The following is a 71,546-nucleotide window of genomic DNA, read 5'->3' as shown; positions in this document are numbered from 1 at the left end:
CACCTCTACCTCTCTGCCCAACAAGGGCTTCTTCTTGGGAGAGAATTGCAGAACATGAAAAAACATGACCAAAGCCAGAGGACCCATCTCCACAACAGCACGATAAATATAAAAGACATCTCTAGATGCAGACCTGTCGTGGTTTAACCCGGCCGGCAGCTAAACACCATGTAGCCGTTCGCTCACCCTCCCTCCTCCCTCTCTGGGACGGGGGAGAGAAATGGAAAGTGAAGCCCATGAGTTGAGATAAAGACAGCTTAATAAGACAGGAAAATAATAATAACAATAATAATAATAATAATAATAATAATAATAATAATACTACAATGATGATAATAGTACTACTACTACTAATATGTACAAACAAGTGATGCACAATGCAATTGCTCACCACCCGCTGACCGATGCCCAGCCTAACCCCGAGCAGTCCGGCCCCCTCCCCCCAGCTAGCCACCCCTATATATTGTTTAGCATGACGTCAGATGGTATGGAATACTCCTTTGGCTAGTTTGGGTCACCTGCCCTGGGTCTGTCCCCTCCCAGCTCTTACTGCACCCCCAGCCTGCCTGTTGGCAGGACAGAGCAAAAGGCTGAGATGTCCTTGGCTTGGTATAAGCACTGCTCTGCAACAATTAAAACATCGGGGTGTTATCAGCACTCTTCTCATCCTAAGCCAAAACACAGCATTCCACCAGCTACCAGGAAGAAAATTAATTCTGTTCTAACTGAAACCAGGACAGTGACCTATTTGGGATTTGAAATTTCGGGAGGACCACGAGAACTAGGAACTGAACGTAAGGAAGTCATTTGCCGGACTCCAGAACCTCAAATGGTAAAGGAGCTACGAACCTTTTTAGGAATGACAGGTTGGTGTCGCCTTTGGATTTATAATTATGGGCTAATGGTAAAGCCTCTATATGAATTGATAAAGATTAACCAGTCAAAGTTAGTCTGGACTGGAGAAGCACGAAAAGCCTTTAAACAACTTAAACGAGAATTGATGTAAGTTCCGGCTTTGGGATTACCGGATCTCTCAAAACCCTTTTGATTGTTCTCTCATGAGAGACAAGGGATAGCTTTGGGAGTACTAGCACAAAGATTGTGTCCCTGTAAACGAGCAGTAGCTTACTTCTCTAAACAATTAGATGGAGTAAGTAAAGGATAACCTTGATGCCTTTGGGCTGTTGCAGCTGTTGTTATCAATATACAAGAAGCTCGGAAGTTTACAATGGGACAGAAAATGACAGTGTTAGTCTCCCATATGGCCTCAGCACTTTTGGAACAAAAAGGAAACCATTGGCTTTCACCTCAGAGGTTTTAAAATATCAAGCAATATTAGTAGAACAAGATGATGTGGAAATTGTGCTCACTAACATCGTAAATCCAGCTTCTTTCCTTAGTGGAACTCTGGATGAACCCATAACCCATGATTGTATAGAAACAATGGAGACCTGATCTTAAGGAAGAACCTTTAGAAGATGCTGACGAATCTTGGTATACTGATGGAAGCAGCTTTGTGAAACAAGGACAACGTAAGGCAGGGTACGCCGTTACAACCACTCAACAGGTAATCGCGTCCAAACCATTACCCCCTGGGACATCCATCCAGAAAGCAGAGACAATTGCTCTTACGCGAGCGCTGGAACTAGCAGCAGGATGGAAAATCAATATTTGGACAGATTCTAAATATGCATTCAGCGTGGTACATGCTCATGGAGCGATTTGGAAAGAACGTGGATTGCTGACTGCTCAGGGAAAACAGATAAAACATGCTGAAGAAATTTTAAAATTGTTAGGGGCTATAAAACAACCAGAAAAGGTAGCTATCATGCATTGTCGGGGACACCAAAAGGGGAACGCCGATTTTGAAATTGGAAATCGATTGGCAGATCAGGAGGCTAAGCGGGCAGCTGAAATAACTGAAGTGAAGGTATGGTCTTTGATACCAGATGGTAAAATCCAAACTATATACATGAACCAAAAGCCAAATTATATAAAAGAAGACTTAAAATTAATTGAAGATTTGAAAGGTAAAATGAAACCAGATGGATGGGTATATTTAAAAGATAACTGCGTAATAATACCCTCTAATTTGACATGGCCCATAGTTCTTACAGAACACAATAAAACACACCGGGGGCTGACATATTGCATAAGAGCCTGAGTCAGACATTAGTGGGACGAAATTTATATACAATGATAAAACAAGTAACTCAACAATGGAGCATTTGCTTACACAATAACCCCAATACCAAGAATAGAATAAAATTTGGAATAATCGATAAAGGAAATTATCTGGGGCAACGGTGGCAAATTGATTTTTCAGAACTCCCTAGAAAAGGGGGGGTATCGTGATTTACTGGTTCTGACTGACACGTTTTCAGGATGGCCTGAAGCCTTTCCCTGTCGAACAAACAAAGCAAGAGAAGTGGTTAAAGTCTTGTTAAATGAAGTAATACCACGCTCTGGGATTCCAGTAGCAATGTCTTCTGATAGAGGTTCACATTTTTGTGCGCAAGTGGTACAACAGATAAGTAAGATTCTAAAGATAGATTGGCAGCTGCATACTCCTTATAGACCGCAGGCAAGTGGACAGGTAGAAAAAAATGAACCGTTTAATTAAACAACAAATAGCTAAAATCGGCTAATTTGTCATGGCCTCAATCCCTCCCTTTAGCATTACTTAGAATCAGAGTGAAACCTAAAATAAAAGGGAATATGAGTCCCTTTGAAATCTTATATGGAAGGCCGTATCAATTTCTATTTAGTGGAGAAGACCTAACGCAGTTAGGATCAGAATATTTATATGCTTATATATCTGAACTTCAGAAACAATTAAAGAAAGTACATAAATTTGTTTTAGGGACCAGGGCTAGAGGGTTGGATCAACCAATCCACCCCTTTAAGCTTGGGGATTATATAAAGACTTTTTCAGGACAACCCCTAGAGGAAAAATGGAAGGGAAGTGGAGGGGACCATACCAGGTATTACTGACAACACACGCTGCCATTAAGATTAAGGAGCAAGCAGCTTGGATCCACTATTCAAGGGTGAAGAAGGCCCCGGCGAGGATATGGAGCACCACCCCAATTGGACCAGCAAAACTGCGGTTTTCCAGATCCTAATGATTGCGGGGGTGATGTTCTCGGATTTGGGGTGGGCAACTTGGGATGAGAACTTACACCTGTCCCTGATACAAACAATATCTCAAGTAATTAATAAGACGAGATGTTGGGTACGCACCCATCTGCCAGAGCATGGGAATAAGAGTGTATCGTTAATCGGGATTCCCTTGCCTGCAGATTTATCTTGGACTAATTTGTGGGAAAACACATCTTGGGGTCGAAAATATGAAGAAGTTTTGGAACTAGAAGTGAGTAGCTTCCTGCCGTTGGAATCTTACTATGCATGTGTACAAAGGTGTAACCTGCCTAAGGGCATGGGAAAACAGGATTGTATAAATACGAATACTACTTCTGTGGGAAATCAGACATCTTGTGATCGAACAATTGATATTAGTACGACTAGCGGTTGGGCAAATTCAACCAGCTGGCCGGTTCCAGAAGGAAAAGGGTGGTATTGGCTATGCAATGATACAGCCCATAAGGTCTTGCCCGAGAATTGGAAGGGAACTTGCACTCTTGGAGCAGCAGTCCCCAATATGATGGTTACTTGAGTGATCATATCAGGAGAATCAGACGACAAATTAACAATCCGTTGATAGAGAGACCCACCGCTTTTCATAGTTTTGTTCGATGGTTTATCCCATGGTTAGGAGTGAGTGAATTGGAAAAGGCAATAGTTAATATTTCTGCAATTATAGAGAAGTTAGAAAACAAAACTCCGGATGCTATAAAGGCTCAACAAGAAGAGATATCTAGCTTATCACAGGTAGCATTACAAAATCGGATGGCCCTAGACTTGTTATTGGCCGTTCAAAGGGGAGTCTGTACAGTAATAAACACAAGTTGTTGTCTGTATGTAGATCAGAGCGGAAGAATCTCTGCTGACCTGGAAGAAATAGGGAAGCAAACAAAGATCATACATGAAATCAGTAAAGATGATCTTTCATGGAATTTTAGTGAAATATGGAATAAGTTAACCTCTTGGTTGCCCAATTTCCAATGGTTGAAACAAGTTTTCATTGCTCTAATTGCGCTAGTGGTGTTAGGAATATTTGTGTACATGTTGTTTAGATGCCTGCTTTGTTGTGTTACTGCGAATAATAAATCTGATGCAAAAGAATTTGCATGGGAAAAGAAAAGGGGGGATTGATTAAGGAGACATTGGGGAGGCAAGGGCAATAGACATTGGGGAGGCAAGGACAATCCCCCGATAAGGAAGCGGCAGACAGACAGAGAAACAGATGTAAGGACTATAAATCTCAAAACAGAACATTGGAATTCATGATAAAGATACAACAAACAGAAGAATCAGCAAAAGCCAGCTCTTGCAATTCAGAAACATGCCAACCCAGCAGAATTCTGACCAATGGTGAAAAGTACACTGTGAGGAGGACTCGGGCTCTTCCTCCCAAAGACCACTGCCCACATCCCAAAGACCCCTGCCTGCAATTCTTGGGAGGCTATACACAGGTGCAAGGTGCCAAAAAGCTAATTAGCATGAGAAACGAGGGAAGGTGGGGATAGGTGATGAATATGTATAGGCGCTTGTAGAACATTAATAGATTGATTGTATAAATTCAAGACTGCTTTCCGCTTTGGGTATGCATGATAGGTGGAGAGATCCCCCGTGCATCCAGCGCTGCAATAAAGAATATACCACTTCAAGGAATTTCGGCTTCAATCTTTGAATCACCTTTGAGGAAGGTACCCCTTGGGGGGCACCAGGGGGAAATAGGGTTTGTAGTGGTTCCTTTGAACACGTCAGATGTAAGAAATTTTAAGAAGGAAATGGGAAACCTTTTAGATGACCCTTTAGGAGTTGCCGAAAGATTGGACCAGTTCCTAGGTCCAAACACGTATACCTGGGAAGAAATGCAGTCCATATTAGGAATCCTCTTCACTATAGAAGAAAGAGGAATGATCAGGCAAGCAGGAATGAGACTGTGGGAAAGACAAAATCAGGGAGGTCCTCCAGGGGATGTGAAATGGCCAAATACCAACCCTAAGTGGGATCATCAGGCTGCTCAGGGGAGGCAAAATATGAGGGATCTTAGGACCATAATGATACAAGAGATAAAGGAATCGGTTCCAAGGGGACAAAATATAAATAAAGCTTTTAACGAGTGTCAGTGCAGAGACGAATCTCCAACTGAAGGGTTAGACAGGCTGAGAAAAAGCCTTCAGATGTACTTGGGGATAGATCCTGATTCCCCTGCAGGAGGGGCACTGTTGAGAACCCAGTTGGTAGCAAAATCCTGGGAAGACATCCGAAAGAAATTGGAGAAACTTGACGATTGGCATGAAAAAGGATTAGAAGAATTATTGAGGGAAGCACAAAAGGTCTATGTGAGGAGAGATGGGGAAAAACAGAAGGCAAAAGCAAGTTTTTGTGGCAGCAATAAGGGAAAGTCAAAAACAAAGTGGACAGGAAAGCAGGAAAGGATCAGGAGAAAAACAGGGTGAAAGAGAACCCATGGATAAATGGAATGGACAAGATAGAATCCTTATCTGTTACTATTGTGGCAAAAAGGGGCATCTTCAGAGGAACTGTAGAAAAAAGAAACAGGATGAAGAAATGTTGAAGGAAGACTAGGGGTGTCAGGGGCTATATCTTTTGGGGACCCGAACATCGAATGAGCCCTTGATAAAATTATTAATAGGTCCCCAGAGGGAAGAGGTGTATTTTTTGGTAGATACTGGAGCAGAGAAATCACCTATGAGAAAATTACCAAAAGGGGTTAAGGAAGGAAAGGGGAATACCATGGTAGTAGGAGCCCTTTAAGGTTCCTGTATTGGAAAATATAGAAATAGAATCAGAAAAGAAACTATGTCTCAATGACCTATTGCTGGTGCCTGAGGCTGAGCACAATCTATTAGGAAGGGACTTAATAATAAGATTAGGGTTGGAAATCAAGAGCCAGGGGGGAGAATTTAAAATTCAGCTATATACCCTAACCCAAGAAGATGAGGGAGAAATAGACCCACAGGTATGGTACCAAGAGGGAGATTCAGAAAAATTAGATATGGAACCCTTGGTAGTAGAAATAGTGGATCCACAACAGCCAATAAGGATTAGGTAATATCCTATCCCACTGGAGGGGAAAAGAGGACTCAAACCAGTGTGAGGAATGTTTGAACAATTCTTGTCAATAGAGAGCTTGAAGGAAAATGTATTCGTAAGTTTTTTCCTTGAAGTCTCTGATATCCGGGGGTTTCAGAACAACTGCTAACTATTACGACTTTTGCATGGGACACTATGCAAGCCCCTGATATCTGGCCAGGAGATGAAGGAGAAGGGAAAAGCTGAAGGACGGCTACAAGACAAAGCTTGCAGGGAACGCTGTGCAAGCTTTTGACATGCACCCAAGAAGTACAAAGAAGAAGGACAAGAAAAAAAGCCTGAGAGGAAGACTATGAGCCTTCAGTATGGGAGACCCCCAGAGACCCCCAGAAGGACCACCAGAGACTGATACGCATGCTCCAGTAGGGGGGTTCAGATTCTGGAACTAATTATAATAACCCTGCTTTTTTTAGAAGTAGTAATGAATATGTATTAGTCTAGGAGCAAAAAAAAATCATCATCTTGATGTAACGGGTGTGCGTCTAGGTGGAGCGGAGACTCCTGGCACACCCAGCACTGTTTGCTTACTTCTATTCCTTTAATAAATTGTAAACGTTGATTATAATCCTATTTGGGGATTTAGCCATTTATAACACCAGTTATAGACAGGTTGCTCCAAAAGGGGATGCTGGAACCATGTATGTCCCCACATAATACCCCCATTTTGCCAGTAAAAAAGGCTGATGGATCATACAGGTTGGTTCAGGATCTTAGGGCTGTGAATCAGCGAACCATAACCAAATTTCCAGTGGCGGCTAACCCATATACTTTATTAAACCACCTAACACCTCTGCATAAATGGTATAGTGTAATAGATTTGAAGGATGCTTTCTGGGCCTGCCCATTAAGTGAAGGGTCTTGGAATTACTTCGCCTTTGAATGGGAAGACCCTGAAACAGGAAGGCGACAACAGCTTAGATGGACTGTACTTCCTCAGGGATTTACTGAATACCCAAAGTTATTTGGCCAAACCTCAGAAAAATTATTACAACTTTTTGAGGTAAAGGGGGAAGTGAAATTGTTGCAATATGTGGATGACCTATTAATAGCTGGGGAGACTGAAAAAGAGACACGGAGAACCACTATCGAATTACTTAATTTCTTAGGGAAAAAGGGTTGAAGGTCTCAAAATCTAAATTACAATTCGTGGAAAAAGAAGTAAGGTACTTAGGACATGGGCTTAGCCAAGGAAAGAAAAAATCGGATGCTGACAGGGTATCTGGGATTTTAGCCCTATCATCACCCAAAACGAAGAAGGAAGTGAGGCAACTGCTCGGGCTCTTGGGATATTGTAGACCCTGGATTGAAGGGTTTAGTGAAAAGGCAAAGTTTTTATATGAAAAATTGACTGGAGAAAAAATTAAGTGGAACGAGGAAGATGAGGAAAAGTTGAGGTTGATCAAGAAAACGTTAACAGAAGCGCCAGTGCTGAGCCTCCCAGATTTACAAAGACCCTTTTATTTATTTGTAAATGTTTCTAACCAAACTGCATATGTTAGTTGCAATTACAGCTAAGTCAAGAATGGGCAGGAATCAAGAAACCTGTGGGATATTGTTCCAGACTATTAGACCCTGTGAGGAGGGGGTGGCCAGTGTGCTTCCAGGCTATTGTGGCTACTGCCTTACTGATTGAGGAAGCTAGAAAAGTCACTTGTAGGGCACCTCTGAAGATATATACTCCACATAATGTTAGGGGAGTACTCCAGCAGAAGGCTGAAAAATGGTTAACTGATAGTAGGATGCTGAAGGATGAGGCCATCCTGATCGACTCCCCTGATTTAGAATGAAAAATAGCTGCTGCACAGAGCCCTGCACAATTTCGATATGGGGAACCCCTAACAGAACTACAACATAACTGCGTGGAAGTGATTGAATTGCAAACCAAAATCCGACCCGATCTCGAGGAGACAGAATTAGAAACAGGGGAAAAATTATTTATTGATGGATCATCCAAAGTAGTAGATGGAAAAAGAAGATCAGGGTATGCCATCGTAAATGGGGATATGGTCCTAATAGAGTCAGGACCACTCAGCGCTGCCTGGTCTGCTCAAGCATGTGAACTTTATGCATTATTACGAGCCCTAGAACTATTGAAAGGAAAAAGTGGCACTATTTATACAGACTCTAAATATGCTTATAGAATAGTCCACCCATTTGGGAAAATTTGGGAAGAAAGGGGACTCATAGGCACACAGGGAAAAGGGCTGATTCACCAAACTTTAGTTACTCAAATATTGCAGGCACTGAGAGGACCTAGGGAGATTGCTGTGGTACATGTCAGAGGACATCAAAAGGGAACTGCCTTCCACATAAGAGGGAATAACCTAGTGAATAGAGAAGCTAGGGAAGCAGCTCTTAGGAAGCATGATGTAGTCCTCACCCTACAAGAAACGGATAACGGAAAAGGGACACAAGAGAAAAAGTATACAGAAGCAGAAATAAAAATTATAAAGACCATAGGAGCAGAACTGAAAGAAGGAAAATGGATTCTGCCTGATGGAAGAGAAATACTGCCAAAGGAACAAACTAGGTGTCTACTTTTACAGCTACACCTACAAACCCACTGGGGAACAAAAGCATTGAGTGATCAATTTCTAAAATTTTATGGGTCTGTAGGAATATATGAGATAGCCAAACAAACCGTCCAAGGATGCTTAACATGTCAAAAGGTGAATAAGAAGGTGATTAGGCAAGCACCTGCTGGAGGAAGACGAATTGCATATCGACCATTTGAGAGAATACAGGTGGACTTTACTGAACTACGAAAGAGACGGCTAGAAGAATGGTGGAAAAGGGGTGAACACATGCATCACGAGTAAAGGGACCCGTAACAGGAACCTGGAAGGTTGAGTCTACTTCTGGAGATCTGAAAGTTAAGCTTAAAAGAACTTGAAGCATATCAGGGCATAGCTACCCTTTGGATGCTAATTGTATGTATATTAAATCTTGTACTGATTAGAATATTAGCCATCATTGGAAACTCATATAAAGGCCCTAATAGAAGGATTGGGGGACCCCAAAATCCCATAGGGGGAGTGCCACCTCCAGTAGAGATACCCACAACATCTTGAATTACCTGAAAAATTTAAAATAATAGGTGGGAAAATTTACCTAGATGATTGGTTATCTGCTTTGAATCGAGCCCCCACTAACTCGTGGAAAAGTTGAACGCAAATAGAAGAACTATTGCGTGTGTAAGTCTGGACCATTTCCTAAGAAGCATCAGGGAGAGGGCAAGACCGGAGAAGGGACCAGTACTGTGGCTCAAGAAGGTTTACCAAGGGCTGCAACCCCTTAGGGTAATAACCACCGGGTAACATGGCCTTTACCGGACCTCTCCTAATTACATGTTATTGGTCTCAGAATTGTAGTGAATGTATTGTTAACACCCGGAGGGGAAGAATTCAGGAACAAACACTACTATGCCTGTTAAACCTATGCTATGGAAACCAGAGTATGCTCGATGTAATGAAAGCAATAAGATAACCAGTTACAAGCTGAAAGAGGTCCCCTATCAATGGCGGATAGAGGTAAGAGCTAATAATGAAGGAGGGTTAACTGGGAAAAGTACAATTATTATACACCCTGCGGAATCATGAAATTGAAACACGAGCTAACTATGGGATTCCAACCATTGCTAAAAACTTGTTTATAAATCTTACAGAGAATATTGTGAAAGCATTCTTTTATGGTTCAATTGGCCTTGGCCAAATTCAAAGCCAGGACACGAATTAATGACATTCAAAAGAAGAGGAGGGATTGTTATATATGGAGTGGTAATTTGTGTCAGAAAAATGGCTGATATTAATAAAGAAGGGAGAGATTTGGGAATGTGGCAATGGGGGTCGGAAAGCCTCCTGGTTGATGATAACATCAGACTCTTAACGGTGAGGTCATCAGGAATGTAAAGAGGTTAGAGGAAATAAAGAAGGGGGATTGAGGCAACGCCCTGCTGTCTGGGGTTGCTTGTTTTCCCCTCTGTTAAGGCACAAGGCACGGAAGTTGCTGGGGGGGTTGCTGGTTAGAACTGTTAACATTTATTGTTTTATGTTATATGATAATAATATTATTAGTGTGGTTTCAAGGGTTAATGAAACGCGGGAAAAGCAATCCCGTTTTGTTGCTTTTGGGAACCTTGTGGTGGGCAGAGCATGTGCAGAAGAAGAGGGAGACAGTCGAAGCCGCTCCTGCAGTCTGGAACAAAAGGTTGCTAATGGTGATGGGGAAACCGTGAGCCTTTCACCCACAAGGACCGCCACAAAGAGAATTCTAATATGAAGCGGGGATAGGATATCCATATGTATAGGCGTACTTGGGTTTCTTGTAAATATGTAACAGCAATGTCCTCTATATATTTGGAAAGTTTGACAGTTGGGTGCGCATGGTGGTAGAGCATAGACTCCCCACGCACCCAGCGCTGTTTACTTGCCTTTTATAAATATTCTTTTATGTTACTAAATTCAGAGGGAGTTGAGACTTCACTTATAACATGATGAGGTTGCATCGTCGGTTGTGAAGGTAAAAGGCAGTCAGTTTTGACTGTAAAAGGCAGTCGGTTTTGACGGTAAGAAGACGTTGGGATTGACGGTAAGAAATTGTAAGAAGTTGTTGGGTTTTTGATGGTAAGAAGTCATAAGACGTTGTTGGGTTTGACGGTAAGAAGTTGTTGCGTTTCGATGGTAAAAAGGTTGTCGGATTTGATGGTAGGTTTAGTCTGAGTATTGAAGGCTTCCAGCAGTAAGCTCTGCATCTGAAAGACAAAGGGAAGAAATGTCATTCCCTGCTGTGATAGTCTACATGGAACTGTCTGGCTCACTGGTTTTCTTTCCAAAGAGAGAAGTCACAACCCTGTACACGGATTGATCTGCTCTCTGACTACAGGGCTGAACTGACTGGAGAAGGCGGCTTCCAAAGCCCTCCCATTAAACGGACTACATTTGAATTCTATGCTAAAATTGGTGAGCTGTACAGAATAGTAGGACAAAGCTACCTGCTTTGATAGCAAATGGTTGCCCTTAGGTAAGTTACAGTCATTTGAAGGTTTGACTGGACGGCATCCTTGGTTTACTAGTGATCAAAGCTGACCAAATCCTAGCCACAGAACAGAAGCGTTCAGAAACTTGCTAGAGAGAACACTTAGGAATGCAGGAATTTAACTGCTTTAATGCTGCTCTTTCTCTCACGTATCTGCAATTTCCTTAAATCACAAATTGTCACTAGCTATCCTTGTTCATTTATTCAAAGGAACATGATTCCGGTTGAAAAGGCACTCTAACAAGTCCTCCGTTGCTCCTAGTCTGTCCCTAGCTTCTTTGAGAGCTTCAATACAGTAGAAAATTAAAAATAATAAACTAGCAAATAATTAACATGTGGAAGTGGTCGTTTTTCAGATTAGATTCCACCATTCAGAAAATCCTGCTTAAGAGACATTTTTTCTTTGCTTTGAAAGACTGACCTTCCCCAAAAGGAAACTAATTAGTATCTTTAGGCTTGACGAAATACTTGAATTCCTCAATTTAACAGAATTGCTTTGCACAGCCCTCCTATCCTGCTTACCTTGCAAGCAGTGTATCCAAGTGGGGTGGGTACTGCTGTATTTATCAACGAACATCTCTTTCACGTATATAGCCCAGGGATCCCCATGCCCCGCGCTTGTGTAATGCATGCAAGACGTTTACTTTCTTCCTCTACTTTGGACTGGTTTAGAAAGAACGAGTTCGCCATCTGCTGGCCAGAGAATTCACTGAAGCCCGAAGAGCAGTAGAGCAGAGGCATTTTCTTCTGTGCTCTTCCTGATTTTTCAGCTAGAAGAGATACTTCCAGTCCAGTACAATCAGGATTCTTTTGACATTAGTATCGTAAAAAGTCCATTTTTGCAACACTGGAAATTGAAAGACCTCCGTTCAGTCCCTAATTTTGTTCTTGATAATGGGACAGATTGCATGAATGTTGGCAAGAATGTGTGAACAACCAGCCTCCCCTCCATGTCGTATTTTAAGATGACAACTTCTGGTGCTCCCTGTCTCAGAAAAGAAAAATGCTTGGAAACAATTGCACTCGCTCTTAAGCTTGAAGAAGCTTGTCAGTGCCAGAATCTACTGACTCTGGCAATTTACTTCATCATCCAAACTGGGCAAAAGATATGAAAACCTCTTCCAAGATTTTACTTCTCCAAACATTACGTAAAAGGCATTCAGCTGTACAGCAAGAAGCTGAAATAGCTGCAGGTAGTATGTTATTCACATGAATTATTCAGGCAGGTTTTTTTTTAGGAAGGCTGCGATTCATTAGAACATTACTAGCCTGTAAGCCTCATGGCATCACCTTCCATCTTGACTGCTAAACCTCCTTGCTGCCTACTATCTTCTTTGCCAAGATACAGCTGTCCACATTTACTTTTCCTACTTGGCTGGACTGAATTTAAGAAGGGAGCTTGCAACTCTTCCTCTTGTTTGCCACTTCATCATCAAACCAGATGAAAACCATTTGCCTTTAACCTCTTTATTTCAGGCCTTCTTTCCTAGTGGTCATTCAAAACTGGGAAAAAAATAGTCTACCAAGTCGGGGGTTTTTTTGATTTGATAATAAATCTGCAGACTGTTAAGTCATCAAGCACTTCAAGACTGTTTGAAATAATCTCGAGATTAATATAAAAGGAATTCCTCAAACACGCTGCGGCCGCTTACCTTTAGTATAGTTGTTGGATGCGATGGAGCAGTATTTCTTGCTTTCGCCTGCACTGGAAGTCTTCCCTTCCTTGTAAGGTTGTTTACTGCTCTCACTTCTGCATTACTGACATGAAGAGCCATCTGGAGGATGGGATTCTTCCTTCTTCTCCCGCGTTATCTTCTGGAAACGAGGATCTAAGTGTTCCAAGGAGCCTTTCGCTTTCCTGGTGTTTCTCCTTTTTCTTCTTTTTCTTCTCCTTTTTCTTCTTTTTCTTACGCTTGCGATTGGCATTGTCAAAGTGAAGCGCACAGAAACACAGATCATGAAGTCTGAAAGAAACATGCAAGTTAAAAAGGGAAAAAAAGATGTGGCACTTGTTGCCTATATGAAACTTGATTTATTTTACCACAGGTGATGATTTGCAGCATGCCAGCTATTTTGTGGTGCTTTGTGCACACGCAACTTATTTTAGATGCAGCAAACTTAAGCCATCAGATTGAAGGACCATAGGTCCTGGTTTGTACACAGATCATTAACAATGGCTAGCTCTGGAATACGTGCAAGCAGAAAAAATCTTTTAACCTAATCTGGAATGGTGTACGGATGTGATTCGAACTATGTGGTCCAAAGCTAGTGCTCTGACACAATTCAGCAAGAGCTTTCCTATCTTCACTGATCAACCTAACAACATGATCCCCAGCCAGCTGATGCTATCTAAATAACTTAGAAACTACCAGGAAAAAAAAAAAAAAAAAAAAAGGAAGACATGAGAAGCACCCAGAAAAGAATTAGGATAAAAAATGCGGAGTATGCTGGAATCCTTGCTTACTTGGAATCCTTCTCTCCATCTTTATCCTTAGACTTCTTTTTCTTCCAGAACTTGTGATATTTTTGCATTTTTTTCACCACCTAAAAGCTCCTTTTCTATCTTTCTGTCTTTCCTTTCTATTTCACTTTCACTACCTTCTGCACGGGTATATTTTCTTTTTCTGTTTCCTTCTGTTTCAGTTTTCTGGCGACAGTTCTCCAAATGAGCTGACACAGGTGGAAGCGCATGTCTTTCACGAGAATGTCTTCCGGAATGTTGCTGAGGTACCGAGCAACGATGCAAGTCTGCTCGGGGTGTGCTAAAGCGACGTACATCTTCCTCTCTCAAGAGGGAACCGTGAGGCCATCCGCTTTTGTAACGATAATGCTTATGTGACCTGCTGTAGTAAGTTGCAGTCGATCTGTCAAAGGCTGCATCGCCGTGAGAGAACTTTCTCTCTCTACTGTCTCCTGTCGCATGAGGTGAATAGTAATCCTTGTAATAGCCACATCTTTCCCATCTCCGTGCTTCGTCTCGATAGTATCTTTCTCTGCTCCAACTTCTTTCCCCTTTGGATCGGTAGTACCTATTGCTACCTTGTTCTGATCTTCCTCCACTGCCAGATCTGTACTTTGAATATTTGACTGCTCTTCTGCCATTCTCAGGGCTGTTTCTTTCACGAGGGAAAGATCTGTACCTGCTTCCCTCCCAGTACTCCTGCTTGTGACTCTTTTGCTCAACAAATTCCACGCTCTGAGAACACCTCCTCTTGCTGGAAGGACCTGCTTTTTGACTCTCCTTCTCTTCACTAGGAGCATGTTCCCTCTTGCTTCGGTAATGCTCTTTGTCAGTGGTTTTAGTCTTGTCCTTTGTATCTTGGCGTCTATCTGCAATAGCTAAGGAGGAAAGGTTTTTAGAGCTACATTCAGTGTCACACTTGAGAGAGGAAGTTTGCCGCAATTTCTCACCAGGCTCACAAGACTCTTTGCCGGACAAAACGGTTTCTTTTGAAATGAGGTCACGTTCTTTTGATCTTCTTGGTTTCTTCTTGTCTCCACGGTCATCACATTGGTACTGGGCGAGGTATTCATCATTCCCAGGAGATTTCAGAGGTTCCGCAACACTGCATAAAATAAAAACCCATTTCTCACTTCTGCTGAAGGACGTGAATATTAAGAGTAAAACCTTCCAACGTCGAGCAAACAAACAAAAACCTCCGGACTACAGGAACGCTCGCAAAGATATGCCATTTAGAAACCTCTCCTGTGATTAGGACACCTTCTTCAGCTCCCAGAGAAAGTGTTTTTTCCCCTCTTGCTTCTGAAGCCATTGCACTAAAAAAGCAAACGCATCTGTCTCCTTCCACCTGCTGCTCTGAGAAAAAAGGCATAGGGGCGAGCGGGGAACAGCCAATGTTTCTCCAGACAGTGGAGAAAAACGGAAAAACATTCTATAAAGGAACACAAGTTCTCCTTGAGGCACCAACCTGCATCAGAGTGATATGCTCAGTGCTGATCATTAGTTCTGTTCGTGACACTGGACACACAGTATGGAATTGTACTAATTTAAATCCTTCCATTAAGTACTATTAGTAGACAGATAAAACTGTAACGAACTTCCATAAAGTCTTTTCTTAATAAGACTGTGCTCATTTTACCTCATTTCCTCTGACAAGCTGTTCAGCTGGCTGGCTGTGAGGGACTCCGTGATGACTTCTCGATTGACTGAAGGCATAGCTCCAGGCATCTGCAATTAAAACGCACAAGTCAGCAGACAAAAAAATACTATTTGTAGTAGTACTGAGGACTAGTCTTGTCAGAATGTCTCCATTAAATGGTAAGCAAGACCGCTGTGAGTTGTATGCGTTATCTACACTTCAAAGATAACCCCAACTCACCCCCCAAAATCTACTTTATGAAATTAGGAATTTTTATCTCAGCTGAGCTTAAGTTGACAAGTTCTAATGTAAGCTCAGGTCTGCAAATTCTAATGGGATAATACGACAAAGTCTTACGATCACATTTGTGCTGTGTTTTCTCAGTATTTCACCTGAATTAGGAACACAATAAACACTTCCGGATACATCGTAGGTGAGAAATTCTCGATGGAGCAAATCTATGTTTCAAGCAATCCATTTGTTTTAGAAAAGAACATCTCAGAAGGTTTAACATGTTCAACTCGGCAAGTGGAATCATCAAGTTTCAGTCCGTTTTCTTTAGATTCATTAACTAACCTAATAGCACCATTTAGTGAATCTGTTTTTGGCAGCTCATGCTGGGATCTTCCTTTGTCAGCATTCTGACAGGAAGAGTTGGAATGCTGCAATGTACGGACTACCTTTCCAACCAAAATTCCATTAGAGGACATTGCATTGCAATTCCTTTGAAATAAGCCCTTTGACTCCTCCTCAGATTTTCCTGAAGATTCTGCACCATAAGGGACTGTGTTATCAGAGCTGAGTTTAGGATTTTCATTCACTGTTGGCTCCACAAAAATTTCATCAGAAACTTTTTTGTTTGTTTGCATTTGCTTCATTTGCATTACCGAATTTGTAATTGTGGATGAAGGAACAGCCTGGTAGAGATCTTCATCCTCCACAGCACTGCTAAGACAGTCAGGCTGTGACACAGTCTGACGAGCAGGCAATTTATTGTGAATACTGATGGTGATCTTCTGTTTTCTTGACGTATCAGTCATTGAAGGCCTGGTAATTGCCTGGTTTTGAACACAGGCCATTGGTGGTGCTGAAGATGGCCTTTTTAGGGTGACACCAGTGGTCTTTGCGTCCTCTTTTATGGATCCATTTCCATTTAAACGGCTTGAATTCTGTATTTAAAAAGAAGAAATTGCAAGATGGATTAACACAAACACTGCATGTAACATTTTGAAACACAAAACTCTCCTACTGAGTGTTTCTACAAATGGTCTTAACACCTAAAAAGAAAAACACACTGCCCTTTAAGGATAAATGCAAGTCCAATAAGCGTATTCAATTCCTGCTTTTGGTTTACTGCAGATTGGTATCAAATTAACATCATCTTTGAAAACCAGCCAAGCAACTTAACATTACCTGCTGCTATTCCCAAATATATTTATTTTCCCCTTTAAACATACCCTGAAAAGCCTGAAATAATTGTTCTGGTGCTCAGGAATAAGACAATTAGTTTTCCCTGTCTTAGCTAAAGTGACGAGGATAGGAAAAACAAGTCCTCTTTTAAATGATTTGAGGATTAGTACACTCTGCTTAAATTGTCAAAGAGCGTAGCTCTCTGTGCTTTAGAAAGCTGTCTTGGAGGTATAAAGTAATGGAGTCGCATGGCTGCACAATTTAGCAGTAAACACTGTTTGAGTGACTCTGGCTGTAGCATGAGGGCTGTGAAGAAAGCTGCAGCGTGGGAAGGAAAACAAAACTAAGATGCCGAAAACCAAACCAAAAACCCCACACCAAACCCCAAACCCACTAGCAGTTTGGTGCCGTTATCTGCCCTCCCACTTCCCTGAATTACCTTAATCATATGAGGAAGAAGTCGTGGTCCCATAAATCCAGCCTGCTTACTATTAGTCCCCTGCTGACCAGGAGGGAATAAACAGGGATAAGATGGAGCTGGCAAGTAAAACGCACGTTCTCCAAGTGTCAAATCATAGCGCCTTCAGAAAAGAGCAGTGATCGTAGTTTAGTTTTTCTTTCAGCCTACTCTTGGATTAAATCCCATCCTATCATTTTAGAGGAACAGCTCATACGATATGGAAGCCTTCTCTACAGAAGGCTTCGCCAAGACTACAAACTGAAAAGTAGAGAACAGTCTTCCTACTAAGACTATCACTTGCAGAGCAATAATTCATTCTTACACCACAGATGACCTTCATTTCTCTCCTTCTCTAAATTAGCCAGCTACAGATAACACATAGATAGCAATTTACACAAGTGCTGCAGTTTAAGGCCAAGCAACAAAAGATAATAAACGACACAGAGAATTTCAGGTTAGACAGAACTGAATTAGACAAATAATAATCTTCTCCCCGGATAGCAAGAAAAACACTTGCAAAACATAAAAATATCAATAACGGGAAAGTAAATCTCTTCTGAACACATTTTAAGATTTGTTATTACCTGATATAAAAAAGTATGTAAGCTTGCTGACCAAGAACTCTTTTAATGTCAGTACGCACTACTTTAGCATCATTCATCTGATACCAAAGTCCATTACCAGCCTGCAAATAAAGACAACGATTTCTTTAGGTGAATTGCACGTTTTCCAATTGAAATCACGGATAGGAACAAAATACACACATGTCCAATAAAAATATAATGAAATCTTTTTCCCTAGAAACAGTAGCTGCTAGTCATGCTTTAATTGGTTTGCCAGCACAACCTTTACCCTGTTAGAAATGCTGTTGACTTCTACCTTTACATAGCATATATAGTGTCCTGAGTGACAGCTGACACCGTGATGTACCAGCACCGCGTATAAGGCATAGAGCAGTGGTTCTCCCATTGACTGCGACATGTAGGCTCTCAGGTCCAAATACTCCGGATATTTCACCTCCTAAAGAGACATCAAGAAGATAGAAAAATTATCCCAGAGTACTTCGTGGACTAGCCAGAGAAAAACACTTCCAAAAAACACAGACTAGAATTGATTTCTAGAATATATTTCTCAAATATATTCCTTGATTCACTACAAATAAGTCTTCCCATAAACAATGGTTAAGACTAGAAGTTGCAGAGAACTGTTTCCTGATGAATCAGCCTTCTCAGAGGAAAGCATATGCTTCTTGTCAAGCGGGAACTTTATTGATATTAAGAGAAAGAATAAGCCATAGTCGTTAGTCTACAATTATTGTCTGAAAATATTAACAACTTTCAGCTTTGGGGGATGTCCCATTACACAATGATATAGTTGCATTACAGTGGTAAATATACCTTGTTGATCTTTCCACCTGTGAAATCTGCAAATCTTTTCAGTGATATTGTGAGAACCTGGGAAGAACGGTGTATGGTAAATCTCTTGGACGCAGGAACCATCTTTTTACACCTTAAAAACAAGCAGAGATAAGTGTTTGAAGGCATCTTCTTTTTTCGCCCCCAAAACAAACTCCTTTTAATGTCTCACGCATGCCTATGCTATTTGAATGATATTTACTTGCATAATAGGTTGGTCTTTTTTCTTTTCATAAACCCATGCACTGCGTGTCAGGTTTGTTAATACAGAGAAGAAGGTCAATTTTCCCAACAACTCAGAGCATAGCGGGAACAGGAATCTCTCACGAAAGGGTATTACCAGGTTGGATGGCAAGGTACCATTTCTTGGTCTACAAAAGTGGCTATTTGAACTCCAATCCTGGATACATTCTTTCAGCTTTCAAGGGAAATACAAATACTGAAAGCGGAACGAGAGAGCCTTGGTCCCCAGGACTAGAAATTGCAAATAATCTCCAACATAGGTCGACTATCAACATCAAAAATACAACAGAAGCACATGGTCATTCTACAGGAGGGAGACATTTAACAGTAGGAAGTCTTCATGTACTGAGCTTGTCTGGAAAGACACTGAAACCATCTGCCATCCTTTGAAACAAAATAGTTCAGTTTGACACATTGCCCGCTCCAAGGTAGGACCTACGGCGTAAGCAGTGAAAATTAGCCACTAGCCCAGAGAACAACGGAAACTGGGCAGTTTACATCAAGAAAAGTACTGTCGAGAGCTAATAAATAGAAAGAACAAAAGCACCTCTTTTTGAATTCTGATGGCAAAATACAAGCCAGAGAATTGCAAACCCATAGGGAATGCCTATGAACAAGACTTCCCCCCTCCAAGGAAACAAAAATCCAAGTCTTTTATAAACTTCCACAAAACTTGTAAGTAGATCCAAAGTTTAGAGGTAGTCCAACAGAGTCATGCAACATAGAAAACTGACATCTAGGATTAAGACCTAATCCGTCAAAATCTTACTCGCTACATTTATAGCAATTCTCTCCATCCAGCTCTTCAGGTTTCACAAAGAGTTCCAGAGCTCTGGTAACAGACGAAACCGCCTAGAGCAGCGAGAAAGAAGAGCGTAAAGTCACCGTAATTCAAAATTCCAGAGACACACTAGTAGTTTATAAGAGAATCTTACTAACATACTCAAGCGATCTACTAGGAGCACTGTGAAGAAGGAGGCAGAAAGAGCATGCTCAGCATTGACCTCACCTGGAAGGCATTTGACTTTGGAACAAATACTTTTCCAGTAGCCTAGACAGCATCTATAGTGTGCTTTGTCATCAATACTGGGGACAAATTCATCAGTCTAACAATTAGATGTATATTGAGGTAGAACAACAAAGAAGTATGACAGCATTATCATTTTTGCAGAAAGAGAATTCCTTCCCCTTAAACCCAATGCAAATGTGGAGACTATTTACATGGGTTCCACAGAAGGACAAAGTCCAATCCACTTCCTTAGCACCACCAAGCTCTTATGTTTTAACATTATATGTGGTTTGTTTTTTTAAGTTAAACAAGTTTAATTTAGAAAGTTATGCATGTACTTAAACATCATGAATTATATTTAGAAAACATCTTACCTTTATATCCAAAGTGATATCAAGAAATGCCTCATACGTATCCGAAACTGCTTTGCAATTCAAGCACTTCACTGGAAGCAAAATATAAATGCTTAACATTATGTGAAGGAGACTAACTGTCCAAATTCAAGTTGTTGACAGATACTACTTTAGACAAACTACAGACTGCTTTACTACCGACAAAAGACACAGATCAGTTCTAAGGACAGGAATATTTTTTCAAGTACCTCTCGATCTTAGAAATCCTCCAAATATTTGATGAATGATGGTGGTAGCTTGAGAAGATCTGTCCAATCTGGAAATAAATTATAATCAGACCTCAGAAGATTTAAGGCACAGAGTTAACTCTTCAAAGAGTTTGATGAAAACCAAGGATGATGTAGAGTTGCGTTGCTGATAGTAAATAAGGCACTAAAAAGTGCTAGAGATCATTTCTGAGAGTAAATAAAGGACTAGAAGGTGCTAGAGAATGTATGAAAGTGAACTTGTTTATGCTTACTCGGTGCTTCCGTTCAAGCACGCTTCCTGCATAGCATCAACAGTATAGCGCAAGAACTCGTGTGCGTCTTCTTGACTGCCAAAACGGAAATGTTGTCCTATTCCTAAATAAGAAGATGATAGTATTGACCCCATTTAAAAATGAAATCATTCTTGTATTTCTAGAATCTCTCTTCATTTGAGTGTTAAAACCACTTAGACACATCAAATAATTATTTGAAGATTACAAGCTATCGAAAAGAAACACATCTGAAGCCACTTACGACTGAGATTACTGATAACATGCGTAGGCTCGATGGCATCAACAGTGCAATGCAGGGCCTGGTTAATGTGAGTCTCCATCGTGCACATCATGCAAAAATCTTGTTCACGACCTGAAGAGTGAAAGAACAAAGCATCCCAGTCCAGCGAAATATCCATAACTGCAAACATCTAAGTACAATTTAAACTATAGATACAATATCCACTCTCCTTGCTACATTCTATTCTTCCAAGATGCCAATGTCCCAACAGTCTTGTAACATTTCATTTCACACAACTTTACAGAAGAAAAATATCCACTAAGCCTGTATTCAAATGCATTTTGTGATGAGAAATCTAAAAGACTACTGCAAAGTCGCAGTTGTAAAGGCTGACAGGAATGTGAACTCCACAGGCTGCAAAATGTATTACTCTCCAAAATTACTACTAAATGCATTACTGTCCAATGCACTTCATTATTCCCATGAAGCAATAAATGATCCTTTAATAAACAAACAAACAAATAACTAACTAACTAAATAAAACATGGTGCATTAATTGCACTCCATATGCTATTCGGAGCCCACTGCTAATACGGTGCTCAAAGCCAGCTTCTACAGGTAAAATCAGGCAAATAAGCTTATCTCACAGAATCACTGCTGTTCTTTCACCTTCAGAGCTATCCAACAGATTCAAAATACTGTTAGAAAGTACTCACATGACTGGCTGTGCTCAAGAGAAAGCATGTAATTGGCAAGTGGGGGTGTGTAGGTCAAACACTGTAGGGTAGCATTAAGAAAACATGTGTTGCCAAGATTGTATAGGCCAACTCCAACACTTTGTGTTTCTCGCCAATCCATACAAATCTTCTCAGGTGGAAAAAGAATGCTCTGTGGCGGAGCAATTCCATCATTAACGACTGCAAGAAAGTTAAATTTAAAAAGAGATTTTGTTTGTTTGTTTCTAAGAAAGGTATTTAAAAAAATACTATTCTGCAGGAGCACCTAGAGGAGCTAGCTACAATCCAAACCAGAAAAACTTATTGCAGACAGCTTTAATACCACCAAATTCAAATTGGCTGGTCAACACAATGTTTTGGGGAAAAAAAAACAAACAACTTTAGTCAACCATTTTAATTTTTCTAAGGCAAGGCTAACTGCCATTCTGTTTGTAGCACCTAATGCCAAGTTCCTCTCCATCTATAATCTTTAACCTGATTAACTCAACTACTGTTTTTTTCCTTATTATAACTTAAACCACAAACTTAGACTTGAAATTATACGGTAAAAACGTAAAAACTAGGAACTAGGAATGACGGTACCCCTACAGATACCAGGTTTTTTCCTGAGCAATGTTATCATTCAAAAAACCTGTGAAGAATGGAAGCTGTGAATAGCAACAATCAAACACTTTTCTTTGCAAAACAGAAAAGACATGGAGGAATCTGTGCATTACAAAAAGCTCCCCACATTTCTCTGTTGACTGTAAATATATCAAAATTAATTTCTGTAACATCAGTCACTTCAGTTGCCTTAGGGGATTCGCTTTTGAAGTCTTTGTTCACAGTAGTCCCCTTCTCTATCAGTGCAACAAGTAAGAACTGCATTTTCTACTTTTGCTTTGAAGAAAATGGAGGCAGGATAAAACGCACACTTACTTAGATCTCTTGGGGCAAAAGCCTTAGATTTTTCAGATGATCTACAGTAAATAGCACCTCCACGTCCTTGGGCCACAGAGACTTGGCTTGAATCTTCTGCAGGCACTATCCGGCCCCAGTTGGTGGTGCGTGACATCAGTATTTTAGGACTTGGTTTCTTGGATTTGCCAGACCGCCTTGAAGAGGGCTTTTTAGGCTTTGAAGATTTGGGCTTCTTAGCTACGGTCATTGTTCACATCTGCGACAGAGACAGAAGTTCTGGTTGACGTAAGAATATCAAGAAGCATTCCAAGAAGAAAAGAGTAGCAGAAGTCCTGTCACTTAATCTCAAAGAAACAGCCTTAAGAACTAAATCGCTGGTATGAATGATTTAAAAAGAATCCCCAAACTAAACACACAAAGTGAAAATTTCCATCTAAACTCTATCAGTATTACTTCTAGCTTCTGCAGAACTAGTGGCTGATGCCATTTCTTTCCCTTCCGTAGGATTTTAATCCATTACAACTCTGGAGTCTTTTTAATATAAAAATGTAGAAGACATTCTCTGAGGGGAATCAGTTATTTATTGATTTCCGGAGTTGCGCAATTATCTGTTAATTAGTACCTATGATCTAATAGATAATTGTTGCAATTATCTATTGCTGGCATGAGTAACGGAACACTATTACTTCACTGCCTGCGTTTTTCTGTTTCGTCTGCACAAAGGTACCCAGAACTCACTGCTACTTTTCTTCTGTCTTTCCAGGGCTCGCCCTCTACCTCACTGTCTACTGCACCAGTCATGAGGGGTTCGTTGTGATTCTATAATGAGCCTAGCTTTTAAATACACCTTTCATGGGCGTCACTTGGTGATAGCAAGTTAATTTCTGAGGGCTCCTCAGTCTACATCATGTGGTCGCTTTTTCCAGGTGAAAAAGCGGAGCCGTAAGTGGCAGTACACTAAAGCCCTGGCATGCTGAGATCCAAGAGGAGAGATGTTTGGCCCTCCTTTTCACTCCTGGGAACCATATACCTCAAAACCCACAGAGGATGGGCTATATCTCAGAGAAATCTTGGGAAAGGAGAGCATGAAGAGCATGTTTGCAAATTTATTTCTCCCTGGGCTTCTTCTGCTTCTCCAAGAAAGACGAGTTTGAATATAACTTTGGCAGCAGTACTTCTGGTGTTTTACTCCTACCACATTTAAAACTCCTACGACAAACTGAAAAAAGCAGCTCTTTCCGTTCTACTTTGTAAAGTTGCACGTTTTCCTCATGCAAAACAACAGGGGAATGTAAGCTAGAAACGGAAATGCTGAATGTAAAACAAAACAAAACAAACCTCAGCCCTCCAGGACAAAAGCCAATAACTGCTACAAAGTCCTTTTTAAAATGCTGATTAGGTTTCAAGGTGATACCGCTTTAAATAAGCATAGCTGTGTGTCCATAGGCAGAAGCTGAATAATGACAGGATGAACTTCTGTACTTCATGTTTTGTTACTGTTTTACTGTAGCACACAGGGACTTGTTACCTTTAGGGAAACCACTAACCTCATGGAGGGTTTAAAACATAAGCTAGTTTGTTATACCAAAATGACGGAGAGAACAAAGCATAAAGTGCTTTCAGATTTCTAGCACGCCTTGATTGCTATCCATTAAACTTCAGACACGTTAAACAAAACACAGTAAATAAGAAAACTCCTAGTCCCACAGCTGGCAAATTGTGTGCAGAGGTTGTAATTAGAACTTTTTTTGCCTTGACGTTTTACATTTAAAATTGATTTTAAATCCATTCTATACACACTTTCCATTCCTGAAAAAACAATACGCAAACCTGACAAATGCATTTACATGAGAAATGAAGTCGTCCTTGTCCGATTGGAAGACTAAGGTGACAGCTCCTGGGCTCAGGGATAAGCTCTGATCTTCACCAGTGACAGCTCCTTTTTTAGGATTGAAAGGGAAAATGTTTCAGCAACACATTGAAAACATACTTAAGGGACAAGAAACAAAATCAAGACTGCAGTGAGAAGGAGAACAGAAAAACAATACTGGGGAGAAAGGGAAGGGAAGGGAAGGGAAGGGAAGGGAAGGGAAGGGAAGGGAAGGGAAGGGAAGGGAAGGGAAGGGAAGGGAAGGGAAGGGAAGGGAAGGGAAGGGAAGGGAAGGGAAGGGAAGGGAAGGGAAGGGAAGGGAAGGGAAGGGAAGGGAAGGGAAGGGAAGGGAAGGGAAGACCTTGATCTTTATACTGACCAATGAGATAAGCCTTACACATTTTTAAGTTTATTTTTGACAACTGATTGAGGTGTTACCAGGTATTAAGTACGATTCAAGAGCAAATATTAACACTAGAAAGAAGAAATCCGATCCACCACCACTTTTTCAAAATACATCCATTTCTCATTTGGAGATGACGTCTCTCTGACAAGGTAGTAGAAAAACTGTAAATACCGATAGAGCTTCCTCTCCCGATGTTCCATATACATACCGATGCTGTTCCTACACCTACGCTCTGAGCATAAATTTATGTTGACATGAGTATCGGGTGTTACTCCTCTCTTTGTTTGCCTTGAGAGACACACCTCTTGTCCATTGAAAAGTAAATTCAAGATTCCAGATCAGTTAAGACAGTTGCTATCCCCCCATTCAGAGTTCTGCAGCAGCACTCTTCAGATGTGTTTAGCAGTCTCTTTAGAAAATGTTATCACTTAGGACCTGCTTCTCAGTAGGTCCATGTTTGGCCTCCGCTTAGCAGAGAGTCAATCCCAGCTTAAGCTTTCGTACAAGAGCCCCTTCACGAAACGGAGTTGAACCCTGACATAACTGAGTTGAACCTTTAACCTTGAAGCTTCCTTAAAGAAGAAAGCAGCACCCAGGCCAGGAAATAGAAATTAATCGTCACTTTACCCTGAAACACAGTGGGCTATTCTGTGCTGGCAGGATTGCTGCCGGGCTGGCCGACGAGGCGGCGGGCAGCTCCCCGGGGCCACAGGGCCTGGCACAGGGAGCCGCCGGGGGTCTCCAAGGTCCGGGAACAGAGGCAACAGCGGCAACAGCAGGGACAGAGGGGACAGCAGCGTCAGCAGCAGCCACCTCAGCCAGGGCCGTCTCCACAACCGCCACAACGGCCTCGGAACGCCGCCAAACTCCGAGCTCCAGCGTGATGCCTTTTGAACCTGGCCGCGCTGCTCACGGCTAAAACCAGAGCGTTTCCTCCGGCGTGTGTTTACTGTCGGTGCCGGATCGGCCCTCACCCCGAGCTCTCCCTGCCGGGAGGGCTTTGGGGTTGGGGTTTCCCTCCCACCGCCGCCGCGGGCAGGCCCCGCGTGCAAGGGGTCCGCACTGGGGAGCAGCATCTCACCCACGGCGAGAGCCTGAGGGCGCGACACGAAAAAGCCCCGACACAAAAAAGCCCCGACATGCGGCCGAGGCGGAGGGGAGACGGCTCTGAGGGAGCTGCCACTTCGCCCCGCCGTCCTCCCCTCCCGGGCCGCCCCGCCGAGCCCCGTGCGCCTCAGGCGCTGCGCTGAGGGGGTGGCTGGCTACTGAGACAGCTGCCCAGGGCACTGCTCATGGCACCGAGCCTGACGGAGGTCAACAAGTGTTGAACAATGCTCTCAGACATCGGGTCTCACTTTGGGGTGGTCCTGTGTGGAGCCACGAGTTGGACTTGGTGATTATTGGGAGTCCTTTCCACCTTGGGATGTTCTCTGATTCTAGGTCAGCAATCCAGTAGCTGATGAGAAGTGTGGAGTCATTCAAAGGGAAGAGAGAGCACAACACTTCTCATTTGCAGAAGCGGCTATTTGTTAACCAAAACGATGATTCTTTTGCTTCTAGAGCAACTAACAGCAGGGATCCGCTTTACAATAGAGGGAAAAGAGTCATTGGCGTGTCATGTGAAGTAAGCTTCAAATCCCAGAGGATGATTTTGTTGGAACTTTATTCAGCTGAAAACACGGAAGCCTTGCTTCTGCTTGTGTTAGTTACAGATCCAGTTTACTTTGGTTGGGAGGGAAGGCATTCCAGGCTAATGTGCTGTACCTGTTCCTTCAGCTCATTGTCCATAAACGGAGGAGCAAACGAAATCAGTTTAATCTCCATTAAATGCAGCAGACAAAGCGGAGTAGAGGGTGATCTAGCACTTAATTTTTCCTGTAAGCAGGAAACCCAGAACTCAACAACAGTTTTCAAATCTTGTCCTGCAGTAAATGACCAGCTGAGTGAAGCTTGCATTTAGAGGATGTGCTCCTACAGTAGATGGAAATAGCTTTTCCTCTTCACAAGTGCAACTGAGTGGTGGACTGGCAGCTATGTGGTTAACTAGTTGTGCCAAAGGGGTTGTGTTGAATGCACAGAAAAATATGCAGGTCCCAACAGTAAAGGGTTGTCTGTAGGCATGACATTGAGTACAGATGTTGTCCGCAGGTTCGTGCAGAGTGCACCACGCCAATAAGCACCCAGAGTCGGAATGCACACAAAGGTCTTTTAATTATATAATTACTTATAGAACTCTGCAGAGTCAGGTACTTGGCCATCTTTCGCAAAGCAAGCACACCTCTGACTGGAATTGTCATCATTTATACACAGGAAACTTGTGAAAACTCTCTCTTTGGCTCCTTTGGATTGGTTATTACAGCTCACCTAACTTATCTCCACTGAGCTTGTGCATTACAGAGGAATACCGGGGGGGAGGGGGAACAGGAGAGGGGACACACACACCGAATCCCACATTAGCATAGATTAGCATTTTGACAGGTGTGATTTTTAATGTGCTAATGACCCTTAATGAGAAAAAGGTTACTATAGGTCAGTCTGGAGCTCGTGTTCTCCTTCCTGTTTTTTCCCTTTTAGCCCTTCTCTTCCTTGCTTCTGCTAGCTCAAGGCTACCTGTCTCTCTCCTTCTTTATTTTCTCAGCTAGAAGACTGCACAAGCTACAGGCCTCCCTATTTGCTTCAACATTTCCTTGTTTTTTTTTTTTTTTTTTTTTTTTTTTTTCCCAGCTCTGGGACGACACAGGTGTGGTTTGATATTTGCCAGTATAGCTAAAACTCACGCCAGTCTGCTCACGCACAATAAGTAGTAAGATTTAAGGACTGGTTTCATCAGCTTCTTCCTTACTAACATCCTTCTTATGTTTTAGATATGCTGTAGTTAAATCAACACTAAGTTACTACTTGTGGAGTAATTGCCTTAAGCGACTAGGCATCATAAGCACACCTCCATTCCAAAAGCACCCCGCCTCCAAGGTGCAACCACCCCTCACTGAGCACGCCCTCGGAATTTCTCACAGTCTGTACCTTTAAACGCAAGTGAGATCATTTCTACCAAGCACAACCAAGATATGCACGACTAGAGTCACTCAAGCTCCACCTTAAAGATAGAAAATAATACCAATTGGTTTAAGAGAAAGGGGATGTTAGGGAAGATACTATCAGGAAGGATTCCTTCTGACATCACTCGACAGGCTGAGCCTCTCACTCCCCCACCCCCACTCCATTGGGACGCCGTGGGGTAAGATCTGAACGCTTGCTTATACCAGGCGTCTCTGTGGAATCTTAGAAATCTCTAGAGTTTTGATGCTTTTTAATGTCTTAATACCTAGGCTGTGTGCCTGTGCATTTCATGCATGCTAGCTTGCTTTTGCAGACAGTGAATTTATCACTGACAATCCAAAGAACCTGTGTACCTGTCGCCGTAAGAAATTGCACTTAATTGCATTCTTCCTAGCTGTGAGAGTTCTCCTTGAACGCGACTAGAGCGAGGCCGTACTGCGTTGTTGGTGAATCCGTGACCGTGATAGTTCAGCACCCTGAATCCGACGGGACCCATGACGGTCAATTGGCTACACCCCTTAACGCGACACTACTAGAGGAAGAAGATGACAGGGCTTGCATGCACTGCATTAGGCTTTGCATGTGAAAACACCCCCAAATAATTTCACGTGCATTTAACGTTTTTAAAGGGAAAAAAACAGGAAGGTGTAGTCTCTCTGTAAGCTACAGCCCTACATAGTTAAGGCATCAGCATTCATTCCTTTGCTTGATAGCAAAGTATGAACATACAGAAGAGTTAAATATTTTCTTTGCATTCTTAAAGGCGATTTTTCAGACTTGGGCTTCAGTTGTTGGAGTTGAAGAGATCAGTAGACATCCTTACTTTTACGTTAAGACCAAAATCTTTATCTAAGATTGTGTTATCTAACGCAACTAAACTCCCACCCCCATGGTTTTTTTGTAACTTCGGAACGATCTTGCTGCAGTCCTACTCCGATGGTCTTTCAGTAACATGCAGACTGCCGTGGCAGATTCTGTTACAGTGCTTTTCTATTGACAGTGTGCATAACACTCAAGGTAAAGCCCCTCATTTCGCAGTGGGGACATAAAGTGTTTCTTTGGACCCTGCTGCTTCTGTTAGTACTCATTTTTTCACAAACTTGTTGAACCTGAGCCGTGCCTACTGAGCCAACGAATGCTTTGATGACACAGTATTTGTTCAAAGCAGTTTTGCTTCTTGGAGCTACAGAAGCAGCTCTGGCTACGTGATAGGGAATTGTGCTGCATTGGCAAAACCAGACTTAGCTACAGACTTACAACACTTGCTAACTTGATCTATTTCAAATCTCATTTTAACTTTAAAGGACAATCAGTTTTGTGGCTCCTGTCTTACTAATTTGCCTTGTTTTGCATGGAAGGGCAGCCTGTGAATGTTTTGCTTTATTGCATGCTTCAAAAAAAAAAGGCTGAGGAAGAGACTGGAGGAACCTTTTCTATTCTATGGACTTTCCCCCGACAGTGTGGAATTGCAGGCTACTTGGATGAATGTTCGAATGTGAGTAAGGGAGCAGACCTCAGCCAAAGGAGGTGGAATCCTTGCTTAATAGTAAGTATCAGTGTGGGGACATCTTTGCTTAACGGGAGCCATTTAAACTCTTCATAGAAACAAAATAAGCTGGACATCTTATGCTTGGAAAGCAGTATGGTTACACAGCTGCTAACATAATGACTTGAGTCTTCTGCTCTGCAACTTCAGGTTTTGTTTTCAAGCAGTGCATACATCAGTTTAAGCTTTGGACAAGGATATTTGCAATGCAAATAGTGATAAACCAGAATCAGCGGTGCTGACGAGTGTAATGGTGAAATGCAGCAAATCAAGTATTCCTGGAGAAATGTGAGATTACAAAACTAGTAAGCCATGAAGCACTTTTGTTGTTGTTGTTGTTTTTTAAATCAATTCTTATATGCTGAAATAGCACCTTCAAGAAAATCTGTTTATCTAGCCAGGTAACGGTGTCTCCCTGTAAACATGAAGGAAATGCCAGGAGCAGCCATAACTCTTTGCTGTCAAAATAAAGAGCAAGTCGAGGCCAACATCATGCCATAGTGCAAAGGCTTGCTAAGAAAGATCATTCTAAGAGGTCTGCAAGAAAAGATGACTTACTTTGTCATAAGTTTGTCAAATAGAATGGATGAGTTAGTAGTCGAGTACTGACTGTGTCCGACTCTACAGCTGCGGCGCAGCTCCAAGTCCCTGTTTTCTCCGTGGACTCGTCTCACAGTTTTTGCACCAGCTCTGCTCCTCAATGTTCTGGTGACTGAAACGCAGAAACAAAGGATTTTGAAACAGTGAAGATGGGATTCTCCTTATTTCACCGTTGCTCTTGTAAAATGTAAACAGACAAACAAAAAAGGCACCCTGAAGTGGATTGATTTTTCTTTACATTTCAGATCAGAAGTTGTTGTCACAACCACTGCATTCCACTTCTTTATCGCTCTGCACGTTTAAACTGTCTACTTAAAACTGGGACCTGTGGGGAAATTTTTAAAGAGACTGAAAGCTAGCCAGACAAAAACAAACGTGCAACTTTTGTTCCATGCAGGAGGGAAATCTACTCCACTTATTTCTGTCTTGGAAAAGTGAGAACAATCAACACCTTTCTCTAAGGTGTTTTCACTCCATTCATGTCAAACTGTATCTAACAGTGCTCAAAACAAACACTAGGACATTGCAAGCCTCTTCCTAAGAGGTGTATGTTTGATTACTCTGTTTATGCATGCAGCACTTCCATTTCCTGCATTAGGATCTAACAGCTCAAGGAGGGAAGAATCGTTTCAAGAGAAACACCCAAACACCAGATAACTCAAACTCGTGCTTTTTAGAAAAAAGCCTGCCCATTGTTTACCATACAGCACCCTTTGGCACAGGTTTGTTGCTTGCACTGTCATTAAAAGAGACAAGAGGACAAGGGGAAGGGAAGAGCTACACCACTGTGCTGGTAGGATCACAGCTAAGGTTTACTTTTGTGCTTGCCAGCTATAAAACTAAGTTTGAACTTATCAAGTATCGATTTACTTTGCACAATTAGAACAGTTTGCTTTGTGCCTACCAAGCTGCAATTCACACTGCTCCCTCCCCAAGGAATTCATAAAATCTCCTATTTGCACCTACCTCTCTTCACAGAAAAGTCACTGAGGAGTGAATTCAGATGACTACAGAAGGCTTTGGGGCCAAATGAAAGCCATGGAGTGACCAAGTGCCATCCTCTTCAGTAACCAGCGTAAATAGGTATCCCGGGGACTTACAGCCACTTACCTGTGTTATATTCTTTTTTTCGTTCCAATTTTGGCTTTCTCAACTGCCTACATTAAGAAAGAGGACAGGGCAGAGAAGGGAGAAAAGACTTGTTGTATTAGACCCATCAAGGATGGGAAATTTCACCATGTTTACAAGCCAGTGCTCCATGGTATACAAAGAGAAGCCTGTAGGCCTCACGCAGGATCCACATCCCAAGTCTGTTGCGTGCCATATACACGCGGTTCTGTATGTACCCACATTTCCTAGCTTGCTCGTGTTGAATTCTCAAAATTATGAGCAATAGCACCCAAGTGGAAAAGATACATGTCCTGGTTTCAGTTAGGACAGAGTTAGTTCTCCTCCTAGTAGCGGGTAGGTTGCTATGTTTTGGCTTAGAATGTGTGAAAGGATGTTTAGAAGAGTGCTGATACCACCCCGATGTTTCAATTGCTGCAGAGCAGTACTTACAACAAGCCAAGGACCTTTCGGTGTCTCACTGTCCTACTGGCGATCAGAATCGGCGCACAGCAACAGCTGCGAGGGGACAGACTCAGGATGGCCGACCCCAACTGGCCAAAGAATTCTATGCCTTATGGCAACACGCTGCACCATGGATAGGGCGGGGCAGCCGGGCTGCTAGGGGTTACGCTGGGCACTGGTCAGCGGGTAGTGAGCAACTGCATTGTACATCACTTGTTTTGTACACATTACTAGTAGCAGTACTATCATCATCATCATCATCATCATTATTATTTTCCTGTCTTAATAAACTGTCTTTATCTCAACTCGTGGGCTTCACTTTCCCATTTCTCTCCCCCGTTCCAGAGAGGGAGGTGGGAGGGTTGCAGAAGGGCTGTGTGGTGTTTAGCTGCCGGCCGGGCTAAACCACAAGAACACCTCAAAGGGGTTGGGAAAAAAAAAAAACAGGTTTTTTTAGAAAAGCGGGAGACTTTCACTGAGAAGAGGGACTCTAGTTTTAAGGTACTGGTACGCCATCAGCATGCTCATAGGCCTCTGCTGATTTTAGCCGGAGGTTTATCAGGCCACAACTCACTGCACATGCTTTCTCTCTTGCTTTTCAATCTACAAATCGAACAGAGATTGAACATATAGAAATACAGTACCTTGAAAAGCATCTTCTCTTGATATTTCCCCTCAGTATCGCCATACTTTCTTCAAAGCTGGAGACTGAACACCGCAGGATGCTTTTGCTCATTGATCTTAAACGGTGTCCGTTGAAACATTCAATACTGGGAGAAGAATAATCCTAGGGAAAGAAGGAAACAAGAATATATTTATGTGAACCACGTAGATTCAGATAAAGAAATTCTGCCTCACGCAAGTTTAATTGACCCTCCTGACTTGGTAGTGGGGCAACTAATGGCAGGCAGACACTGAAACGCTGCTGTGCTCAAGAAAAACCTGGAGAGAAAAAAAAAAAAAAAAAAAAAAAAAAAGCTTTCAAAACTAAAGCTTCCCTCTCCCCACCATTTTCTTGTGGATAACTTAAGCTTAATATCCTTGGCAAAAAGATATTGCAGCAAAACCTTTCACATAAACTTAGTGTTTCGTGAAAAACAACAACAAAAACTTTAAATTCAATTGGAATTTTTTTCAATAAATTCAATTGGAATTTAAATTCAAAACTTTAAATTCAATTGAATTTAAATTAAAAAAACTAAACTAATTAATTTAAATTAAAAAAAATTAAATTCAATTGACTGTTCAGAGGAACAGTCAAGCTTGACATTATACATCCTAGAATTAAAATCTAGTTTGAGTTTTTCTCCCATCTCCAGACCTTGCTAAAGATGCTTATTAGGAGCTCTGTCAAAAAAAGTGTAAGGCTTGTTATATCAAAGCTTTGAACCCTTCTTACTGCCCTTGACCTTCTTCACATTGCTGCTCCTACAAGGGTGAGTACTATCATTTTTAGTACGGGAGGGAAGCTGTGATATCCTTGAGTGGGGGGTCGTTCTGTTTACAAAATGAAGTTCCAGTAAGAGTACATCAAATGAACCAACTTTCTTTGAACTTTAATTCATCACTATATTGAATGAATGACCTCTGGATTTCTCTCTCCCATTTGGAAGTCAATTTGAAAACAAAATACCTCTGCCATAAAGAGCCAGGCATCAGAGACACCTGTTGCGCCTCAAGAACAGAGAAGGTATGAACGACAAGAGCAGCTGAATAAAATGCAACTTGCCATTAGAAATGGGTGTACTGGCATCTACAGGTGCCGCTGGCACCTCCTCATTTTCATTACTCTCTTCATCTGGTTTCTCGTCTTCAGTAGCAGGGTTCTGCTGTGGTGACTTGGAGCTGTCGCATGGAGCCACGCTGCAGAGGTGTGACCTTGCAAGAAAGAATAGATACCAAAGATCTTCGTCGTGCATTTTTAGTTACAAATGCAGAGACAAGTCTTCAAATCCTTAGCGTTAAAGCACGTACCTCTTTTCTCACGAGATTCTTTAATTTGTTCACAAAGTCGTCCAAACTCTGTATCCGTTTCGTTCCTCACCATTGAATATGCAGTGTCTTGCAAAACATAGGCGCTGTGACGATCTGAAATTTTACAGACTTTAACTGAATGTTGTCTACCAACTAATGAAACTGTTTTGATCACAGAAAAAAATTGCTTTCTTCATAGGTTGGTTCCGAAAGGTTCTCTCAGTGAATATTTTCAGCATACCATCGAAGTTAATTAAAACAAAAGCACTAGTTCCTTGGGAACACTTATATCACAATTCCATGCCCAAGTAGCAAAATGATAAAATATTTACAGTCTGGACGTCCAAAATCATCTAATCCATCCGAAGTCTATTGTCCGCACACAGCATTTCTCCATCTATACGTTTGACAGATTTTTTAAACTAGGGCTAAAAAGCACATCCTCACCTGTAGATCTTTGATCCGGGTAGTACTCTAAGGCATTGTTACAGATTAGATTGATGTCCTTCAGCTAGTCTCCTGCAGCGAGGTACTGGCACGAGTCAATTTGAGTCAGAACTGTTGAAAGATCCATCGGCTCTTTAATCCTTGTGGCATAGTCAGGTACCTGCAGATCAAATACAAGCATTCAGAGGTTTTCATAACCTTGCACACTGTCTACTAAAATTATTCTGAAAACTTTAAATAAACGACTTCCTAAAAACCCTGAACATTTGCGATGCATCAGAAGACGCTGACATTAACCAGTTTGCTTCTCAAAAATGGAAGGGCTCTTTCATTTTTCATTAGAGCGGCTAGGAGAGGACAACAAGAAGTAGGGAGGTCAGAAGCATGTGCATGGTAGAGAAGAAACACTGAGGGTGGGAGATTCATTTCACTTTGCTTCAGAAAATCACAACAGTGAAAGCTGAGCAAGCCATCCGGCATTCTCTTCGTTGTCGACATTGAGGAAAAGGTGCATGAATTGCACCTGTGAAGCACCTATTGCAGGCATCTACTTTAGAATGAGATAACTGGGCCCTGAGGTGCTCATTTCTTCCCTCAGACCAGAAGAGGAGACTAATGACCAGTTCAGATGAGGACATATGTATCTGTCTAGATTTTTCACAGCTCAAGAACCTAGGAGAAAAGGGGAAGAAAAGCCAGTGGATGCCCACAAGAAGAGGACTTTGCTGATCCGCAGGTATATTCAAGTTACATCTGTCTTTGAAATATACGCCCCTAGTTTAGGCTTATCTCATAAATTAAGGAGAAAAAGGCATCTAAGCAGCCAATTGGAGGAAAAAGAAAACACACTGCACTTATGGTTGATTCCTATTGAGGAGTTCCAGATGAAACAGAGAACAGGATCTCAAAACTTAGTTTTACAAACTGCTGCTCTTATTCCTGTTCCCACAGGAACTGACAGTCCAATAAAGGGCTTCAGACTTCATTAAAGTAGTCCTGTAAATACTGTTTGTAATTATAAGGAAAGATCTCTGTGCTTTTCAGTGCTGTGACACGCCTACGTATCAAAGCCTTTTCACGAGCAAACTGTGTTGGCATTTGGACTGGCTTTTTAGAATGAAACCAGGGCTTTCAGCGAATAATCCCATAAGACACATTTGAGAGTCAGCAGAAGTAAAAGCACTGCCTCTGCTTCTTGCAAAATCCTTACAGTGCAGCCCTAAAAACAAAGTTGAACCTCACCCAAAACGCTGAGAAATACGAACACTGAGAAGTTACAGACACACACAGATCAGCACTACTTTACCTTCTGTGGGTCAACGGGCTTTGCAAATTCCCTGAAATGTCTGTCAGTGGCAAGTCTGTGAGTAACGTCCCTCAAGAAAATTCTAAGGTCACGCAAGGTATCCTCCTCTTCCTCCTCCAACATCCCTACTTTTGTGGGGATCACTCTTGTGGCTTCTGAGGCTCAGCTGGTGGTGCTACAGGCACGACTTCCAATGTCCAATCAACTTCAATTCATCAGGAAAAATTAGCCAATTTACAGTACTCAAATACAAGCATATGACAAATTACTGACAGAAAATGACCACCAAAGCAAAGCCCAAAGAGCTAGTAACTTCGATAGGAAAGTTTTAGATGTACTTCTCATATCCTCCTCACCTCTTTTCTTTACAGGAGGCTTAGCCACTTCATTTAGAATTAGGTCCTCAAAAAAAGATGCTCTCTCTGCCCTACCAGGCAACTCAATATTGCACACTTCTCCAAATTCCTTATTAAATAATTTTTGGATCTAAAGCAGAAGGACGAGAGACATTTCAGATTTAAGGCCACAAAAAACTCATCTTCTATTCCAAAAAGACGAGTACCTTTTCAAATTAAGAATAACCTGAAGAACACAAACTGAAAAAAGTTATCTTCCTGGCCTTAAAAGGCTACATTTTCACAGGCTGGCACGGCAAATTCAAATATCACCTTTAAGAATCACCTATAGAATTAATGCTCGGTGAAGGGATTGTACGCTACACTGATAAAGTAATGGCTTTCACCACATCCAACAGCGCCTCCTTTGTATTTACTTGCCTTGCTGCAGCCTTTACTTAGAACCTTTATGGCTATAGAGGGAAGAGAAAGGCTTCAGCAGACAAGTGAGGGCTTTTTGCTGAGTTTTTATTTCTCTCCCAAAAGGTGTCTGAAGTAGCTAGTACCTCTACGTCTTCCTCCATTTTCAAGTTCTAGTATTAAAAGGTAGGTAAGGAATTTCACTACTTATTTTAGAAGGAATTTACAGCCTGTACAAAAACTTCTGTGGGAACTCAAGCACTTTCAAAGCAGTTGATAATAAACACGTCTAGGTAAGACCCGTTCTCTTCCCCCAATGACTGAGACCAAATCATCAGAATGACAACAGCGTGGTCCTGTTTTGGGCACCTTCCCTTAATGTAAACTCTCAGAAGTCAATGAAGTTCTGCACGTACTTTTACTACAGTTTATTTAGGATTACAACTAGAATTCGATTCCAAAGTTACTTTAGCAGAAATTGGAACTCAGCTTTCCAGCTTGGAAAGCTTTGGCCTATATGAAGAAAGAAACTGATTTATTTATTTATTTTTTTAATCAAAGTGTTTCAATTCTCTACTAAATTGCATTATTAGCAGTTTACCCAACATAGCATGGAATGGCAGACTGTCAGAAGAAATCTCTTCAGTAAGAACATCCTCTTGTCATTTCAAGCACTTCATATTCTTGACTGAACCACTTTGTAGCCACCAGAATTATTGTATTAATTTATTATTTGCATGTGTGAGAAGGGGGTGAAAGTCACTTGCTTGATTCAGAAAAAACCTGAAGCAGATGCTTTCACAGTATTCTTTTTCTCTAAGCAAATTTTAAGTGATTTGTTAGGGTGCCTGAGTAATAACAGCATGCATTTAAGAAAGCACAGCATTTTGATGCTGAAAGCATATATAAATTACAAGACACTGAAGAAATAGTAAGAAAAGTATTGACAAATACCTCTTCTGGGAGATCTGAGTGACGTACATCAGACGTAGCAAGCAGCAAAACTGGCGAAAATGCTGGAATGTTACGTAGTAGAGTTAGAAAAGTAAGTTTCAAGGCAGGTCCAGCGTTGTCCCACCATAAATGGATATCTGGGACATAAATTGTGCTTGGTGCTGTCTTCTGAGCATTTCGGATCAGCTAGTGAAAAGGAAAGCTTGGGTAAGAAAACTAAAACACGTACAAGAACCTCTTAATACATAGCTACATAGCCATCTGACTGCCCCATGAAATGAAACTGCGTGAACAGAGTGGCAAGCATCCTTTCACATAAGGAATTTCTCTGTGCACCCTTTCAGATTATCAGTATTCAGAGAACTCTAGTCAGAAGATGGGAAGGATATATTCAGGCAGTGGCTAGACACCGTAACTATATGGCCACAGCCACAATCATCGCATAACAAAGAAAGGAAATGTCCCTCTTAAGGGACACATCAGTATTCAGTCGTGTAACATGTCTGTCCTTACTTGTATGGCTCTCAAATGTTTCCACTAAAGGTAAAAATATTTTAAGGTAGTGATGCCAAACAAGAAAATGGATTTCCTGCCTAAAAGTAAAAACACCAAATCTGTTCATTTTTTCTAGTTAAAACCACATCACCGTGCAAATGAAGTGTTTTCTGAATGTTAATGCTTTTATTGCACATACTGCAACAGCACAAGTTGTGTATGTCCGTGCGAAAACAAAATAAACAGAAGCCCCAAACCTTGGTTGCCTTACTAATATAATTTAGAAGAAGGCTACAAAAAGTAGCCGACATGCAGTCTGATACAGAGCCATCTACTGGGAGCACACAGTCTTAGGAGGCAATGAGAACTACTTTCTGGATCCCAGTGACATGAGCAGCATTTCTTTCCACAAAGAGATGTTTATTAGCAACACCGCCCAGCTTCCTGAGCTGCTAGCAACAGCCTCACTGTAAAACTGGGTATGGAAAATGTCGACATGTACAACATCCAGATTGTTTGTGGTGCTGTCTAAAAGAAAAGGGCATTTTCAGACAGAAGCAAACATCCCAGCACATTAAAACAAGGCCACCTCCATTACCAATGAATTTTGCTCACCTTACTTGCAACTCCATTGATCCTTTACATACAGTCAGTGAATCCGATGAGAAGAAAAAGAAAAAAGGTACCTGTCCACAGATTTCTTCTGGCGATGCAACGTTTGTAAGCAGAACAGAAAGGTCCAGGGTGTGAACGGGAAATTTCTCCAAAGCGTGCAACACCGCGGGTGCCACGTAAGAAACCTGGCCGTACCCTTCTTTTTTACTATTAGCAGACGGGGCTGGCATGATGTTGGTTCACAGAAAGCACTCCTAGAACAGGAGTTAAGAAAACAAGTTTATAAATGAGGTGCTGAATAGACACACAGATGTTCCAAGTAATTTTCCTATAGACTTTCTTTTCCCTCCCCAAATAATCCAAATGGCAGCGGTACATTAAATACATGTAAGATTTCCAGTTAAGTTATTCAGTCATTCCAATTGTTTCACCTTCTTCCCTTGTGTTTCCTATTCTTTACTAAACCAAGACTGCAAATTAATATCCCTGCAATCTTGCTTTACTTTATTATAAATTTATTATTTATTATATATTTATTATTTACTTTATTATAAATTTATTTTTATTTAAAAATAAATTGGTGAGGAGCATTTGTTTCCCCACTACAATCAGGCTGTACCTCTGCTGGCTTAAATCAAAGATGCTAGAGACTTAGCCTTGCTCTAAAGCACAGAAAATCTTCTGGACAGCACAGCAATAGAAACTGAGAAAAATAACTGATCCAGCTGTGACAACATGATCTAACTTTCCAACTGTGGGCTTGCATGACTTCCATACTAAAATATCACAAGATTAACACAACTCGGTGGCTTAACAAATAAAGACACCATTCAATTTTCTCTCAAGGTGTTTTAACAAGCCCTTTCTCAGTTTTCTTTCTGCTACATAATTCACTACTGGTTTAACAATCCTGGAAAACAGAAGGGCAAAAGGTGGCAACACAAACCCATAAAGCTGGGGTATTTTTAGCTAAAAGGACAGACTGCACATTTATGTGGTCTTGAGTCTTTCAAAGAATGCCATGGATTAAGTCAACGTGTTCTGGTAGTCTACGGATCACTTTGGCTTACGAAGAGAAGCCTGGCCTTTTCAATTTGGTCATTCAGAGCAACTTCATTACAACTTTAGTCCCTCCACCCTTTCTTCTTGTGAATACCAAGCACCCCTTCAACACACAAACTTGATGTTGCCCCTTCCTCTACCACCCCTCGCACTTTTAACAGCTGGAACTGTTTACAAAGACTCAGCAGACCTGAGAATTTAAACGTAACAGGGATCTATCTTTCTTTACCTGCTGAAACAGAGGCAATTTTTCTCTGGTCCGTCAGGCATTCCATCTTTTAATTCATCTCCAGAAACCAAGGATGCATCGTCATCACTGTCAAACATATCATCTTGTAAAATAGGATTGAAATGGTCTGAAAGGCAAAAGAGGTTTGTTAACTTTCCTGAATAGCCTTTGTCTCTTTCTCTTCCATTAATACAGCTTCTAAATCAGTGCCAAAACCCTTTCTTCATTTGAGAGCACACACTGAAAGCTATTTCCTAGAGTTCAGCCCACCACAGATCTAAGGAGATGGAACAAGGCCCTACAAAGCTGTACTAAGTCCCACTGATGTGTACGTGTAAGGTACGCTACTCTTGGTGATTTTTTTCTCCCCCTTAGAATAAAGGAGATTACGAACAATTTCTGCAGTTGCTAAATAGCTAAAATAAAACAAAAACAAACAAGACCATTTCTTTCTGGAGGAGGTTCCCACAATGAAAGCATGGGGATAAAGGATGTGATGGCCACAGAATTCCATTCATCTAGTAAATATCAATGCTAATTGATCTCACGTGTATAGTACGATCCACAAACATTTAAATTAGGAGACTGGTTAAAAATGATGATAGCTAAAACAATATTTAGCTTAGACCAGTTATACTTGTATCCTGGTCCTGACATTCTTCAGAAAGGAATTAGAAACATTGACCTAGAAATGCTTCCCCTCCAAAGATCTGAGTTTTGATTTTTTAAAGAAAAATAGGTGCCTTATACTTCAAACCTCAAGTCAACCTCTACAAATGCTAATTATCTTAGCTGCCCTCAGAAGCAGGATGCTTCAGTAGAGAACGCATCGTCCTTTACTGTGTTTTGAGTCATTCAGAGCTTCCATTTGGCATTTCAGTTTCGAATCCACAATAAAACCTATGCGTTGTATTCCAGACTTGCCCAAAAAAAAGACATGCACATGGAAATAATAAAATTCTACCACCATTATGTCTGAAAGGTTTAAGTTGATTGCACAAACCGCAAGTTTTTGCTTTAGCAGAATTATAAAGAAGTGGATGCTGTGGTTATACCTTGCTGTCGGTCCTTCTTTAGCGCAAGCTGTGCATGCGGGAAGATCTTCTGCACAACTTGTAAAATATTCTCTACTGATCTTTTAAAAAGTGGCTTGAAAATGGGTGATAGTGCTTATACGGGTGAAGCCTTGATCCGGTTTGAAGCTGGAACAACCTTCTTCATAGCCATGAAAAAGTCCTTTGCTTTTATTTTAATAGAATTAACGTCTAGTAGCAACTTCTCCCTACTTGCATAAATCTGAGGATAGCATCGGCGTAGAGAGCACAGCACAGCTTCAGTACATAAAGATTTGATATCTGCACCACAGTATCCTAACAAACAAAAATCAAACGTTACATCGGTCAAGGCCCAGGTTTACAACATGCAACATTTAAAGAATTTGTAATGCCAAAACCAAACAGCTTAACAGGGAATTCAAAGTGCTACCGCTCTGCAGGGGTGTTTCATGTTGCTCACTGCCTGATATCCTGCGCTTATGCAGCTGAAGCAGACTCCTCATCAAAAACTATACTCTTGAGGAAGATGCCCCAGAACCATTTAATGTTCTCAGACAACAAGAGGAACGATAACAAAGAGTAAATAGATGAAAGCATCTCACTCAGATTGCTATGAAGGTGTGCCAGCTGCCTCGTTGACTAGTTGTGCAGCAAGGCACAAGAGCATGGGTACTGCCTGGTACAAGCTAAGGTTCTTTACAACTTGGTCACAAGCAAGAATCCGTTTCTGTTTCAGTCTTACCAATGCATTTCTCAGCTAGTTCATCAAGCAACATGTCCGGTGGCTGAGGGGTCCAGTCACAAGTATGAATCTTGAAAATTTCTTTTCCAACCCTGAAGCAAAATCATTGCATTTTAGCTTGTCCCAAGTTTTCCTTAAAAATACCAACAAGAAACAAACAAACCAAAAGGCAAACAAACAGACAAAAAAAACAGTCCTCCCTCAAAACCCCTCATCTACTAATACACTTTTCTTACTTGCTCAACTTTCAAGTATTTTACAGTTATTTAATATACACTCTGCATTGTCAACCAGGAAATTGAATAGTTCTTATTTGTTATACTGAACTTTTTCTAGGAACCTACAGTGAAAGAAAAGGCATTTATAGCTTCAATAACAAGTTTCCAAACTACGAGACCTAAGGACCCAGAGGAAAATACTGTAATGAAAAATTTATCCAGAAACATTTCTTTGCTGTCCAAAAAACTTCTCTAAAACTTAGCAAGCTTTCATTGGGACAGTCTCATTACTTCATCACATTTGCTTTCCAGCCAGTAAATTCACAGAAAGCACTTCTGGCACAATGCTTCCAATTGCTACAATTACTATAAAGAAGAAAAGAATTATGACTCAAACTACTACCACTGATCCGGGGCACAATCAAATGCAAACACGTCCACTATTCACTCATAAGGGAAGGATTGAGACCAAAAACACAACTTCATGATGAAAGCGCCCAAGTGGACTAAATAATTAAGCAAACAGGTACAACTTTGGGAATTAAAGGTTTGATTATAGAACTAACTACTTGGTGGTATCATCCTGACCATATATATCCAGTACCAGATTTGCCCTCCATGGAACAACGCAGTGTCTCCACGTGTCACTCTTTTGTTCAAGTTGTCAATTATTTTTTTTTCCTATAAAGTTGGACTTTGCCATGGTAGCACTAACGTTGAATTTAAGTTCTCACCTCTTAATTTGGCAAGTTGAAGAGGAACTGTCTGCCAAAGCGTCCTGGTCTTCGTAAAGCAGGATCTATAGAATCCAGTCTGTTGGTAGCTCCGATTACCACGATCTCCCCTCTGTTATCTATGCCATCCATAAGCGTCTGAAGAGTTGAAACAATGGAACTAATAGAAAAATATAATTTTTACTTACTGGTTCAGTAAATTTTGATACATTCCACATGACTTTTTTGATGCCGGAATAACCTTCTTCCTAGTGGTCATTCAAAACTGGGAAAAAAATAGTCTACCAAGTCGGGGTTTTTTTGATTTGATAATAAATCTGCAGACTGTTAAGTCATCAAGCACTTCAAGACTGTTTGAAATAATCTCTACGTTAATATAAAAGGAGTACTGCACACTTCTGCTCAGGAAGAAAATCACGGAAAATGTCAACTTTGATTTTAGATGTTGAATTTGTTGCAGTGAGATCTTCCTCATCGCACGATTCTATTTGGATTTAAACCATATTATCTATGGAGAGACCAAGATTAGGACAAGAACAGCACAGAGTTCAGCATGAAGCCAATCAGGAGCTCAAGTTTGTATTCTTTGTATTCAACTTTACCCTTCTCTTGCTGGAAGGACCTGCTTTTTGACTCTCCTTCTCTTCACTAGGAGCATGTTCCCTCTTGCATTCGTAATGCTCTTTCTCAGTGGTTTTAGTCTTGTCCTTTGTATCTTGGCATCTCTCTGTAACAGCTGAGGAGGAAAGGTTTTTAGAGCTACATTCAGTGTCAGACTTGAGAGAGGAAGTTTGCCGCAATTTCTCACCAGGCTCACAAGACTCTTTGCCGGACAAAACGGTTTCTTTTGAAATGAGGTCACGTTGTTTTGATCTTCTTGGTTTCTCCTTGTCTCCACGGTCATCACATTGGTACTGGGCGAGGTATTCATCATTCCCAGGAGATTTCGGAGGGTCCACGACACTGCACAAAATAAAAACCCATTTCTCACTTCTGCTGAAGGACATGAATATTAAGAGTAAAACCTTCCAACGTCGAACAAACAAACAAAAACCTCCGAACTACAGGAACCCTCGCAAAGATATGCCATTTAGAAACCTCTCCTGTGATTAGGACACCTTCTTCAGCTCCCAGAGAAAGTGCTTTTGCCCCTCTTGCTTCTGAAGCCATTGCACTAAAAAAGCAAACGCATCTGTCTCCCTCCACATGCTGCTCTGAATAAGAGCCAGAATATTCAAAGCCACTCTATTTGTTCTCCCCATATAGCCGAAAAAACACCAGTTGAAAGAGTTTTCTACCTCTCTCCACGAATTTACATCCACATATCCTATGACTGCAAAAATAGAAGGAGGGGCTCAGGAGAAACAGCCAGTGCTGGAAATGAAAAAAAGCAGCCTGTTTCTTCAGAGTCTTAAGCCTATGCTACTAGGAACAAAACAAAACAAAACAAAACAAAACAAGAGGAGAGGAGAACAACAGCGGGAAATTTACCTATTCTCCAGGTGTTCAATTGCAAAGCCTCCTCTGGAGGATCAACAGTTGTGAATTCAGTGTGCTTACGAGAAATCAGATCTACATCTGAACCACAACTACTTCAGTAGTATCACGAACTTCTGTTACTCTGAAGAAGCAGTCAGCACCGTTTCTATGTTAGGAAAGAGCTGAACAGAGTCTGTTATTCACATCAAGTAGTCAGGCAGGTTTCTTTAGGAAGGCTGGGTTTCACTAGAACATTACTAGCCTGTAAGCCTCATGGCATCACCTTCCACCTTGACTGCTGAACCTCCTTGCTCCCTACTATCTTCTTTGCCAAGATACAGCTGTCCACATTTACTTTTCCTACTTGGCTGGACTGAATTTAAGAAGATCTTGCATCTAAGAAAGGGAACAAAAGCTGCTGCCCAGCAGCGTCTGGCTCAGGGAGGAGTGAGAAAGCTCTGTGCAGTCCCCAAGGTCCGTGCAGCAGGAGGCAGGAGGTGCTCCAGGCTCACAGCAGCAGTTCCCCTGCGGCCTGTGCAGGGAGAGGCCCCTGGTGGAGCAGGCTGTGCCCCTGGTGGAGCAGGCTGTCCCCCTGCAGCCCATGGGTCCCCCGTGGAGCAGATCTCCACGCTGCAGCCCCCCTGCGGGTGGAGGAGCCCCCGGTGGAGCAGGTGGCTGTGGCCTGGAGGAGGCCGCGGCCTGTGGAGAGCCCCCGCAGGAGCAGGCCCCGGGCTGGACTGGAACAGGCTGTGCTGAGCCTGCTTTGCCCGTGACGCTCCTTGTGGAGTGATCTCCCTGTCCTTCTGGCAGCCCTTGAGCCCTTGCCAGCCTCTTTTCTCCCCATGGCGTTGGAGGAGGGGCAGGGAGAGAGCGCTTGTGCTGGAGCTCGGCTGCCCAGCTGAGGAAAACCACCACGGCTCTGTCTTGCCGCTGCTGCAGCACGCTGGTAGCAGCCAGCACCGTCTGTTCTTCGAGCCTCAGCAAGCCCACAGCATCTTCCGTGAAGGGATCCCTTTCCTTCACGCCTGACAGGCGCCGCCTCCAGAGGCTGAGGGCTTGTGCCCCGTTTGCAAGCGCTTTCTCAGTGCCCCCTTCCCCAGAGACGGATCCCAGCTGCTTGGCTTCACTGCCCTCTGCTGCCAGGCTCCCGCAGCTGCTATCCCAGCAGCGCAGCGAACATGCGGATAGAAGGCTGCATCATCGTGAGTATCCGCACGTTCCCATGTTACATCTTTCATTTTCCCTCATTCACAATCGTGTTTTTTGGTCAAGAAAAGTTATCACAAGGAAAAAAAGAATTGTACTTCTCTAATAAGTAGTCTTTGTTGTCCGGCCAGTATCAGTAAAAATCCCTGCTCGCCGGTAACTAGAGCCCTTCATAGACCAGCGGGGGGCAGGGGAAAGGCCTCCTGCCCGGCCGGGCTCCCCTCTGCTGCCCTGAGGGGGAGCAGGCCGTGTCTCAGGCCCTGTGGGTCGGGGTGCCCTTAGGGGAGGGGGGGGGGTGAAGGCTGCAGGGCCTGGAGGCAGGGCTGGGGGCTGGGGTGTTCCCTCCCCCAGTATCAGCCCCTTCTGGGCCCTGTGAGACGCGGAGCTGCTGCCCGGGGTTAGGCCCAAGGTCTCCTGTCAGGCCCGGGGCCGCCCTTCCCCTCGCCCTACCCTTCCCTCCCGCTCCTGAACCCTTCGTCAGGCCTTGCTGGGCCCTCTGTCCGGCTGTCTGTCTGTCCGTGCATCTGACCCTCTGGCCATCTGTCCCACCACCCTGCCCCGTCCCTGCCCTCTCCCTAAGGAAGCAAAGAGTCCCCGGGCTGCCTTCATGGGGGGGGTAGGGGGGAGAGGGGAGGTTCTGCTGAGAAAAAAATGAAAGATTTCCCCCTTAACGGGCGCCTTGCGAGTTCTTTCGAGTTCCAACCTTCTGCCTTCCTTCCGTAGCAGTGCCTCTAAGGGGTGCGCTGTAAGGCAGCCCTCATCTGGCGCGTTGCTCCTCCGTTCCCCCAAGGAACTGCCTTCAGGATCTGACTAACTCTGGATGCACCCGGTTGTCGCCTTAATTTCTCCTTTAGCTTGCTGAAAACAAGCCGGTTGGGTGACCTTTTGCGTTTCTCGCTTAAAATTTGGATCGAGGAGGTCTGTGTTTCCTTACGCTGATGTCCACGCTGAAGGTGCAGAAGGGTTCCGTGCTGTTGCTTGGGTCAGCCTTGTTGCCAGGTTTGGAATGTTTAGCCTACCGGTGCTTCGGTGCTGTTGGGCTGCACTCAGAGTGTGAGCTCTGGGCGTTATTTCTCAAATACTGCGTTATTTGAGCGTACAGACCCGAGATATTCTGCGGAGAGGTGATTTAAGGCACGTCAGAACCACCGCTGCGGCGTGTGCCAGCGTCGGACGCCCGTTCGAGTGATCGGGCGGAGCAGGTGAGTTGAATTTGGTGCTGGGTGGCGAGGTGGTGTTGGGGGAAGAGCTAGGCTAAGGAGAGCTTCCTCTTGCTCTGCCCCTTCCCATCTCAAATGGCCGCTTCCTGGGGAGATGGGTTCGTTGGGAGGTTAACTACAACGTTACAGTGAGGATGAGGAATCACCTTTAGTCCCGTAGGTATTTGCTGCCAGGCCGCAGCGTTGATTTCAGAAATTGTATTTAAAAAAGGGAAAAGAAAGGAAAGATGTATTCTTTAACATACTCTCTTTTCTCGGAGAGTAGATGGAGGAGCTTCAGCCGTGCCCTTCCTCCGGAAACGATTCCCAGTGTCTGCTCAGACACTGAGGAGGAAAATGGAGGAGAGCCACCCGATAGAAATAAAGGAAAGAAGGGGTCATGGATTCAGGGAAAAGCACTACTTAAAAAATTGGTGCTCTCTAAAAACGGGTTAAGGGTTTGGGACCTGCAGGTGCTGCCTACACCTGTGTGCGTTGCAGTCGTGCCTGTTGCCACTGAGCAAAACGGGGAGAGCTGCTTTGTCGAACGCGGCGTGTTAAAGCACGTGCCACTGCCTGGAAGAAAAGCACGGACTTCCCTCGTGTGGGCCTTCTTCCCTAGCGATCTGTGGTTTACCTGATGGTTTCCCATAAGCTGAGAATGTTTAAAAGAAAAAAAAAAAAAAAACAAAAATCAAAAACCAACACCAACGTTGAGAGTGGTGAAGCAGATCCTCACGTGGGGACTCAGAATCAGCGGTGACATCACCATGCGAAGCATTGTGTGTGCTTCGGGTTGGGGCTGCTGCGAGCCTCGCAGCGGGGAGGGAGAGCGGATCCGGGGTGCCTCTGTGTCAGCCCTCTGCCCTGGTGGCTTTGTGAGCACTGAGAGTTTGACTCCTGTGTTCCCAGCTTTCGCTTCCGCACCTGCGGTGTGGCAGAGCCAGCGAGCTGCTTGCTCAGCTGGAGGAGGAAGAGGAGTGACCTCAACATTGCCGAGGTAAAGCACAATTATTGAAAAGATTTGGCAAAGATGTGGGTTGTACCAGCGCGGCTGCTGCAGCTGCAGCAGATCCTGGAGCATTGGAGAAGATAGAGAGGGTTTTCTTCATGAAAAGAATGCTGTTAAAAGTGTTTTCATGCCAGAAATTAGGATAAACGCCTCTGTTGTTTGACATCCTCTATTGAGCTGGCACATTGGCATTACAGCGTACCTGGCACGCTGTTTGTATTAAAAAAAAAAAGGTATTTTATTCAGGGCAGGCCAGAAACCTGCCTTGGCACTTGCACATCGCAGCAATGCTTACAGACCCTGCATCCTGGCTGCCAGGCCAGGATCTAAATCCGATGGTGCTGTTGGTAAACTGAAGCTCAGGAAGCGCTTCTGGGTTTTTTTGTCCTTCCATGTGAATTTTTACCCTGTGAAGATGGTGTATTAAGCTATTTTCGTAACAACAAATAGGTTTAAAAGCAGTTTCAGTTTAACATCTACACGCTTGGGTGTTATTAACAGAGCTTTGTATACTGAGCTGGTGCTTGGTAGGAGAAAAAACATCAATCTTACCTGGGAAACCTGGACCCCCTCAGCTACATACTGCTATGAGGAAACTCAGATGTAAGAACACACTTAAATAACACCTCACCAGAGCTGTTGTGCTCCTGACCACCAAAGGCACCTTTTTCCAACACCGTCGTACTGGAAGTTGATGCAGCTGGTTCCATCCGTAACGTGTGACTGTACAGTGCTGTAAAAGAACTATTTTTTCACAGCTTTGGAGAAAGTGAAGCAGAGAAAACCACGCATAACCACTGATACCTGGACCCCAAACTGCCACAGGCTGACGGTGATGCCCACTGGATATCTCCTGATACCCTGCTGCCTTCTGACTGCTCCAGCAGAAGTCCTGTTTTAATTAGCCAGCAGGTCCCTCTGAGGGAGGGACTTTGCTAAAACTCCTGCCGTAGGAAGTATCCTACGGGAGCCAAGTTGCTAAACCGATGTGTGGTTTTCCCTTAACCCCCTCACCCCTGACTTTCCAGCTCCTGACAGCACTGCCCACGTGTGCAGTGTCACCGTGTGCCATCTAGGTGCCAGCTGCCATGGTTTATATATTGTAAAATTAGTGATTTGGGACTCGTGAGCACTGAGGAGAGGCTAGCAATTGCTTAAGAGCTTTCCTTGTGTCGCTCTGGGGCAGGGAGATGGGTGAAACATCTTAGGCTTGAAAGTGATTCCCTGCAGAGTGACGTGCTCAGATCTGCACAACAGATCTGTCGTTTTGGTCACCTTATTAGATCCCTGCTTGAGAGGTTGCTTGCAAGAATCGATTCGTCTTCACCTTGATGTGTCAAGCTAAAGACAAATCTGTGCCGAAGCACTGTTTGATCAGACGAGTGCCTCAGTTCAGGATTGTTCTTTGACAGCTACAGAAACAGCAGGACGATCAGCGCCTTCAGGAACAGATGAATTTGATCTTGAGGCTGTCGTAAAACAGGTCCCTGAAGTCTGAAGACTCTTCAAATAGTTTGGGCCAGCAAGGAGCAGCTGTACGTGGCGGCTGCGGTAACTTGGGGCTCCGAGTCTCAGAGAGCGTGGTGAAAGGTGACCCCCAGCTGGCTGCTGGAGGAAGCTGAGGCAGCGTTCAGCTCTAACCTTTGCCTTCTTGGCTGGCATCTTTGCACTCCTGCTGTCAGTGGGTGTTGAGTGTCCTTCCCGGCAGCCTCAGAACGTGCCCTCAGATGTAGGCAGCATTTAGCAGCTAGAATTCCCTCAAATAGAAAGAGTACAAATGATGCGTTTTCTGCTTTTGCTTTGGAACTCTTAGCTTGAGGTTTTCCTGCAGGCCATGAGGTTTCTTGCAGCAGCAGGGATGAGTTGTGTTAGCAAGAGGCTGTTCTGTGCTTCGACTGTGGGAAGATGAATGGTTACGTGTGCACCGTTAAATATAACTTGACACCTAGCACACCGCACTTGCAGCCTGTGGGGTGCTTTAACAAGCAGGTAAATCAGCAGAGGCTGTTTTGCAGCCGGGGTGATGCTGGGTGATTAAAAAGCAGGGGCAGAACAAGGAGTTTCTAGTGTTTGTTCTTGCTTGTCATCCGACTCTCCACTTCCACTGTTCTTTAAAAAAAACAAAAACAAACAAACAAACAAATAAAAAAAAAAACAAGCAAGGGGTAAGCATCTTAATATCTTTATTATAAATGGAAGGCACAAAAGAGGCCAGCAACAGAGACTGTCCAAGAGAAATGCTTTGTGCTTTATAAACAAACAAGGAAGTACCCTTAGGTGGGTGTGATAATCCTCCTCTAATGCGTTTTTGGGGTGCAAAAATAGATTTGTTCCTTTCTTGCTCTTCTCTGCAGGACAAAGGCAGAATAGGCACTGCAAAGTTAGACCAGGGAGGTCAGTTTGTTCCGTACTGAGAAAGACAAGCCTGTAAAACAAACTAGACAGATTTTCTTTGTAGTATTCATCTTCCTTCAGCAAAGGCAAAGCTTATGACACTTGTTGGTGTGTATTTCCAGACCCCCAGCTACTGGCACTGTAGCGCATCTCTAATTCTTTGGTACAAAAGGTTCAAAATCTCTTAATGCAAAAATTTTACCAGCACCCTGGAGCAAAAAAAAAAGAAATCTAAAACCCTTACCAACTTCTATTACAGACCTGCTGAGTGCACCAGAGTTACTCATTTTTATTCAGGCTTTCAGGGGCAACTTCAGTTGGTTTAGCGCTTGGATTGCTATGTTGGCAGATGTCAGTTTAAAAAAAAAAAAAGCTTTTGAGGTCCTTTTTAAAATGAGACTGCTTTTTTGGAATTTGGAATACTGCAAGGTATCGTTGGTTTTGCTTTCTTCCCATTCCTTAGACCAGATCCATTCAGATTCTGAACAGCGTTCCCGGTGTGTTCAGGAAAATGGAAGGCAACAAGCAAAATGATGAGCTCCTTGGGCAGTCAAAAGAGCTAAATCTGGAGAGTGTTTTGAGTCAAACTTCCATGCTAAGGAGCACCAGTAATTGTTAGAAGTAGCTGCAGAGGAACCTGCATGGCACTGGGTGTGTTTCTGAAGGTGCTAAAGGTCCGAAGTGACGATTCCTATCCATACTAAAGAAGAGAAGGAAACCTTGCACTTAACTACTGTTTTTATTCCCTTTGTCCAGCAGTCAAAAGCAGTAACTAATATGAGAACCCAACTTTTCCTCTCTTTATTTTAGATTTGGGAAAATTCCCTGCCAAAACAATATTTCCTGGAAAATTCACTAGTGTTTGTGTGAGTAAAAGCTTCCAACCTTTTATTATTAATTTGTAAGAACTATTTCATCCACTTTTGTCCAGAAGAGTCAGAAATAATTTGCACAGAAATGTGCAGCGTTTTAATGAAAGGATTCAGAATCACTCTGAATTGAACTTTATCTGGTCTGGTTGCAGGTTTTGTGACATTTAGTGTCTTTAAAAAAAAAAAAAATCAAAATTTCTGACTTCATATCAGAAAAAAAGAAAAAAAAATGCTTGTGGCGAAATAAAATCTGTTGCAGCTCTGCTCATCGAAAACTCATTGGCTGTTAAATTGGACCTAAGTCGTCTTCTCTAACCTTTCATGATCCTGCAGCAATGGCTGATGATGGATATATGGATTAGGGAACAGCACGTGATGGCAAACCTGTGGTATTTGCTACTGTACTGGGTCTGGCTGGAATGTTTACTTTCCCTGCAGCAGCCCATACAGTGCCGTACTCTGTACTTGTAGCTGGAACAGCAGTGTTATCACACCAGTGTTGTGTGTACTGCTGAGCAGCAGTGGCACAGCATTGGGCCTTTCTCTAACCCTCCTAGGGGGTGGGCAAAAAGGTGAGGAGAGAAACATCACTAGGGCAGCTGACCTAAACCAATCAAAGGGATATTCCATACCATGTGATGTCCCACTCAGCAATAAAAGGTGGAAACAGGAAGAAGAGGGGAGGGGTGGGCTCTCGTTGGGAAAACGTCGGTCCTCCTCTCGAACACCGGCTGCGTGCGTTGAGGCCTTGCTTCAAGGACGTGGTCAATCATGGCTCATTTGTGGGAAGTAGAGAGTAATTTCTTTCCTCTGCACTTCCATATAGCCTTCATTTATTTTGTTTGTTTGTTTTCCTCCCTTCTTTTTATTTTTCCTTTTCCCCTCCCTTTTCCCCTTTCCCTTTTTATTTCCCCTTAGTTAAATTGTTTAGTTCATGGTAGTCTTTATTTAATTATTATAATTTTTTCCCTTTAATTAAATTATCCTTATCTCAACCCGTGAGTTGTTCTTTGCTTTACTTCTCCCCCTCCTCATCTAAAGGAGGGGGAGTGAGAGAGCGGTTGTGGGGTTTAGCTGCCCAGCACGGTAAAACCACCACAGCTACAGCGCAGAAAGAAAAACCAAATTGCTTCCAAAAAATCAAAGTAATTCAAAATCCTTGGTATCATGCAGCCGTGCCACTGGCAAAGTGAGCATTCCCCTGCTTCTCAAAGCTTGCTGTACCCTTGATCTGCTGTCTTGCTGCTGTTAATTGATTGCAACTCCACATGTCTGATCAGGGCTACGAGTTGTTCTCGATATGGAGATCATACAACATCTACTGTGCACGCTTGTGTGTATAGATATGTTTATCCTGTATGCATGTACATCCGTATGCATATTTGTGTGCTGGCCCCCAGATCCCTCATGTTACAAAGCATCGGCCTCGAAGGCATACTCATCAAAATCTTTTGCAGAGCCTCCATTTTTTTCTAGTTCCCTCAAAATGAGAGAATTTTTACGCGCTCTCTGTGTCGAAAAGGCAAAAATTCTGATTTTCACTGTCGCTCTCGCTAACTTTCTCTCACTCCCTCCTCGTGTGTGTATAAACACAGATGTGTGTATGCGTATGCACATCTGTGGATTTAGATGCACTGGTATGTTTTTTGCTGTACAGGTAATAAAGACGGGGAAAGGTTTTTGTGTTTTCTTAATAGGTGAAGAAATCTTGAAGACCAGAGATTGGAACATGCTGAATTTTAAATTAAAAAAAAAAAAAAAAAGAAAGTTAAATTGTCCGGCTGTGGAAGATGGAGCCTCATTTTTGCAGCCACTTTGAATCACGAGTTCATCTCTAAATGCGCTGTTTTTTTTTTTTGTTTTTGTTTTGTTTTGGTTTTTGTTTTTTATTTTTTTGAAGAGCTAACTAACCGTGGCTGCATCCAGTCTGAGAGAGCATTCAAATGGACTTGCTTCCTCTCTTAGTTATAAGCTGTTTAAAAGCGCATCCTTTGTTTGAATTGTGGATGAGAGGTTCCCTTGGCAAAGTGAGGAGGAAAATTCTTCCTACCCCTTTATTATTAATTCACGGATTCAGTCTTGGTTCGGCCTACAGGAGCAGTTAACTGGAAGCCTTTGAAGATCGATAACTTTGCTGAGGTTGTCCAGGTAGGTGAAATCGAAGACCCACAGGGCCTGGAACGTGCTGTTTAATGCGTCCTTACTGTGTTCTAGAGAAGTTATTTGTAGCCATAGTTGATTATTGACTTGCATGTATCATCAGGCGGTTTTTTAAGGAGTGACTCCGTTTTCAGGCTTCCAGATGTGCTCCAAGTCATATTATTGAGGATGTGGAAGAGAACGCTTGCTGACAAAGCTCCTGGCAGCTTTACAGAACTTTAATATTTAGTTAGTTCATGTAACAGCTGATTTCAAGGCTTTGCTCTCTTTGAGAGACTGATAACTTGATTTGATTAACTGAAGAAAGCTGGAAAAATGTTTGTTCCTCATTATTTTTCACTTGTTACTTTCTTTCGGGTTACTTTTAAAAAGAAGATTTCACTGATCACAAGCCAGTAGAAGACTTTCAGCCCAGGCAAGGGTGAAGACAGCTCTCTCCAAGAGCAGAGGAAGTCCCTGTGGAGAGAACCCGAGCTTGTTAGCAGAACTCGTCGGCATGTCTAAACAAGGAGACGATTGCTACTTCTATTTCTATTCTACCTGTAGCAAGGTATGGCTGGCTTTCCTTTGCTTTGCTTTTTTTCCCCCTTTTTTTCAGGAAGGAGTAGATTAGGAGGAGGAAGCACACTGGTCTTTGGTTAACTTGAGAACCAGATAGATTGTGAATTCAGTTGTAGCACCATTAGGCAGCAGCATGGCCATTTTTGAGGCTGTACTCTATTTTCCTTGTTGGTTTCCTTTTGGTTCCAGGGAGACAAATGTGCCTACCGCCACTGCGAAGCTGCTCTGGGCAATGAGACGGTCTGCAAGCTGTGGCAGGAGGGTCGTTGTTTCAGGAATGTCTGCCGATTCAGACACATGGAAATTGACGTGAGTGCCTAACAATGTGTTCTCAAAATAAATCCACAAAAGCATTTTTCAGTGCCGTAGGTGTACTGATTGTGCTTTTGGAGGATAGATTTGTTTGCTTCAAAATCATACTGGTTTCTGTTACCAAGAGAGGGGGTGGGAGGAAGCAGAGGGAAATAAAATCAATGCCTTAGGTACGTCTTAGCAAGATATTTGTTTATTTTTTTTTTATTAGATGCTGACAGTTTTCTCAAGAGATGCAGAATAGCTGTTAAATAGACTGCTAAAACGTGCTGGAGCAGGGGGGTAATAAACAGGCTGTTCTATCCTCATGGGAGCAGGCTTGATAATGAACTATCAGGTGTCTTCTGACCCACAGTCCTTCAGATAACGCTGTTGTAGCTGCCTGGGGTAGGAAGTGGGGAAAGTTAAAGGTGCAGCAGAACTAAGTCTCCAAGAAGTAGTTCTAGACAGGGTTAACCTAGGCAATTTCAGATGTTCTTTTTCCCTCTGAATAATCCTAGTATAATCCTAGGTGTATTAGTTTAAGCCACCCTCAAGTGATGTCTGAGAGTGCCTGTCTTCTCAAACTGAGTGATGACCAAACTAAATGTGCATAGTGGTTACAGCTTATGCAAACTTTGTGAATATGCCCAGAAATACTACACTTAACTGAGAAACTGACCTTTGGAATGCTGTTTCAGCACTGTGTTGTGACAGCTGTCACGATCTGGAGCTGTGCATCTCTTTGCAAGCCTCAGGTGCATGTTATCACGAGCTTTTCTTTCTTTCTGTCTTCAGAAAAAGCGCAGTGAGATTCCTTGCTACTGGGAGAACCAGCCGGGAGGCTGTCAGAAAGCCAACTGTGCTTTTCATCATGCAAAGGGACGTTACATCGATGGACAATTCTTACCACCAAGCAAGAGTGAGTTTAGGTCCTTTTTCTTTAAGCGCTGAAGAATTAATTTTGAGTATTACTTAGTGGGTGCCAATCCTGTAGGGGGCGTCAGGTAACTGTTCATTTGTGAGGGCAGGAAAAGGTCTGCAGTCATAGGTGTACTGCACCGAGTGTACTGCTGGTGTTTGTTTTCTGCTTTCGTGCTCAGCTTCTCTTTGCTTTGTGTGATGTTTGCCTTGCAGTTTGCTTCCTGTTGTTTCCGCTTTTGCTGGGTGGTAGGGAGATGTGTTGTTGTTGGAAGGGAAATCATTGTTCACGGTGTAAGCAGTGATGGGATGGGCAAAAGGAGATGCTGAATTCGTTGTCTGTGCGGGTTATCTGCCTTTGCTACCATCTCTTTGCATTGTGGTCAAAGTTTTAAACTGCCATATTACCGATGATCCTCCTCTTCCTCTAGCTACACTGCCAAGTCCGCCTGAGTGCGCGGACGATGATCTGAAAGTGGCTCAGATGTCACTGCAGCAAAACAAACTTTCTGTCCAGTCAAATCCCTCTCCACAGCTAAGGGGGTGACGAAAGTGGAAAACTCTGAAAATGTCCCAAGCCCTACACACCCTCCAGTTGTAATCAATGCTGCAGATGATGATGAAGATGATGATGGTGAGCATGTTTTGGTTCTTGGAAGGAATTTGTGCTGTAAATGAATGTGTTAAATCTTTGGTTCTTGGAAGGAATCTGTGCTGTAAATGAGTGTATAAATCACAGATGACCTGAGGTCTGACTAGCGATAGGGCAGGCAGTCTGGCCAGGTCACTGGTGGCTTTGTCTGGCAGTCAGTGGACAGAAGCTGAAACGTTGGAGGAAAGCTTAGAACCACTCCTGGCTTTAGCTGGTCTTTTGTGTAAAGTTCTATGTGAAACTAGGAAGGAAATTTCTTTTTTCTGTCTGAAGAGCAATGTGTTGTGTAGTAGTTAAAGCTGCAGAGAGAATCTAGAGTCCTAGATGTTTTGTCCTAGTGTATTCTACTTAGGAGTTCATCAGGTCAGTGTAGCTGTTTAAAAACAAACAAACAAACAAACAAAACAAAACAGCAACAAAGTTTTTTATATGAACCATGGGCTGAAGTGTCACTGCATGAGCTACGTAATCATGACCAACCTGGTCTATGCATAACTGAATCGATTTTTCCCCTTCAGACCAACTTTCTGAGGAAGGAGAAGAAACTAAAACTCCCGTCCAGCATCCAGCTGCGGAAGGCAAAAATGGATTACGGGTGATTTCCACTCGGAAAGGCAGTTCTATTACTACTAAACAAGGTATGCCAGCACCTTAGTAGGATAAATCAGAAGAACTTGACAGTTAAGTCAAAAGCAGCGTGGTGTAAAAACACAACAAAATGTAGGGGTGCTGAATGGAGTCGGTTATTTCCATGATCTCATTTCTGCCATTAATACCATCATGTGCCCATTGGGTCAGAAAGGTGAACTCCTTTTCTTTACTTTTGGAGAACAAAACAGGGCCACAGCATGGAGTTTAAATGGCTGCACGTGCAGCCTTGCAACCACTGCTGATAAGCCATATCTAACGATAGAGGGATCTAATATTGTGTAAATGGATTAAAATTAAAACTACATTTTGAACCCTGAAGGATGAAAGGAGGGGCAAAATGCCATTGGTTCTATGGCTCTTTCACTTGTGAGGAGTGTTGACAGGCTTTATTCGAAATACTTCAGAAAGTTCCTGAGCGCTAAGAAGCCTGAGGACCTGTGGTCCTCAGTGAGTGCCTCTAAGCCTGTCTCATGAACTGTTTCCTGTTTTCAGAGGGCAATCTGAATTTTGGAATAAAAACACTTGAGGAAATCAAATGGCAGAAGATGAAGGAAAAAAAGAAGAGACACGGTGGTGAGTTAATATTGCCTACTTTCTTATCCTGTTCACGGCAGGTGATGGTGACTGGGAGCTGCTTGAGGGACAGACTTCCATTTTTAGCTGGGGGCATAAAGCAACCTGATTCTCAGCCAGCTGGTATTCTAAATGGGAGTCCAAAGGGCAACCAGAGGCAAATTAGTCACCTCTCTTCTTTACATGCTCTGCTTGCTGTATTTTTGACAGTAACAAATCATTTAAAGTTTTTTGTTCTTTGTGATAGTTTTTTATGTTGGGTAAACTTCCTTATGTTTTGGTTGCTCTGAACAGAAGGTTCTTCAAGATCTTCTCTTCGTCCCGTTGATTCTATGATTTTTCCTGCTCCAGAAGAGGAAAATGTCCGGACAGTGGTGAGAACTGTGACAGTGTCTTCCAAGAAAGGTAATAATGAATGCTTTTGTTTTGATTTCATTACTCCTAAACTGGAGGGTTAAGCAATAATTAAAACAATTCACCCATGTTAGCCTTCTGGTGCTGCCTTCTGTTCAAAACGTGCTTTTATGCTTAAAGTCCCTGGTTGTACTGGAAAGATTTGGTGCTCAGGTTAAGTGCAGTGGCAGGAGAAAAAAAAAAGTGTCAGTATGCCAATAGGGGGGTAACTGAAAAACAGAAGAGTAACGAGAAGAGCGAGCTGTAGAAGCCAGTGCTATATAAGAAGCAATTTCTGAAGCATTAAAGAGGCGTACAGTGGCAGGTGTGGACACAGTATGACAGGTGTTTGTGTATAAATTGTTTAGAGCTGTGCAAATGCCTTTTAAAGGGAAAAAAGTGTGGAAGTACTTTTACTTGTAGACATTCACCTTAGAAAGGAATATTTCTCAGCATTTGCACCTAAGAATATTCTGCTTGCTTATGCAGCTTTGTTCTGCACAAAGTATAGGTGTCAAGCAGACTCAGATTCACTCTCTACTATCTCAGCTGGAATTTGAAGCAAGCACTGAGACTATTAATATTTTTTTTCCATGTTAATTATAGTTAAAATATGAGTTTGTGTGGTCTAGCTGTCAAAACAGTGTCTGACTAGGGTTTTTTGGACATGGGCTAACAGGATAATATTTCTGTTGGCTACTGGTTTCTGTGAAATAGAAAAAAAAATTCCCTTTTGTTTTAGGGGAGGAACCTGTGGTTCGAGTAGATCTTGCTGATAGACAAGGAAAACGGAAAGCCTCCGCGGGTGAGAACTTTTTACGAGCTGTTACGTAGGTGCTGCCTTCTATATATGACTGCATTAAAGAGTATTTGTGATGTATGAAGGGAAAATACATTGCAGTGGAGATCTGTGTTGACGGCAGAAATGGAAAAAAAAAAAAAAAATCATTTAGCAGCTGAAAGGCAATTCTATGAAAATATGCTTGAAAAAGAGAAGCTTATTGTTGACTGTTCTCAAACCTTCCTGCAAAGAAAAGTTCTTACAATATTCCTTGTTTTCTCTGAAGATGATGTAGGCAGCCTTCCAGTGAAGCGCAGCCTTGCTGAAAGGCTGGGGAAGAAGGTAGAGGCTCCGGGAAATGCTGACAAAGCACCCAAGAGAGAGACAGGTACTAAACGGGCATCTGGATTGGATTCCTGGGTTTCGTATTTAGTCTTTCTGTTTGTCCTTTTCCAGTGATGTTTCTTTTTGCATGTTGGCTGAGGTCGTAATCACTGGGATTCAAAGCTACCTTTCCTGTCTTGTTTTGAAATGTGAACCTGAAGTTGACATTATGCAGCCTCCCTAATTCGTTCTTTTTCTGTTTTGCAGTTCGAGTTCCCAAGTCTCTGAAGGACAGGCTGGGATTACCTCCTAAACAGACCAGTACTGAGAGAGGTAACAGCTAGATCTTAAATATGCTTTCTCCTCCTTCCTTTCCACGAACTTGGACTGCTTTCATACATCCCTACAAACTAATTTAAACGAAAACAAAGAACTGACGCCTCTTGGTTGAGTGCTGAAGCTCTTCTGACAGCCACTATCAGAACTCTGGCTCTAGGTGTGTGTTTATTTTCTACTTGTGCCTTGTCGAGGTTTTTAGCTGCTTCTGTGAACCGTTACGTACAATTAGAATAGAACCACTGCCAGGAGCAGGAATTTGAAATGCAGTCTGAAAAAGTAATAAAGTAAAGCAGCATTTCTGTGTAGCAGTTCTCTCTGGATAGGGCTGGTCTTCAAAATACAAGTGGCTCAGAGGAGGAGGAGAATGTTGTTCTAAGGATATTGTTCTAAGATGCATTATTGGGAACGCTCAAGATGAGTTTTCCTTAGTGCTCTGACAAATTTTGGAGACTTAAAATATTGCTGGACTCTCTTTAAATGTTGGTGCTTCTCCTCATTTCTTGATGATGACAGGGAAGGCTGCTAAGCCGATGGGAGAGATCCATGTGAAAACACTGGAGGAAATCCGTCGTGAGAAAGCTCTTCAGAGACGCGAACCTCAAGCCAAAGCCGAGGCTGAAGGGCACGGTAAAACTGAAGATTCCAGCGCAGGGGCAAGAGCTGCTCGTGCAGGTCGCATGCAAACTTTCTCTGAAGCCTTGTCTGAAAAAAAGAATAATCGCTTGGTAGAAGAGAAGAAAAAAGCAGGAGAATGCCATAGCAAGAGCAAAATTCAGGGTGAGTCCAAGAAGCAGCTCGCTCTGTCCGGGCCCAGCAAAGGGCAGGCGAAGGAGCCGGCAGGAAAAGTCAAGCCAGAAGGAGAAGTGCGTGTTAAAACCTTGGAAGAAATAAAGCGTGAGAAAGCTCTGCGGATGCAGCAGAGTGAAGGAGATGTGCCAGCTCCCTCGGCACAACCCGGACCTGCCCCAGCAGAGCAGAAATCTTTATGGAGCACAAAACTAACAGGTAATAAGATGCTTTAATGCCTGCCCCAGTGAGGTGCTTCCCATATTGAGCAAGTTCAGTTTGCTCAGGATCTGCTTCATGGATAAATGCTGAATGGCTTGCACATTGTAGCCTTTCTCTCTCTCTCTCATGGGACACAAGGAAATAAATGCACAAAGGAAACAAGTACCCAGCTTTCTTTATTTCTGCCGTTGACAACACTTTTTTTTTGTCTTTTTTTAAAGCACCTGAAAAAGAAGAAAAGAAGGCAGTGGAATTGAACCGGCCTTTTCCTAAACTTTCCTCTGGACCTGATGTACAGGTGAGTCCTCTGTGAAGACACACATACATTCGTACAATTTCTGATAATTCTGACAAGTTTTGTTACTCACCGTGTGCCACCCTCTTGAGTGTGTTCTTACCCTTCAGCAGCTGGTAGGAGCTGCAGTGCAGTCTAAATCCTATCGCCAGCAGCATTTCCAGACAACTCTGTAATCCTCAAACTTGGAATCAGTCTGTTTATACCACAGCAAGAAAGAAACCCTGTTAGCACCAGCTGAAATCTACACAGTTAACGTGGAGGGAATTCTTTTTGTTCTTACTGACTTGATCTGTCAGACATGAAGGATTTAATACAGAAGGCCAGAGTTCTGTGTTCAAGGAAATCAATCTGTCAGTGGATACTGTATAGGGGAACTTGTATGACTTTCTGCTGCTTAAAAAGAATGTGATAAATAGATGTACAGCAGAACACCCTAGCTGTTTAAAGAAGCTTGCCATAGTGGATATTGCAGATATGTGAGACTGCGTCCATAGTAAAGCATGGCTCTTGTTACAGGCAGAATTTTATGGGAAAAAAACCAACCAACCAAACAAACAAAAAAACCAACAGTAACCTGAACGAGATTAATATGCTGTTCCACATCAAGACCATTTTGGAGGGATTGCTGATCAGATTTTCTTAACGAAATCTCCACGGATTTTATTTATTTTTTTTGTCCTACTCATGCACTACTTTTCTTTCCTTCTAGCCCACTCAGCAGAGTGGAACTCGTAAATGTCCAGAGAAGAGCTTTGAAGAGAGACGGTGGGAGAAGTGGCAACAGAGAGAACAACAAGAGAAGCTTCGGCAGGAGGAAGCTGCTGTCAAATCTACTGCTGGCTTCTTTAATACTGAACCAGCAGGGAAAGTGGCAGCTCAATTTCAGGGCCAGGAAGCTAAAAGTAAGTGTTGAAGGTTAAGAGTTACTTAGGTTGTCTTCTGAAATACAGACAGAAGATGACAATTCTCATGCTGTAACTCTGGCTGGGTGCATTTTGCCACGCAGTGCTACGAAGCGAAGGGTGTACTTTCTTTTTCTTAGTTTGTTTCTTTTCCTGCCAGCCAGATGTTAGGTAAGGAACGGGAGACTAGAAAATGCCACTACAAATGTGGACTTTGTAGAACAACTTAACTGTGGGACATCACTGCAAGGGAGAGGAAGCTGGTACAAGAGTTGCATACACTCTTGTCCTACTATAACTGCTGCTTTTTCCTTTCCTAGCGGGAGCAGGACTTTAAATATAAAAGCTGTCTATATTTGTGAACCTAGCTTGCACTTAGGATTGCTATGTGTCTGAGGTTTCCCTTGTCCTGGATTATTATTTACTGTAGCTCTTCGGTTTCTTTGTTCCTTTGTATGGCTTGTTGGTAGACAGAGTTTACTATGTGGAAAAGATTCCTGAGAATCCAGGCAATGGCGGTGTAATTGTGCTGGCCAAATGCATTTAAGTGTGTAGAAGGACTGTGGAAATGATTAAGAGAACCTGGATTTTTCCTGAGGCAGAGCAAGACTGTATCAGTTCTCTCTTCCTTTTACTCTAGCCAACTTTATGACATCTGCGAAGCCTTCGCGTGGGAAAGTCACTTTCCCCAAGAAGAAGGCACTGAAACGTAAGGCACCTGGGAGTTACCCGTCTGCCATAGCAGCTGTGGAACTACAGACTGCCTTTGATGCTGACATGATGGGACCTCCAGCCAGAAAAGCAGCCATGGTAAGGCCAGGGGCTAATGCAGCGATGGATCCCTTGTTAAATTTCTACCCTCCTCTATTTGAAAAGGTGGAAAACTCAAACGTTCTGCAGGCCTTCTGTTTCCTTAGAAATCCAGTAGCTGTCTCCAGGATGCTTGTAGAACCCTTCTGTATTTATGAGATGAATGGCACTCTTTAACCGGTACTCTGATGCTGTGATTTCTCTGGTGTGGGGGATTTTGTCCATTAATGCCATGTTCTTAAAAGACACCAGATCGTGAGTAACCTCCAGGTGAATGTGAACTTTCTTCAGGAGCACCTTGGTTTTGTATTTTGGCCACGGCTCCGCAATGCCAGAGGAGAAGCAGTGTGGAGGAAAAAGCTATTAAGGAATCTTTTACCCATGTGTCATAAATACTGTTTTGCTGCTTTCTAGGGTGTTTCAGACGTGCCGGAGCACGTCCCAGCCATCAGACTTGAAGAAAATCCCCAAAACAGGTGACAACCCCAACTTGTTCTTTTTCTTAATCAGTGTATATCCCCAGGGAAACATAAGTTCTGTCACATGTGGGAAAAAATGAGGGTTCTGAGATAATTGAAGCCAAAATCCATCAAAGGAATAAGTCACCTGAAACCACTTTCTAGCAGCTAGCAGGATTGCTTAATTAGGCTTTCTTGAAATGCTGCAAGTCAGCACAGCTTTCCGGTGACTTCTTGGGTTGTCTGAATACCTGAACGAGGATGAGGTGAAGTTCTACTTCCTCGTGAGGTGATAGATGATGAGTAGTGTCCTCTGCCTTTTGGTCCTCAAGAATGCCACCTCAACTCCAGGTGCCCTGGCTTCACAGATAAACCCCCAGACTGAAAAATGTACCTGGTAACACATCGGGCTCTAAATGTAGCCCTGGGTTGATTGATAACAATCCCTGTGTAAGATTGAAGCATAGGAGGGCTTGCCTACAGTTTTAAGAGCCGGTTTGCAGGAAAAGGATTTCCCGTTAAGAAATGGCATATCCTGATTGTTCTTTCTTGCTCTCCCAAGACCTGAAGTGCGTCTTGGAAGCCCGGAAAGATTTGAGGAGCAGATGGAGATGGATCTCGAGACCTCGACCTCAGCTTCTTCCCAGCCAGAAGAGGCACGGACACGCTGGCTGAGTTCCACAGGGAACGTGCCCTTATCTGCGGATGAAGATTTTGAGAAGCTACTTTGGGAAATCTCAGGAGGCAGACTGGAAGCCGAAATCGACTTAGACCCAGGGAAGGACGAGGATGACCTCCTCCTTGAACTCTCCGAGATGATTGACAGTTGAACTGCGTAGTCCTAGGGTATAATTAAAAAAAAAAAAAAATTAAAACTGTTCTTCTTGTTGGATACCCCGAGGTGATCCTTTTTCTAACTGAGGCTTTGCAATGAGACTTAAAGCACAGTCCGAAGTGGTAGAAATTGGCAGGATCTGCGCTCAGTTGTCCTAAATTTCCCTGCTGGTCAGAGTTAAGGTCTTGTGCATCCATTCTGTAACTATAGGTGGTTACCTTCGATATCGAGAGGACAAAGCACTTCTTTTGGCACAGAAAGATCTCCATTGGCACGCCATGGTGGCTGCAAATCGATCTTCTGATGGAGCGATGCTCTGAAGGCTTAAATGTAAAGCTTCTTCCTTCCTCCGCCCTTGGCACAACTCGATGTTGGGCACATTGTGAAGCTTCGGTGTTCTGATTTCTCGGACAGTTGATAGCCAAATCCTGGAGTTACTATGTCAACTCTTGACTTTTACTCGTGTATGCCATTGTTTTGACTGTACCCGTGTCAGATGATGAAGCTGTAGGGGTGGGAGGGAGCAGAATCGTCGTTCCAGTGTGTTGTGGACCAAACTTGCTGCCAGGAATGGGGGTGGGGGTCAGCCCACCCAGCCTTCCTTTCAATTATCAGGGAGGATCAAATGGTGAAAAGCAGCAGCTCTGCCATGCGGCTCCACTACCCCCACTCCCTTCTCTTGTGCTATACCAAAGTTTCCCCAGGCTTTGGTTGGTGCTTTTTGCCTGTGTGAGGACTCCGGGGCGAGCAGTCGGGACTCTGCCGCAGTCACAGGGTCGATGAAGGGTTGTTTAAGTGCCTCTTGGTTTTAAAACTTGCTCCCCTGAGCTGCTGGCTCTGCTGCCTGCTACAGCAAATGTTCGGGTGCCATCAGCATCGCACTTGGGCGTGGGCACTGACCCTGCGGAGGACAGAGCTGAGATTCGGGTGTATTGTGTACCCTGCCACCAGCCATCGTTTTTTTTCCCCTAGCAGATCAATTTTGAATTATTTTCCGAACTTTTCGCGGCACGGTAGGCACTTCCCGCTATGATTTGTGAAGCTGTGGGGGCCCTCAGGCATTTGCTGCTGGCAGAGGAAAAGCGCTTGTCGAATTTGTTGTAAATACTTAATGTTTGGACAAAACCACGCGTCTCTGTGTGTGTGTGTGTGTGTGTGCTGTGACGCCCCGGCCCCACCAGGGAAAACCTCCGCCGACGAAACTGCTGCTGGAGCTCACGCAGGCCTTCATCGTGCCGAAGGACTTCACGGGGACTTCTGCCGGCTCAGAAATGGGGGAGAAAAAGCAAACTCAGGAGGAGGAGAGCTCAGAGACTGCGCCCACCTGCCCTTGCTTTCCCTTCACCCCAAGAAGCCCTGTTCTACCATCAGCCTTCGCCTCTTCTGCCTGCGGTGCTGGGAGCGGGAGCGACGAGGCGGCAGCAGCCATGGCGTACCGCGGGCAGGGCCAGAAGGTGCAGAAGGTGATGGTGCAGCCCATCGTATCCTTCCTGCGGCTGGGGGGTGCCGGGGAGGTGGGTGGGGGGCGGCTCGGACCTCAGGGGGCTCGGCCCGGGCCTTGAGGCCTTGTCGCGGGGCCCTGAGGCCTCGCTGTGGGGTTTGGGGCCTTGTCCCGAGCCCGGAACTGTCGTCCCCGTGCTGAGCCCTTAACGCAGCGCCCCAGAACCTCATCTTCCGCTACCTGCAGAACGTGAGTACCGCGGGGAGGGGGCGGGGATGGGGATTTGGGGAGTGTGGGGGGAGTGGGGAGGGTCTGGGGATTCCCCTCGGTGAGTTTTCGGCTCCTGGCTGTGTCCCGGGACGGGTTTGTGGGGGATGGAGAGCTGTGCGGTGTGCTGGTGGGCACAAGGAGCCCGGCATTTCCCCCTCGTGTAGCCGGGCGTGCAGGGGTGTTCCCTTGTGACTGGAAACGTGTTCTTCACCAAACGTGTAGTATTCACCCGATGGTATAACGCTCAAATGTCAGATTGCACATTGGAACTGCCCCTGAGAGTTGCTCCTCGGAGCGTTTGGGAGCTGTCGTGGCTGTGGCTAGCAGGTATTTCTGAACACATGAGAGAACAAAAGTGCTCAGTGTTTGTGGCCCGACTTACTCTCCTCCTTCGTTCTGCAGAGGTCGAGGATCCAGGTGTGGCTCTATGAGCAGGTGAACATGCGGATAGAAGGCTGCATCATCGTGAGTATCCGCACGTCCCCATGTTACATCTTTCATTTTGCCTCATTCACAATCGTGTTTTTTGGTCAAGAAAAGTTATCACAAGGAAAAAGAGATTTGTACTTCTCTGCCTTTCCCCTCGCCCTGCCCTTCCCTCCCGCTCCTGAGCCCTTCGTCAGGCCTTGCTGGGCCCTCTGTCCGGCTGTCTGTCCGTCCATCCGAACCTCTGGCCATCTGTCCCACCACCCTGCCCCGTCCCTGCCCTCTCCCTAAGGAAGCAAAGAGTCCCCGGTCTGCCTTCATGGGGGGGTTGGGGGGGGGGGGAGGAAGAGGGGAGGTTCTGCTGAGAAAAAAATGAAAGATTTCCCCCTTAACGGGCGCCTTGCGAGTTCTTTCGAGTTCCAACCTTCTGCCTTCCTTCCGTAGCAGTGCCTCTAAGGGGTGCGCTGTAAGGCAGCCCTCATCTGGCGCGTTGCTCCTCCGTTCCCCCAAGGAACTGCCTTCAGGATCTGACTAACTCTGGATGCACCCGGTTGTCGCCTTAATTTCTCCTTTAGCTTGCTGAAAACAAGCCGGTTGGGTGACCTTTTGCGTTTCTCGCTTAAAATTTGGATCGAGGAGGTCTGTGTTTCCTTACGCTGATGTCCACGCTGAAGGTGCAGAAGGGTTCCGTGCTGTTGCTTGGGTCAGCCTTGTTGCCAGGTTTGGAATGTTTAGCCTACCGGTGCTTCGGTGCTGTTGGGCTGCACTCAGAGTGTGAGCTCTGGGCGTTATTTCTCAAATACTGCGTTATTTGAGCGTACAGACCCGAGATATTCTGCGGAGAGGTGATTTAAGGCACGTCAGAACCACCGCTGCGGCGTGTGCCAGCGTCGGACGCCCGTTCGAGTGATCGGGCGGAGCAGGTGAGTTGAATTTGGTGCTGGGTGGCGAGGTGGTGTTGGGGGAAGAGCTAGGCTAAGGAGAGCTTCCTCTTGCTCTGCCCCTTCCCATCTCAAATGGCCGCTTCCTGGGGAGATGGGTTCGTTGGGAGGTTAACTACAACGTTACAGTGAGGATGAGGAATCACCTTTAGTCCCGTAGGTATTTGCTGCCAGGCCGCAGCGTTGATTTCAGAAATTGTATTTAAAAAAGGGAAAAGAAAGGAAAGATGTATTCTTTAACATACTCTCTTTTCTCGGAGAGTAGATGGAGGAGCTTCAGCCGTGCCCTTCCTCCGGAAACGATTCCCAGTGTCTGCTCAGACACTGAGGAGGAAAATGGAGGAGAGCCACCCGATAGAAATAAAGGAAAGAAGGGGTCATGGATTAAGGGAAAAGCACTACTTAAAAAATTGGTGCTCTCTAAAAACGGGTTAAGGGTTTGGGACCTGCAGGTGCTGCCTACACCTGTGTGCGTTGCAGTCGTGCCTGTTGCCACTGAGCAAAACGGGGAGAGCTGCTTTGTCGAACGCGGCGTGTTAAAGCACGTGCCACTGCCTGGAAGAAAAGCACGGACTTCCCTCGTGTGGGCCTTCTTCCCTAGCGATCTGTGGTTTACCTGATGGTTTCCCATAAGCTGAGAATGTTTAAAAGAAAAAAAAAAAAACAAAAATCAAAAACCAACACCAACGTTGAGAGTGGTGAAGCAGATCCTCACGTGGGGACTCAGAATCAGCGGTGACATCACCATGCGAAGCATTGTGTGTGCTTCGGGTTGGGGCTGCTGCGAGCCTCGCAGCGGGGAGGGAGAGCGGATCCGGGGTGCCTCTGTGTCAGCCCTCTGCCCTGGTGGCTTTGTGAGCACTGAGAGTTTGACTCCTGTGTTCCCAGCTTTCGCTTCCGCACCTGCGGTGTGGCAGAGCCAGCGAGCTGCTTGCTCAGCTGGAGGAGGAAGAGGAGTGACCTCAACATTGCCGAGGTAAAGCACAATTATTGAAAAGATTTGGCAAAGATGTGGGTTGTACCAGCGCGGCTGCTGCAGCTGCAGCAGATCCTGGAGCATTGGAGAAGATAGAGAGGGTTTTCTTCATGAAAAGAATGCTGTTAAAAGTGTTTTCATGCCAGAAATTAGGATAAACGCCTCTGTTGTTTGACATCCTCTATTGAGCTGGCACATTGGCATTACAGCGTACCTGGCACGCTGTTTGTATTAAAAAAAAAAGGTATTTTATTCAGGGCAGGCCAGAAACCTGCCTTGGCACTTGCACATCGCAGCAATGCTTACAGACCCTGCATCCTGGCTGCCAGGCCAGGATCTAAATCCGATGGTGCTGTTGGTAAACTGAAGCTCAGGAAGCGCTTCTGGGTTTTTTTGTCCTTCCATGTGAATTTTTACCCTGTGAAGATGGTGTATTAAGCTATTTTCGTAACAACAAATAGGTTTAAAAGCAGTTTCAGTTTAACATCTACACGCTTGGGTGTTATTAACAGAGCTTTGTATACTGAGCTGGTGCTTGGTAGGAGAAAAAACATCAATCTTACCTGGGAAACCTGGACCCCCTCAGCTACATACTGCTATGAGGAAACTCAGATGTAAGAACACACTTAAATAACACCTCACCAGAGCTGTTGTGCTCCTGACCACCAAAGGCACCTTTTTCCAACACCGTCGTACTGGAAGTTGATGCAGCTGGTTCCATCCGTAACGTGTGACTGTACAGTGCTGTAAAAGAACTATTTTTTCACAGCTTTGGAGAAAGTGAAGCAGAGAAAACCACGCATAACCACTGATACCTGGACCCCAAACTGCCACAGGCTGACGGTGATGCCCACTGGATATCTCCTGATACCCTGCTGCCTTCTGACTGCTCCAGCAGAAGTCCTGTTTTAATTAGCCAGCAGGTCCCTCTGAGGGAGGGACTTTGCTAAAACTCCTGCCGTAGGAAGTATCCTACGGGAGCCAAGTTGCTAAACCGATGTGTGGTTTTCCCTTAACCCCCTCACCCCTGACTTTCCAGCTCCTGACAGCACTGCCCACGTGTGCAGTGTCACCGTGTGCCATCTAGGTGCCAGCTGCCATGGTTTATATATTGTAAAATTAGTGATTTGGGACTCGTGAGCACTGAGGAGAGGCTAGCAATTGCTTAAGAGCTTTCCTTGTGTCGCTCTGGGGCAGGGAGATGGGTGAAACATCTTAGGCTTGAAAGTGATTCCCTGCAGAGTGACGTGCTCAGATCTGCACAACAGATCTGTCGTTTTGGTCACCTTATTAGATCCCTGCTTGAGAGGTTGCTTGCAAGAATCGATTCGTCTTCACCTTGATGTGTCAAGCTAAAGACAAATCTGTGCCGAAGCACTGTTTGATCAGACGAGTGCCTCAGTTCAGGATTGTTCTTTGACAGCTACAGAAACAGCAGGACGATCAGCGCCTTCAGGAACAGATGAATTTGATCTTGAGGCTGTCGTAAAACAGGTCCCTGAAGTCTGAAGACTCTTCAAATAGTTTGGGCCAGCAAGGAGCAGCTGTACGTGGCGGCTGCGGTAACTCGGGGCTCCGAGTCTCAGAGAGCGTGGTGAAAGGTGACCCCCAGCTGGCTGCTGGAGGAAGCTGAGGCAGCGTTCAGCTCTAACCTTTGCCTTCTTGGCTGGCATCTTTGCACTCCTGCTGTCAGTGGGTGTTGAGTGTCCTTCCCGGCAGCCTCAGAACGTGCCCTCAGATGTAGGCAGCATTTAGCAGCTAGAATTCCCTCAAATAGAAAGAGTACAAATGATGCGTTTTCTGCTTTTGCTTTGGAACTCTTAGCTTGAGGTTTTCCTGCAGGCCATGAGGTTTCTTGCAGCAGCAGGGATGAGTTGTGTTAGCAAGAGGCTGTTCTGTGCTTCGACTGTGGGAAGATGAATGGTTACGTGTGCACCGTTAAATATAACTTGACACCTAGCACACCGCACTTGCAGCCTGTGGGGTGCTTTAACAAGCAGGTAAATCAGCAGAGGCTGTTTTGCAGCCGGGGTGATGCTGGGTGATTAAAAAGCAGGGGCAGAACAAGGAGTTTCTAGTGTTTGTTCTTGCTTGTCATCCGACTCTCCACTTCCACTGTTCTTTAAAAAAAACAAAAACAAACAAACAAACAAATAAAAAAAAAAAACAAGCAAGGGGTAAGCATCTTAATATCTTTATTATAAATGGAAGGCACAAAAGAGGCCAGCAACAGAGACTGTCCAAGAGAAATGCTTTGTGCTTTATAAACAAACAAGGAAGTACCCTTAGGTGGGTGTGATAATCCTCCTCTAATGCGTTTTTGGGGTGCAAAAATAGATTTGTTCCTTTCTTGCTCTTCTCTGCAGGACAAAGGCAGAATAGGCACTGCAAAGTTAGACCAGGGAGGTCAGTTTGTTCCGTACTGAGAAAGACAAGCCTGTAAAACAAACTAGACAGATTTTCTTTGTAGTATTCATCTTCCTTCAGCAAAGGCAAAGCTTATGACACTTGTTGGTGTGTATTTCCAGACCCCCAGCTACTGGCACTGTAGCGCATCTCTAATTCTTTGGTACAAAAGGTTCAAAATCTCTTAATGCAAAAATTTTACCAGCACCCTGGAGCAAAAAAAAAAGAAATCTAAAACCCTTACCAACTTCTATTACAGACCTGCTGAGTGCACCAGAGTTACTCATTTTTATTCAGGCTTTCAGGGGCAACTTCAGTTGGTTTAGCGCTTGGATTGCTATGTTGGCAGATGTCAGTTTAAAAAAAAAAAAAGCTTTTGAGGTCCTTTTTAAAATGAGACTGCTTTTTTGGAATTTGGAATACTGCAAGGTATCGTTGGTTTTGCTTTCTTCCCATTCCTTAGACCAGATCCATTCAGATTCTGAACAGCGTTCCCGGTGTGTTCAGGAAAATGGAAGGCAACAAGCAAAATGATGAGCTCCTTGGGCAGTCAAAAGAGCTAAATCTGGAGAGTGTTTTGAGTCAAACTTCCATGCTAAGGAGCACCAGTAATTGTTAGAAGTAGCTGCAGAGGAACCTGCATGGCACTGGGTGTGTTTCTGAAGGTGCTAAAGGTCCGAAGTGACGATTCCTATCCATACTAAAGAAGAGAAGGAAACCTTGCACTTAACTACTGTTTTTATTCCCTTTGTCCAGCAGTCAAAAGCAGTAACTAATATGAGAACCCAACTTTTCCTCTCTTTATTTTAGATTTGGGAAAATTCCCTGCCAAAACAATATTTCCTGGAAAATTCACTAGTGTTTGTGTGAGTAAAAGCTTCCAACCTTTTATTATTAATTTGTAAGAACTATTTCATCCACTTTTGTCCAGAAGAGTCAGAAATAATTTGCACAGAAATGTGCAGCGTTTTAATGAAAGGATTCAGAATCACTCTAATTTGAACTGGTTGCAGGTTTTGTGACATTTAGTGTCTTAAAAAAAAAAAAAAATCAAAATTTCTGACTTCATATCAGAAAAAAAGAAAAAAAAATGCTTGTGGCGAAATAAAATCTGTTGCAGCTCTGCTCATCGAAAACTCATTGGCTGTTAAATTGGACCTAAGTCGTCTTCTCTAACCTTTCATGATCCTGCAGCAATGGCTGATGATGGATATATGGATTAGGGAACAGCACGTGATGGCAAACCTGTGGTATTTGCTACTGTACTGGGTCTGGCTGGAATGTTTACTTTCCCTGCAGCAGCCCATACAGTGCCGTACTCTGTACTTGTAGCTGGAACAGCAGTGTTATCACACCAGTGTTGTGTGTACTGCTGAGCAGCAGTGGCACAGCATTGGGCCTTTCTCTAACCCTCCTAGGGGGTGGGCAAAAAGGTGAGGAGAGAAACATCACTAGGGCAGCTGACCTAAACCAATCAAAGGGATATTCCATACCATGTGATGTCCCACTCAGCAATAAAAGGTGGAAACAGGAAGAAGAGGGGAGGGGTGGGCTCTCGTTGGGAAAACGTCGGTCCTCCTCTCGAACACCGGCTGCGTGCGTTGAGGCCTTGCTTCAAGGACGTGGTCAATCATGGCTCATTTGTGGGAAGTAGAGAGTAATTTCTTTCCTCTGCACTTCCATATAGCCTTCATTTATTTTGTTTGTTTGTTTTCCTCCCTTCTTTTTATTTTTCCTTTTCCCCTCCCTTTTCCCCTTTCCCTTTTTATTTCCCCTTAGTTAAATTGTTTAGTTCATGGTAGTCTTTATTTAATTATTATAATTTTTTCCCTTTAATTAAATTATCCTTATCTCAACCCGTGAGTTGTTCTTTGCTTTACTTCTCCCCCTCCTCATCTAAAGGAGGGGGAGTGAGAGAGCGGTTGTGGGGTTTAGCTGCCCAGCACGGTAAAACCACCACAGCTACAGCGCAGAAAGAAAAACCAAATTGCTTCCAAAAAATCAAAGTAATTCAAAATCCTTGGTATCATGCAGCCGTGCCACTGGCAAAGTGAGCATTCCCCTGCTTCTCAAAGCTTGCTGTACCCTTGATCTGCTGTCTTGCTGCTGTTAATTGATTGCAACTCTACATGTCTGATCAGGGCTACGAGTTGTTCTCGATATGGAGATCATACAACATCTACTGTGCACGCTTGTGTGTATAGATATGTTTATCCTGTATGCATGTACATCCGTATGCATATTTGTGTGCTGGCCCCCAGATCCCTCATGTTACAAAGCATCGGCCTCGAAGGCATACTCATCAAAATCTTTTGCAGAGCCTCCATTTTTTTCTAGTTCCCTCAAAATGAGAGAATTTTTACGCGCTCTCTGTGTCGAAAAGGCAAAAATTCTGATTTTCACTGTCGCTCTCGCTAACTTTCTCTCACTCCCTCCTCGTGTGTGTATAAACACAGATGTGTGTATGCGTATGCACATCTGTGGATTTAGATGCACTGGTATGTTTTTTGCTGTACAGGTAATAAAGACGGGGAAAGGTTTTTGTGTTTTCTTAATAGGTGAAGAAATCTTGAAGACCAGAGATTGGAACATGCTGAATTTTAAATTAAAAAAAAAAAAAAAAAGAAAGTTAAATTGTCCGGCTGTGGAAGATGGAGCCTCA

At 43.4% G+C, this 71,546-nt stretch overlaps 3 pseudogenes across 3 annotated transcripts in view; 2 read left to right on the top strand and 1 right to left on the bottom strand.

The window, feature by feature from the left end:
* Positions 1 to 10,876: 10,876 nt before the first annotated feature.
* Positions 10,877 to 45,530, bottom strand: LOC309890993 (ATPase family AAA domain-containing protein 2B-like; annotated as a pseudogene). Its single transcript has 11 exons — positions 45,520 to 45,530; positions 42,306 to 42,465; positions 41,354 to 41,445; positions 40,612 to 40,926; positions 20,791 to 20,893; positions 20,519 to 20,586; positions 20,292 to 20,362; positions 19,678 to 19,760; positions 18,648 to 18,759; positions 18,103 to 18,270; positions 10,877 to 10,996 (listed from the first exon to the last, which is right to left on the bottom strand). The product of its transcript is annotated as an ATPase family AAA domain-containing protein 2B-like (transcript).
* Positions 45,531 to 53,037: 7,507 nt separating this feature from the next.
* LOC309890992 (zinc finger CCCH domain-containing protein 11A-like) lies at positions 53,038 to 59,135 on the top strand (annotated as a pseudogene). Its single transcript has 11 exons — positions 53,038 to 53,177; positions 53,378 to 53,497; positions 54,278 to 54,401; positions 54,832 to 55,034; positions 55,571 to 55,690; positions 56,196 to 56,276; positions 56,571 to 56,681; positions 57,412 to 57,474; positions 57,737 to 57,838; positions 58,042 to 58,107; positions 58,627 to 59,135. The product of its transcript is annotated as a zinc finger CCCH domain-containing protein 11A-like (transcript).
* Positions 59,136 to 71,420: 12,285 nt separating this feature from the next.
* The window catches only part of LOC309890991 (zinc finger CCCH domain-containing protein 11A-like), a 6,994-nt pseudogene continuing 6,868 nt past the window's right edge, over positions 71,421 to 71,546 (top strand). Inside the window, exon 1 of the transcript in view lies at positions 71,421 to 71,546. This exon is cut by the window's right edge and continues 347 nt beyond it. The product of the transcript in view is annotated as a zinc finger CCCH domain-containing protein 11A-like (transcript).

Source organism: Aythya marila (assembly GCF_965140915.1).
Source record: "Aythya marila genome assembly, contig: HAP1_HAP1_SCAFFOLD_219, whole genome shotgun sequence".
NCBI lineage: Eukaryota > Metazoa > Chordata > Aves > Anseriformes > Anatidae > Aythya > Aythya marila.
The sequence above is the reverse complement of the archived record's forward strand: the minus strand, read 5'-3'. Positions and strand labels throughout refer to the sequence as shown.